Genomic DNA, 72,089 nt, shown 5'->3' with positions numbered 1-72,089 from the left:
CGGGACACAGCTAAAGTCTACACTTGTTTTATTGCTGGATGAATCAGCATTTTTAACGAATATCTTGAATGACTCACTCATAAAGACTTCACTCGTTTCATTACTGGATAAATCAGCATTTTTGAACGAATCTCTTAATGATTAATTGACAAATAAAAACATTTAACTTGTCGCCACCTACTGGTGTAACAATGTAAGTGATACATAAAATCTTTATTTGAAGCGTCGTTACTTTCAAAACGTGATTTGCTCTATTTTGATCACTATGGTAGATATCTGAAATATAAACTTTTATCCCAGTACTTCTGTGATAATTCTAAATATTGTAAGACAGAAATAATGATACTGTGCTGTTCGAAAGACTGTTTGTGAAGCTGTTTCACACCTAAACATGACAACTGCTCTCTCTGGGACAGCGGCAGTGCCAACGCAGATCTGAATGTTAGCTGAGATCGTACTTGTCAAAGGTTTTATAGACGTATAGCTAAATCATTGTCATTTACGAATAAGATCGCATGGGTGTTTGAATCAAGATCGTGATCTTTTCACAATTAATAATGCAACGCTGGTTCAGGTTGTAAAACGTCATGTGGCAACAACCACAGTTCTAGTTCTTATAACCTCTCATCTATTATACTGTGATCTTTCTCAAAACGTGTGCATGTTAGTGCACTCATCTGACCCCGTCCCCTAGTCTTCCACCACCATTGTTCTCCCACCACTACAAACACTACGGTTTGATTTGATCCTGCTCCATAAACACCACACCTGAAACACCACTTCCTCAGGAAGAGGGTTTGTCTTGAAATGAGTTTGATGAAACAAATTAAACGCCATATATTTTTGGTGTAGTAAAACAATTGCCGTTTGCGTTTTACATTATTCGAGATTTCGGATGAGGGTAGGTGTGTATCAAGCAAAATCGCAGCTGGGGGCCGAGGTGGGGCACAGGAAGTGCGTGCTTCCTGAGTGTAAGCGGCCGTCGTTTCAGTTTGTGCGCTCGTGCCGGTAGAACAGAGCCAGGAATAAACAAACCAGCCGCTCTACTAGTGTTGACTTAACCCTTTCTGTGCTTTGACCTCAGTTATCCACATGACTCTGCACATATCAAACTCCATATCAGTCTCGAGTTCATCAGATCAATACACACTAGTCAGACTGTCTGACCCCTCTCAATTGTGAATGTAATGATCTCTCTCTTCCCACAGCTATGCCATCACCGTCTGGTACTTCGATGCAAAAGAGCGGACTGAAGCTAAGGAGAAGTACAGACTGGGTGAGGTTCATACCTCTCAAAAGAAACTTGTGGCTTAGGCTGTTTTCTCATTACATGTTTTCAGTGGGTTTAGAGTTCAGTAGGTTTGGTTGGTGGGAACACATTTTCTCACGGTGATACTAATGTTAAAGAGAGGAAGCGTACCACGTATCACAAGCAATGAGTACAATGTGAAAGTGACCTGTGAGGGCAGGGAGAGAAATGAATACTTTTATTCAGCAAGAGAATTCTTTTCAATGATATATCATTATAAGAGATTTACAAGCAATTTAAAAGGTAAAACCATAGACTGTAAAAAAATATGGACGTAGTGTCCGTGACGTCACCCGTAGGTTTCTGAAGACCGTTTTTGAAGCCTAAAGTGGGCGTGGCCGACGGTCGCCATCTTGGTAGCACGTCACTCCCAAATTTATTTATTTTTACAGTCAGACAATGAGCTGAGGTAACGTGACGGCTAACAGACAGCAGACAAACGGCTAATGATGACTAAGGACCACAGCAGCGGGAATCCACCTGCCACTCAAAAGTGGACACCCTTAATTATGCAGAAATTTAAGGCTTAATATAATGTAAACGGATGAGTTATAAAAAAATTCACCCCCTCACAGTTGTCATGAAGGGCAAAATTAGCTTTATAGACCAAAGCCACTTTTTGCACCAGGCTGTAAACGTGTTTTTTTCTGCTGTAAAGGTGGGCATTTTAACATGGGGGAGATACAGATTTGACTCACTTTTGCAGCCAGCCTCAAGTGGCCAGTCGATGAATTGCCGTTTAATTCACTTCCGTGTTGGTTTCAAGAGAGAGAGACAGGGAGGTTGCCGCTTGGGTAAAACCAAATTAGGTAAAGGATTCTCAGCACAGCACAAGGGTTAGAGTATTGCTTTAGTTCTCTGTTACTTGAATTCACCTTCTGTCCATCATTAAATATCATCTCTCCTTTCTCTTTCTGTCCTTCACAGCTACTGGACAGAAAGGAGTTAAAGTGCCCGTCACACAGAGCAGCAAGACCTGAATTTCAGCCAGTCGAGTGAACACTCAAGTGTGTCCTGTTCATGTGTGCGGCGGCCCGTGCTTCTGCGCGATTGGACGTTTTCAAGAGGAGACGCAAGAAGCCCGGCTCTTTCTGTGGCCTCAAACATCCGAGAAGTTTGATTTGATTGGATGAACACGGGACTGTTTTTAAATGAACACCGCGGTGTCTCAAACTTGATGGTCACGGCACTGAAGGGCTGGCAGGAATGGCCGGTTTTCCCTCATCCCGTGGAAAGTTAACAACAGAAACATCACGAATGGACTTCAGCTACTAGTATTTTGAGTAATTACTGTATTAAATAAGATTTTCAATCTCTAAAACTCAACCCTTGCTTTTCACGACATAACACCCCTGCGTGAAGTGAGATTTTCCAGTGGCCTTTGTCAGTGAATGTGTATCCAGCTTAACACTGATATCTGACTTACTCCAGTGCTCAGCTAGATCATGAAAACTGACATAAAATACCCAACAATCATATTATACATGAATGCTTCGGTGGACAGAATCCCTTAAGATTGAGCCTGAGCCCTAGGAAACATTCAGGGTGAATTCACTCAGAATGAACAGCGCCCTCTGAAGGTGTCAATTTTCACGGCTGGCTTTGCTGCAAGAATTATGCAAATCTGGCAGCAACCAAACATACTGTGCGGAAAGCAAATTTGAATGCTGTAGTTCCTCAGTTTTCAGGAGACTTTAGGGCCGTTCACGTAGTGTGTATTCTTGCGGTTTGTCTGCATGTTTTTTTTTTATTGTCTTTGCTGTTGCATCGCGTCTCTGAGAATTTGTTTTGAATTTCAATCCACGAGAGCCACGTTTTTAAGAAGTTAAATGTAATACAACTTTGATAAACGCATCCAGAACGTGCTCTGTGTGAACAGACCCAACCTTAATTTCGAATGCTTTTCTGGGACTGTATTGTACTTTGGGATGCACCGATATTAAAAATTCTGGCCGATAATGATAAGTGACAATTAATGTCTAAATATGATTTTATGTTATAGGCGATAACTGATAAATTGACAATATTAAAATGTGATATTTTGTAATAATACATTTCAAATAAAATACTACATGAAGTGAATTTAAATGCTACATGTTAATTTAGGCACCACATCATAATGTACAGTATGAAAAATAATTACATTTAACAGTGTTATAATTTTTTTTGTGTTTTTAAAGAAGTTTAAGTGTTGCAACAAATATAATTAAATGTAAAAATACAGAAAATGAGCTGCACAAATTAACGTTTAATGTCGATACATTAAATGCCGATACCCGATATGACACAGATGTAGTGTACATTCAAATAAATTGCATTAAAAATCCCATCTATTTTGGATTACAGTTTTAACGTAAACTAATAAACTTAATGTGATGCATATTTGTGAAAGCGGTAAGAAACAGGTAAGATTTCTGTAATCGTACTAATAAACTGAATGGGCTTTAAATACACAATAACCAGGTTTATATATTTATCATTAATGAATCCAACTGATTTCAATCTCATACATTTTAACTAACTGAATGTTGCTTCTTCCACAGCTAGCCATATTTTAACCATGCTTTTTAACTGAATACATTTTATTTTCACAATGAACACTGATTCTAAGCATTTTGAGAATATTATTCTTTAAATAAAATCCAATAATAATATATAATATTATAAAATAGATATTATTATAATAAACTATGCCATGATTATTATTATTTTTGAGTCTTGAAATCTTACCTGCTTTTTAACATGCATAAATGTAAGTTTATTAGTTTGTTTTAAACGGATTGACATTTGATATGCAATATCATATTTAGGCCTAAATATTTTGTAGCATCGCTTCACTACTGAAATCTATTGATCTGAATCAGCTCTTTAAAAAGCTAAACATGCTTATCTCTGACTGCTATCTCTGGATATATACCGGATTTTGATGCTCCTCATCAACATTTGATGAAATACTGCCTTTCAAATACCTTTTTTTAATTAAAATTCAGTTCACCTGCTTTCCATAGATGGCAATATAGTGCCATGTGCGTGGCCACATGGTACATGTATGAATCTGGCTAATTCTACAGCCTCATTGGCATAGAAAGACTGAATGTTTGCCTAGAAAATAATGACAAGGATGTCGTTTTAATGTGCATGGCACAATGGCATACCAGCACACGTACAACATGAATAAATTGGCCTATATGCGCAGCTAGCCGTGTGCTAAAGTAGCCTACTAGTGCAAGTGACGTTTTCAGCTTATAATACACAACCAATCAGAACCAACTCAATTTGCAAAAATGCAGAATGTATGTTCTGTAGCAAAAGGTCAAACAGGGTGTTGCTTGCTACCTTTTTTAATATATGTGAGCATTAGGCTAATACTGCTGCATGCTATCTTGTCTTTCTCTAGAGATGCACTTAACCTGAGATCTAACAATCTCCTCCCTGCCTCAGAGAGGCGCTGTACAACACAAGAGATCAATATGAGGCTCTCCACAAACGATGGCACCTTATTCTTAACGTAAGAGTGGGCCGTTGTAACTTAAATGCATCCGAGCGGATGCATTCCAGTTATATTACCTGTACAAAAACTGTCTGTTATGCTTGATATTGCAAACGGTTACTTGTTATCATATGATTTTAATGTAGTATGGTAATCATGAACACACTGGTTTGTAGCGCTAATTATTTGACCATTTACAGCATTTTGTCATTCTTCCAGTTTCTAACCTATAGCGGCAAATTAATCAGAAGTCTCCGCATGTTCACAGAAAATAGCTTACATGCGCGTTGACATGTAAGGTGGATATGTGACCTGGAAAACACAACAGCCTCATTCTATCAGGTGTCCACACGTGCACTACTCCTGCCTTGTGCCTACATTTCCCAGAGGGCATTGCAAGTTCATCAGATGCTTAAAAGAGGTTATGTTCAGAATGAAACACTTGTACACTGTAGACTGCTTACTATTTATAAAATAGTATGCAAAGGCAACAGAGGGCTAAATGTTTTCAACAGTAGTATGTTAAACTAATTAGCTCATTATCATGTCAACAAGATAATATATATAAATAAGGAAATATAATTAAAATAAAGCATTTTTAATTCAGTTTGTGAAACAATGTCAAGTAAAATGCATATTAAATATGAATAAATATATATTTTGACATTTGTAAATGTATTAAAATGGACCTGATATTACTTCCTGTTCATTAGGTCAAGTCAAGCACAAAGCATTGTGGGGGCAGTGGTCCATCCAGTGTGCTTTGGTTGTATACTACACTACGCATTTTGGCAAATGTTGCATGTCATCCATTTATTCCATGTAAACATTTGCATAGTATGCACAGTATACATACTATAGAAACTGTACCGTAGTGTGCTATATTCTGAACATAGTCTCGGTCAGCACAGAGCAGCAGTTTTCCCAGCATATACTCTGATAGAGGGAGTGTAGTTTTGTTCTGTGTTTGAGTGCCAGATAAGTAAAACGGTAAAGCACTTTATCATATGTGTGATGTTTGAATGAGAAGCTACTTTGTGCCGTGTAACAGCATGAAACTTGAAACTGAGAACAAAAAGATGTTTGCTTAACCTTTCTGATTTTGGCAGTATTTTAATTAAAACGTCAGATTTTGTACAGATGACCACTGTGTTTTTTTTTCTCTTATACAATAATATATACACAAACTTACAACATTGCCTAGGCAAATAACGGAAATAAAATAAAACTTAAAAAATAAAGCTAGATGGAAATATAGAAAAATAACAAGAATCACAAAAGCACATTACAAAATGACTAAAACCTAAACTAAAATAATACTGACTAAAGTACTATAAACTGACGATAGCTAAAGTAATACTGTATTTAAATGATATTAAAATTACACATTTAATTATGAGTAATAATCTATTAGGGTCTAATAAATTATTATTAAAAGTCTTCTTTTTTACATTTATAGATATACAAATGTATTCTTCTAATGTTTATTTTATTTTCTATTTCTTAATTATAATGGTGATGTACGAGGACATTAAAAGTGGCTGATATTCTGATTTAAAAAAGTTTTTGCATTACACTGAAAAGTTACTTTTTTTTTACAAACTTACGTCACTGGGACACATTAATGGGACTGTTAACCTCTAGACTGTTGTCTCTATGTAAATACGAAAAAAAAAAAAAAAAAAATCAATACATCACAGTCTTTGGATACACGTGTGACCTACTAATATTACTATTACTTGAACTTTTAACTAGTAAACAGGCTTGATAACGCTGAGAAGTTGATAAGTATCTGTGTTTTTGAAGAGGAACTGGCCCCAGATCAGTGTCATCTCAGCTGCAGGACAGATATTAGTCCTGGAATGTGTCGACAAACAGGAAGTGTTTTTCCTTATCCGGCCCGGGCTCTGATTGAGTGGAAACCTCCGGCCCTGCTCATTCAACTCTATCATCTGCCCCGTGTGTGAGTGTGTGTTCATCAATGCGGCCTTTGCTCTTGGATCTATCTGGGTTAACACGTCTGGAGAGATAACAGGAATTCAAAGGGAAAAAAAGATTAAACAAACACAGGAACACAATGAGGACACATGCCTCCAGACGAGAATAACTGAACATCTACAATTTTTCGAATCATTTTATAATTATAATTAGGTTACACTTTATTTTCAGGTGACCTAGTACTTAAATAAGTACTGAGTAATATTAATTATGTACTTACAATTAGGGTTTGGTTTAGGGCTAGTTACTTGTAAGTATGCATAATTTATTGTTATTTGTTATTTATTGTTATTTCTGTAAGTACATCATCTTAAAATAAAGTGTTACCTATAATTATTTTACATACGATTTTTTGTTATTACGTTTTTATTTATTTAAATGTTTGGTTTTTGCTGGCTATTTGCTTATATATTTTCACATGTCTAGTCATCATTATAACCTAATTGAGTTCAATACAATTACATATATACATATTATAAACAATGTAATTTATTATAATAATATAAATACCAAAAAAGGCACTTTTTAATAAATAATGACATAAGTAATACAGCAGATTGAAATATAGCGTCCATTCACGTTCATTTGAACAGTTATGGCACATAGACTAAAAGTTTGGGGTCGATATGATTTTTGAAACAAGTAGCCTATTATACAGTAATATTGTGAATTAAATATTATTACAATTTTAAAATAACTTTTTTTCTTTATGAATATGTTATGAAATGTAAAAAGTAATTTATTCATTCCTCCAGTCTTCAGTGTCACATGATCCTTCAGAAATCAGTCTAATATGCTGATTTGCTGCTTCATATTTTTGTGGATTTTTTTCCCCCCAGGATTCTTTGATGAATAGAAAGATCAAAACGAAAATGACTTTTAAAATAGAACATAATACATGTCTTTTCTGCCACTTTTGATCAATTTAATGTGCTCTTGCTGAAAAAAAGAGTGAAAAAAAGTGTGATGATCCAAATATTTCAAACAATTATGTTACTGATGTTACATTTATTAAGCATTTAAAGGTAGTTCACCCAAAAATCATCATTTACTCACCCTCAAGTTGTTCCAAACTTGTAAAAACAATAAAAATCTGCTGAACACAAAGGAAGATATTTTGAAGAATGTTTGTGTTCAGCAGAACAAGGTTTGGAACATTTTTGGGTGATCTATCCCTTTAATGACTGTACAACAGTAACTGTAAAAGTGAGAAAAGCCCTCAGATGAAGAAAATGCAAAGTATAGGCTACATTATTGAGGAAGATGAAGCATTGAATGCCTTTAGAAGTCAATCAAGTTTTAGCACTCAGATCATCGTTTAGGTAAATGTCGGTCCGTGTGCACATGCACACTTAATGAACATATTAAATTGCCAGCCATAATAAAACATGCCTTGACAAGAAAACGTCTGCAGTCTTCATGAGGAACAGCATCATAGCGTGACAACCCGAGCTTAGTTACTGTTTATATCAAAGGCGGCCCTTTCCTTAAGGCATTCTTCACACACACACACGTACATACAAACACACACACCGTCCCGTCTTTCCTCTGACCCCCTCCTTCCTCTCTGCGCTCCTCACGCTATATGACCATCAGGTTGTTGAGGCGTGGCGAGCGACGCACAATCCCAGAGGATCACATCAAGACAAAAGGCCTCTGCGCTGGGAGAGAGGAGGCCGGATGAGGCCACTCAAACACAAGCATACATATGCTATAAACAACAGCAGCACACGCACTTTAAATGACTTTTCTGATGCTACACTTACTATCATAAGTAAGTGTGTATCACTTACACATATGTTGTCATAACTTTATTGATCATCATTTTTTATATTATACAACCTGGATTCTCCAGTTTTATACATATTTTAAGTGTGACTTATGTAAGCATCCAAATATGATCATATTAACAAAAATCATTACATTGACAAAACATTTTGCTAGATTTTGTTTGCTAGTTATTTGCAAAAACAATCTCTTTAAGTTTCCACCAAAATATAGAGCTGCTGGGTAGTAAGTGATTATATGTAATCTAATCAGATTCCAAAAATTATTTATTTGTACTTAAATTTTATTACATTTTTTAAATACTTATAATCAGACCACATGATTACATGATTACTTAATATTAATAATATGAGTAAATTAGTCAGAATTTCTTGATTCACTAATTCTTCTTTATTATCTTCTAAATGGTCATTTCTAAAACAGCCTATTGCTTTTTTATGTTCAGAGAGTCTTCCAGTTTTGTGTAAGAACACAAGTTAAAGGCTACACAGCATACAAAATAAAACTTGTTTGTGCTTTATTTTGATTGTTTTTATTTTAAGATTTTACATGATTTAATTATTACCTTTTCATCAATTCACGAACCTCCTGCCATTCCTTCACAAACTCCAGTTAGGGAAACTGGTGCAATGTATTGTTTAATGCATGCACTTAATTTTGTTGATGACAAATGTTTTAACATTTTTATTTTCTCTTTGTTTTATCCCATTTCAATCTAGCCTGTGATAAACAAGTTAAGGCTAAAAGTAAGGCCAAAAGTAATCTAAAAGTAATCTAAAAGTAATCAAAAAGTAGTCAGATTATATTACCTAATATGGGTTATGATTACATAATAACTAACTACAGTTTTCATCATGTAATGGATCACAATTTGTAAGAAATCTACCAAGAACTGTATGTATGTATTTAACCTCCTGAGACCCAGAAAAAAAAAGTTTTTTGAATTTAGTTTTTTTTTCCATGTCATCACACTGTTTAGAGCACAGTAAACAAATGGTAAAAAAACATTTTTGAAAAATAATATTTTATTCATACGTTATGCTATGTCCTCTGTAGTGGACGCCAGGACTAAGTTGTTTAAAAAATAAAATGACATGAAATTATATGTATAGGCAAAAACAATGGGATTTTTTTTTCAATCACCAATAAATTTGGGGGTTTCAGGATTTTTTCAACCAAAATTTGTATAAAGATTATTCTCAACTATGTTATGAAAGAAATAACGGAATGAATGCATTTTATTTTATGCAATATGTGGGTAAAATGGCCATAAATTAATATTCCCATTCAATGCAATGTATCTATACACACTGTATCTAATGTGCACATTAATGTGTTCTTGGAGCAACATTTAATGAAAAAAGAAGTTTAATAATTGGAGTAATAACTGGCAACATTTTTATAATAATATCTAATATTTCATAGGAATATTGATGTATAATTTATTTCCATATTCACTTGTTGTGTCTCACTAAATGCCTGATAAACATGATTTAAGTCCTGATGTCCTCTACAGTGGACACGTTTGAAATAAATGCCCTGTTCTGTAACAGAAAGTATTTTTTTATTTGAAACCCCTTAACATTTTCCTGAGATGTTGTTTTATGAAATACAATTTGAAAAGTAGTCCGATTTAAATTATAATTACAATATATTATCATATTTCCATAAGAATGCTACATTTGATCACTAAATTAATGTCAGACATTTTTAAAGACCAAGGAGAAGTTGTTTTCATGGTGAAACCTCCAAACATTTGGTATCTCTGAAAAGTCCTGAATGTGCTCTTTACAGGACACCCAGGTTGTGTCATGTGACATGTATGATGTCAGAGAAATTCACTAAAATATAGTGGACAAAAGTCTATTCTTGGGTCCCAGGAGGATATATATATATATATATATATATATATATATGGCATTTTGGACAACAACTTTACTAGAGTTTGTTACAGGTCCAAATACCATTTCTGCCACATAAGAAAGAAAAAAAAATCATGTTTTGGTAAATCGTAATTATGAGATAAAAAGGCTAAATTATGATTAAAATAAAGCCATAATAACACGATAAGACTAAGTCAAGAACAGCACAAGATTTGTTGTGTTTTGGCGCTATCTTGTGGACACAACGTCGACTGCATCTTCCTACGATTTTACCTTTAAAACCCCTTAAAATTATACATTTTAAAATACAGTACTGCGTAACAAAGAGATGTAACTAAACGCATCAGGGACATTAAATACGAACTCATTATAATACATAAACAACATAATGTGTCGAGGAAGTAATGATAGATGGCGCCACTGAATTCCACGCGCACTCCTGCGAGCACGAGGCTTGAGTCTTTACACACACTCACCGGCAGTGTCAGAGTTCAGAGGTTGGGTAAAGGTCGTGTTTTGGGTTTTCCCAGTCCATTGTAAACGATGGCTTCCATAAGCTGGTTAACGTGCAGGCGGTTGTCCCGTCTTGTGTGCCCGTTCTCGCAGGTCGCGCGGCGGCCGCTGCTTCAGTACGCGTGGACTCCGGCGCGCGCGCTTCACCGGGGGAGCGCGCGCCGTGCGCTGGAGAAACCCCCGCTGAACAGACCCCGAGCAGTGGAGCAACAGCAACAGTACATCCTCACTGAACTAGATAAAGCCGATGCGCTGGTAAACACTAACACTCACTCACTCATTCCTCCTGATGCTCTCACTTTAGACGTTTCATTGATATTACTAATACATTACTAATTACAAAAAGTACTGGTGGCACACTAGTATACAATGATGCTACTATATATTAATGCACCATCTTATTCACATGCTAATCCAAAGAGTATGGTTCTACAATGGTACTCGTACAAAATCGTGTTATTTAACATGGTGTCGTGTCCAAAAACCATGGCATTACCTTGGTTTAATATTACATTATAATATTAATAATAATAATAATAATGGCAGTACCATATTTTATAAAATGTCTTATCTTTAGTGACATACCGAATGATCTGTGTATAAACTCTTATATTATTTTATTTTCTAGATGCTGAGGAAGTCTCATGAAACAGGTGAGATCATCTGTCCTGACATATAGAAAATAATGCCATAATTTACCTCATGTTTTTATTAAATATGACTGTTCTCTTCTGTGGGACTTTTAGGTAGAATATTTTGGCTACTATTAATGTAGTTGAACTATACTATTAGTGTACTCGGGACTGCTAAGCTCCAAAATAACAAAAAAGTGTGAATAAAGTCTGTATTATACTTAATCTACTGAAGTTGCTTGATAACTTGTTGAGAAGGACAAGTTCCTTTCAATGTCATTTTATGTCCTATTTGTGAACAAATCATTATTTAGAGTCAGGTCTTTTCTGATTAATTGCTTGATCCATTTCATAAAACCATGATGTTCAACTCACTGATTCAATGATCAACATTGAACAAAAAGTTCATCAGTGAATAACATGTTAAAATTTGGTCTTTTCCTCACACAAACCTCTAGTTCATTTTATTCCAAGTCTTCTGAAGGCATTTAGACTATTATTACTTGTATGGTATTTTTTGCATCCTTTTTTGAAGCTTGAGATTTTCAATTCATCGTAATTTCATGGAAAAGAGTGACAAGCATTGTTTATATTTTGCATTTTGCGTTGAATGGAAGACACTCTAGGTTTTAGAATGACATGAGGGTGAGTAAATGATGCAAGAACGTTCATTTTTTGGGTAAACTATTCCTTTACCAACCAAAATTTGTGTTGTTGTTATAAAGTGCAACAGTGCCTGACCACTTTTTCAGAGACCTTGGTTCTGGAAGTGTTTTTCCCATAGGGATTTTAAAAAAAAAGTCTTCCTTGCTTTCCCTACAAGGACATAACATTACAAACATTTATGTGAAGCAATGAAGCAATTATATATATATATATATATATATATATATATATATATAGTTTTTACTTCTGGAACCTGACTGTTGCACTCTATTCTCTAATTAAACACGGTTATTTAAAAATAAGTTGAAATAAAGCAGTAGATCTGCACGATTAATCGTTAGATTGCAACGCCCATGCGATCTGACAATGAATGTTCCTGTGTCAAAACCACACCGGATCATTCAGATCTGTGTTGGCGCTGCCACTGAGCCAGAGAGCAGTTATCATGTTTAGGTGTGAAAAAGCTTCAAAAACAGTAGCGTTAGTCACCTTTTGAAAGTAACTTGATGCTTCAAATATTGTATTGAAAAAATAAAAATGTAAAAAATATTGTATTGTATTGATTTTGCAAGTAGTGACAGACTGTTAAAAAAATATATTTTTCAGTGAATCAGTCATTCAAGAGATTCATTCAAAAACTTTTTTTAAAGTAATTCATTCAAATAAATTTAACATTTTTAAATAGACTGCAACAATTAATGTTATGTCAGAACTCCAGTTTAGTTGTCTATTCGAAACAAAAAAAATCGTGATTCTCATTTTGTCCAGAATCGTGCAGCTCTATGATGCGGGCGGATGGTTTCGACAAAAGCATATACCATTGAAATGAACAGCCTCATAGCTCACAGTAGATCTGTCTTTAACATTTAGGGAGTTATTGTTAAAAATCTGTTGTTCTGTTGAAAAAAAAAAATAAATAAATGGGAGATTTTTACTTCTAGAACCTTAATGTTTTCACACATTGAATGAATGTTTTAGACATTTAGGCATCAATTTTATTCATTTATTTTTTGCAGGATTTTTGTCCTGGTTCCGGAATGGTCTCCTGGCAACAGGGATCGGCGTTATTGCGTTTGTACAGAGTGACGTGGGCCGAGAGGCTGGCTATGGTACTACATCTCTTTCTTCTCTGTTTTGTTTTGATGCATGCTCTCAGTCTTTTCCCTCTCTGCTCTGTCATGTTTGTGTATGAGTGTGAGGAACATCTGACTCGGACCTAAATCCTTTTCCTGTTCTGAAAGGTTTGTTCCTTTTGTCCCGCAGCGTTCTTCATCCTGGGCGGAGTGTGTGTGTCGTTCGGTGGAGCGTCGTACGTGGTCAGTCTCCTGACTCTGAGGAGGATCATGCTCCTCTCTCTGCCCGCTGTGCTGCTCCAAACGGCTGTGGTGTCCAGCGCTGCCCTCTTCTGGCTGTGTGCCGTATCGCTCTACATCGGCCGCCTGGAGGTGGAGATCATTCACGACGAGGACGAGGATGAGGAAGAGCACGGGGGAGATGAGGGCGGGGAGTGCTCCGAGTGCAGAGCCCGGAGCAAGAGACGAGGGCCTGAAGAAAAAGGCCAAGACAAGTGAGACGAGAGGAGACTCTGAGTCGAAATGCCTTTTACACTGACCCGGAGCCAGAGTTCTGTATTCGTAAACTGCTTTAAGACAAAAGGCAACACTGGTTTCAGGTCGGTGTGGAGTTGTGGCTTCGACCAACATTATTGTGCAGTACTCTATTGGGTTGAGTGAGTTTTTGTTTCTTATACTTTTGAACATGAGCCACTGCTTACAACGGGACATAAATTCACATTTTTCCTCTGTAATATTTTTGTTGGTTGTGGGATATGAGTGCTGGAACATTAAAATAAAAGTTCATTTCTTAACTAGCACTTACCGGACAACTAGTTCAGCTTCCTGTAATAAATGGGCATGTTCACTATTTTATATAGTGACGTAATTTAGAAATAAAAGTTCTGATATTTGTTTGGTAACACTTTACAACAAGGTTTGACTTTCTAACATTATTTAATGCATTAAGTAACTTATAATAACAATAAAGCATTCGTCATTAAATATACTATTTTTCTTTTAGATGATACATTAGTTCATGTTAATTTATAATGTATAACAATTAGAATTTCTTATTTATATTTTTACATCTATAATTTAAATATATATATACACAGATACAAATAAAAAATTTTAAGTCATAATTATATATATATAGAGAGAGCATATATATGTATATATATATATATAGATACAAATACATTTTTTAAGTCATAATTATACATAAAGAGCATATATATATATATATATATATATATATAATTATGACTTAAAAATGTATTTGTATCTGTATAGATAGATAGATAATTTACATCTATAATTTAAATATCTCTCTCTCTTTCTATATATATATATATATATATATATATATATATATGAAGAGTTCAGATGCAAAAGCCTCTAAGTGCCATCTGAAATTCTCTTCTAAAATGAGTATTTTTATCAAGCTCGTATATTTAATTTCAGTAATTTCACTTTAATGACAATTAATAGGTAATTTTCATTGCCATTTAAGTGAAATAAGTGAACTTAAACGTACAAGCTTGATAAAAATGATCATTCTAGAAGGAAATTTCAGATGGCACTTAGAGGCTTTTGCATCTGAACTCTTCATATATATATATATATATATATATATATATATATATATATATATATATATATATATATATAATTATGACTTAATTTTTATTTGTATCTGTAGAAATTAACATTAATCAAGGTTAATAAATGCTGTGACAATATTGTTCAATTTTTGCATTAAATAATGCTATCAAACTGAACCTTAATGTAAAGTCTTTCAGCTTTTATAATATAAGTGCTGGGTTTTTTTTCATGGTACATATCAGTTTTCATCATGCTGCATTTTTCCATTGTATTGAACTTATTCTTTGAGATTTATGTGAAAATGATTTACGTCTCTCACAATTCCCTTCAGATTTCCTGCTCTAGTCTTAGGCTACTCAATAAAATCACTCCTTGTAGATTTGACAAGAACTTGTAGACTTCATCTTCCAACTCATGGCTTTCTCTCAACAGAGATGAAAGCAAGACTTTTCTTTTATTATGCATGAATCCAAAGTATGGATATTGTTATTAGCAGTTCCTGTCTTTGGTGCGTCGATAATCCGATGAGGTGGAGATGTGTTGTCAGGCGTGTGTGTGTGTGTGTGTGTGTGTGTGTGTGTGGACACTACTGGAGTGTATGTTTACTGTACATTTAATCGGCGCACATTGCACACTTAGAATCAGTCAACTCTAAATGTTTTTACCTTGTTAAAAGCAAATGTACACATCTTACCTTCAAGGAATAATTCAACAATGTCATCCAAAATGTCCTATTACAGATTAAATTGTTTGTCAATTGCTAATTTTTCTTGTCTGTTATTTTGGATAAACTATTAGTGGTGCTAAAGGAGTGATTCAGGTCAAAACTAGTTAAATTAAAAGTAATGTAAATTGCACTTCTACAGTAATGTATTTACAATAGAAATCTATGGGGCAGTGTTATTTTAGTATTATTTATAAAATTATTTATAGTAGGCTATTTATCATATTTTGAATGAGCTTTTTCATACACACACACATACAGTATGTGTATTTCCATTTTAGTGACTTTGCTACTTAAACTTATTTCAGTTAGTTGCCAGAACAGCCTTTCTAATTTTTTATTAGTTTTAGAGGCTATTTACACGACACTGTTTTCGACTAAAAACGGAAAACGTTTTATGTGTTTTGGCCATTCATTTACACGACAAAGGTGTTTTAGGGACCTGAAAACGGAAGCTTTTTAAAACGATAGTCGTCTCTGTGAAAACTACAGAATTTGTGTAAATGATGGTGTCATGCACATGCTCAATCTACTTGGCGCATAGTGTTTTTTTACAAAGCGACATCGCCAACTACTGGCCTGGCAGCAGAATACAGCGTTTTTAATCATTTTCAAAGATCCTTGTGACAACATTGTCGTCTGTATGCAAAAAACGCAAAGTTAGGGGCCGTATACACAACATCGTTTTTGACTAAAAACTGAAAACTTTTTATGTGTTTTGCCTGTTCATTTACACGACAACGACATTTTGGGAAACGATAACGTTATTGTCTCCATGTAAAACTCCAGAATCGCACATTTGTGAAAACGATGACATCATGCGCATGCGTAATACGTGTTCAGTCTAGCGGCTCGCAGTGTTTCTTTACAAGGTGATATCGCCAACTACTGGCCTGGCAGCAGAATACAGCGTTTTTAGTCGTTTTCGCGGGTCCGTGTGAACGGGATCGTTTTGACAACGTCTGTACATGAAAAATGGAAAAAACATTTTCATTTTTAGTACTTTGTTGTCGTGTAAACGTAGCCTACCCTAAATCTCAAAATTTACTAATACATTTTTTTTAAACAAAGATTGTAGCTATCTCTTAACATTAATGTATTGTGAACTAACATGAACAGTAATGTAATATTAACAAAGGTTAATAAATACTGCAAAAATGTATTGCTCATTGTTAGTTCATGTTAGTCAATGCTTAATGTTAACAAATGAGACCTTATTGTAAAGTGTTACCAATATTTCAATTTTATTTTATTTCAGCTTTATTTCAATTACCAACAAAAAAAAAGACTAATAGTTGTAGACAACATTAACAGCTCTAGTGGGGCAAGACACTTCACTGATATATAGGCTAAACACTAAAATACACAATTTTGAAATACAATCACATAAAACGTAAATATAAATTTTCTAAACAGAATCACATATTGAATTTGTTATATGCCATTCTAACTCGTTATGACCAAAAATGTTCACATGGTTTTGACAGGAGATTAAATATTCCATATTGCACAGATAATGTTAGTAAATTATTTGATATACAGTATAATGTTTACGTTTTGTGGTTATTCTTTTCAAACAGTAGGCCAACTCTGTAAAAAAAAAAAAATCATGATCAATAAATCATGACAACATTACATTAACTAAAATAAGTTAAGCAATTTTCTATTTTTTGAGTCAGTTAGATGTAATTTAAGTTTGAAATGACTTATACAGACAATTTGATTGTAGCCTACTTAAAAATGTAAGGCATGGACCTTTTTTTGTAGGCTACTGTGTGTTTAGCCTAATTATTGTACTGAACGGCCCCATAGACTTCCATCACGTTAGGGGTTAATTATTACAACTGTGAAATTGTAATGACAAAAAGTTGTTAAACGGTAAAAAGTTAAAAACAAAACGTGAGTGGAGGTTGTGTGAGATATCAAGGGCAGGTGGCGTCTCTGGAGGAAGGGATTCACGGTAAACAGACAGACGTGTTGATCTGTACGCGTGTGCGGTTTGTTAATGGCGCCGGGGACTCGGAAACATGTGCGCTGCTTCTTTCATTAGTCGTTCCACTTCTGTTTGTACATCTTCAAATGGATGCACAGTTATTTGATTATATATTTTAATTATTGTCATCCAAAAAGTTTTTTTTCATTGGTGTTGATTTCTTGTCACAGACACAGTGGCTGTTGTTGTTGTTATCAAAGACCTTGTATGAGTCCTCGGAGAGATTATGGCACTTATCTGTCGGCATATAAATGTATAAGTATTGTTGCTGCATGCTCGTGTTTTGTAATTTTCGGAACACATTTAGGTTTTCGTTTTGTTGAGTTTTTAGTATCAGGCAGATGATTGTCTTTGCTATGTGGCTTTTGAACCTGAAGCCTGATTGGCTGATGTTCATAATTCCACCTCTGTCGAGTATTTCTGCTGTTTTTCACTTGTGTTTTTTTTTTTTAATGTATATTTATGTTAATGTGAAATGCAGAACATTCTATAAATGTACACCTTAAAAACCAATGACATTCATTGTATGTTGATTGGGAGTGTTTATCACTGGTTACAGACTATTTGTTTATGCATGACCTTCAGTGCTATTTACAGTACATAATTAGTCTATGAATATGTACATAAACGGGGACTATGCAAGCACATTTGTCTCCTGCAATTTCCGAGAAGGACAGGTTTGATGCTTAAGGTGGCGTGAATTCAGCGCTGCACAAGGTGGAAATGTCATGTTAGTGGCCTTTAGAGGTTAACAAGCTGACAGTGTTGCAGAAGCTTTAGCTTTCCAATCGACACAAGTATAGGCTAGTTTACAGTCCAGGCTACTATTTTAAAGAAATTGTTACTGTACGTAAATGACAATTACCAACAAAACGAAAACATAAATTTCAGTAAATGTAATTAGTTACAGTACTTAAACATCTTTTTGGCTACTTTGTAGTTTTACTGAGTATCCATGAATAAGTGTATGTACTCTTTGCGCCAATACATGGGTCAAAAATTCCCATAAACACATTCCTAAACCTTGTGGAAAGCCTTCCCAGAAGAGTTGAAGCTGCTATAGCTGCAAAGGGTGGGCCAACTCCATATTAAACCCTACCGATCAGGAATGGGATGTCATTAAAGTTCATATGCATGTAAAGGCATGTCCCAAAACTTTTAGATAGATAGATAGATAGATAGATAGATAGATAGATAGATAGATAGATAGATAGATAGATAGATAGATAGATAGATAGATAGATAGATAGATAGATAGATAGATAGATAGATAGATAGATAGATAGATAGAAAAATAGATAGATCGATAGATAAATAGATATATTTCTATAAAACGTATTTCAATTATTCCCCTCCCTCTTGCAGTGACATCTCTGATGATGTGTTTACTGGCGAGAGGGCGGGATAACCTGTCACTCACATGAGATTGACCAATAGCAAACCACAACCATCTAATCAGTTCCCCATGGACAAAATCAAGTCCCGCCCTACATTTATCTAATTTAAGAAGCCATTTCAATTGCATATACGTCACAATAGAGAAGAAAACACTATAACAACTTCAGTTTCACGCTTACTTTAATCATAAAGCCGTTTAGAAAACTGCTGAGCTACTATAAGACTACTAATAAATGCAGTGACACTTGTTGTGTCACTGCATTTAGTGATTTACTCCCCAACATTGAGGACTCAAGAACAAATGAAATATGTCTGATGTTGTCCTTGCTTTCCTTGCCCATTCTCCAACTCGTCCTCGTTCTCTGGTGTTTTGGTGCAGTTCGTTAGTTACTGATTCCGTGCGTGTTTCAGTGCAGTTGGCCCGCGGTCTGTCTGTCTCTCCCTCAGCGTACGCAGCTCTGCTTCACATTCAGGGCATCTACAGGGGCCGCCACACGGCTAAAGGGCACAGCGCCCAAACACATCCCCACAAGCCAGACTTCACACACCTGCGTTACACGAACTGAGTTCATAATCGCACAGAGCTGCATCTCCATCATGTGGAACCGGTGCGTTAAACCCAACTTCATTTGTTATTGTCTTAATATGTCCATTTGCAACACAAGATCACTGAAAACCGCAACGTTCCCCCTATTTATAGCCAAAATGACCCATAAAAGAGAACTAATTCCTGTTTATATGTCAGTTTGCTCTTAAGAGATGGCCGTGGAGGATATTTTAGAGGAGAAACTTCGAGTCACAGTCGAGTTATCGTATGCGCACGCACACGGCCCGGCCATTCGCCTTTTCTTCCCAACAACTCAGCTTCTTTAGTATGCAATTCCTTTAGTCGTCAAGAGGGAATGATCCTCACACTAATGAACTGAGGCCTGCCACTTGAATGTAAAACAGGTTTTAACCCGTCTTCAATGTCAGAGCCCCTCCCTGGGGTTTCTTGAAACAACACAACACCATCGCTAACACCAGCACGCTCCACGTTTCAATCACAGCGTCTGCCTTTGTCTCGACCCTCCGGCCTATTACTCTGACAGCGGGCCGCTCACCGACTCCGCTTCAAAGACACGGAGCCAGAGTTATGAATCTGTACACGGATTATGATGAACGCCAATCAAAAGGCTTTATTGTGAGCGGAGCGGAAGAGTTGACAGAGTTGGGTAGCTTACATGTGCTCCCAGAGGGAGCTGTTGTTAAAGCAGCTTATCACATCAATCCGATCCATGTTCTTTCATCTTTCCTTTCTTTTCCTCTTCTTTTGAACTTGTTAACACAGACCGGTGTGGATTACAAAATTTACACAAGATAATAGCCAATTGTTAATCCCTTTTGAATGTTCACTTTTCAAATCCAAAAGCAACCCCCTTCACGTCATTCAAGACAGAGACTTCAAATATTTGAATGTTTCCAAGCATGCAACTGGTGTACTTTTTTGCCATTGTATTTTTCATGCTATTCTTAGGGTGTGTTCACACTGCGTCTAACGCATACAGGCTGCGGTCTTTAGTGTCCTTGATAGTGCGCCCGCCTCCCATGCCGGAGACACCGGTTCCAGTCCTGCTCGGAGTGGTGCGAGTAGAACCGGAGGGGTTATATTGGTGCCGTGACCCGGATGGGAGTGAGATTTAGGGGTAAAGTGTAACGTTGGCCACCGTAAGAGCTGTGGAGGTAAACCTCACTCCCCTGATCTCAACAGGTGCGTTAGCAACTGATGCTAGAGGCTGCGGTCTTTAGCGTCCTTTTTTAGTGGGCCCGCCTCCCATACCGTAAACGTCGGTTTGAATCCCGCTCGGAGCGGTGCGAGAAGAACCGGAGGGGTTATATTGATAGTGATGGGAGAAACGATTAAGCTTTTCAAAGCTTTGAGTCAATTAAACCAATAACGCCTGCTGGTCAAAGCTAAATTGGCCAGTAAGAGACTATCAACTACTATTATTACTTTTAATTATCCAAATGTCTCATTAAAATGAGCAGATGTATAAAACTGATCAGAGATCATGTAAAAACCATAGTGTTTCAATGGTTCACCACTGGGGGGCGATCTCAGTGAATCCACATGATTCATTCGAAATTTCGAAACGTTTCGAATCAGTTATAACAACAAACCCTTGTTTACTGAAATCTCATGACTTTGGCAGTTTGATACGTTTCGAAGCTTCATGGAGAAGTGTTTCAAAAGCGCCCATCACTATACATTGGTGCCGTGACCCGGATGGGAGTGAGGTTTAGGGGGGTGACTGTACTGGAGGCAAGTTAGTGAGAGCTGTGCGGGTAAACCTCACATCGCTGGCCTCGAGAGGCGCACTAGTGACTGACACTGCAGTCTTTAGCGTCCTTGTTAGTCCTCTTCCCATGCCGGTAACTCCGGTTCAAATCCCTCTCTGGTGTGTGTTTCCCAAAAGCAGCTATGGTCGCAAGTTCCGTCGTTACCAATGGAGATCAATGGAACTTGCGGCCATAGCTGGCTAAGAATGCTTTTGGGAAACGCACCAAGTAGAACTGGAGAGGTTACATTTAGTCTGTTGTATTCATATTTCAGTTCAACCGCAGTAGAATTCGTTTGGAATTGGACCAAGGCTCAGATTTCAGCGTTCACACTTATTCAAATGAACTGCACAAACAGAGTAGTCACACCAGAGTTTGTTTTAATTGAACCAAACATGCAAAGTGGGAACACGCCCTTAAAAAGGGATATCTCTCTTAGAAAAGAATTCTGAATCGTTCGAAAAGAATTCGTTCTAAACCTGTACATACTTTCTTTTTTTGAAACACAAAAGCTTACATTTTGTTCAGTAAGCTAGTGGAACTTTTTCATTTATTTACAGTGAAAAAGGACTTTCAAAGCTTCAAAAAGAATGTAAAAGTACCATGAAAGTGGTCCATGACTAAAGTACTATACTCCCAGTCTTCTGAAGTTATATGATTGCTTTTTGTGAGAATCAGAGTGAAATTTAAGTTGTGGTTGTTCTCTAAAACTCTTAAAATCCTCCTCCTCTGTGCAAAAATAGTGATGTATGAGTTGTGAACAAATGATTCTTTTGAGTCATATCTTTTTTTAATTAATTGTTTGATCTGGTTCACAAAACTGGTCTACTGTATGGAACACTTTATGACCTTTGTGGTGCTTTTTTGAAGCTTGGATGTCTTAGTCCCCATTCATTGTAAAAAGAGTGACCAGAATATTGGAATTCATCCATATTTTCCAAACTATGAGCAACCAGTACAAATTTGTCAAAAATTATCCTTTTGTGTAATGAAAACTGAGGTTTGGAACATCAGTAAATAATAACATAATTTTTCTTTTTGTTTCAACTGTCATCATTTATTCACCCTCATGTCGTCCCAAAACCCTTTTAATTTCTTTATTCATGAACCACTGGCATTTGGTGACATTGACATCAAACTTGATGCATCTTGACGGGTCGAGTTCGAATATGCAGAGAACAAAATGACATGGCACAAAGAAATGCTCCATTATTGGAATAGAGTTTATTATTGTGGTTTGGATTATCATAATAATCATTTTTTACAGTGTATCATTTTCATTCAAAGCTCATGGCGCTGTATTTTCACAAACATCTGATCATAAAGAAGTTAAGAGTCACAGTGATGGCAAAGGTTAAAGAAACACCAACTCATGTGCTGATGTTTCACGACTGATTCTCGCTCTCAACTATTTACACATTCATACACAATCACAAATACAAATAAAAACCATCTCATATCATTTAATGCTACTGAAAACCATCATATCTGGAAATACTGCATGGGCAGAGAAACCCGCATCCACAAGAAATTGAAAAACCAAGAAAAATGTTCACATGGTGAAGCTTGTATCTGCCCTCTTGTAATTAGTTACGGCTTAAACCACGTCCTGTTATCTTCGGTGTGGTTTCATGAGTTACCAGAACTTAATATTGTTTTTGTGGTCCACTTACAACATCCATATTTTTCTTCATAAAACTATTTTAGTGACTGCACTCTGAAAGGAACTGAAATTTATGTAATCTGTCCATCCTTGTGAAAGGTACCTATATCTAAGAAAGCTAGCTCTGGATCTTTAGTCACATTTTTGTAGAATTAAACACAGGCATAATATGGGTTTATAAAGTACTACATTTGTTTAATTCCATTTTGTTTTTTTATTAGGATATTATAATAATTATGCCTGTAAAGTACATAGACCTTGTTGTTTGGCACCCTGACTCTGTTCCATAATCTAGTGAACTGCCTTGCCATTGATTCCAGTAATTTGATGTTTGCATGTTGCTAACAGTACTTTAATGGGTAAAGAATACATACAGAATATACTGTATGAACAAATATTGCTGCAATGTATTCTATGATCCACAATGAAATGAGATGCTATCTTAGAATCTGGTCAAAATAAGGTATCTCAGTTTTACTGTCTATGGAACAGCCTCACATCAGGAGCTCGTAAGATGCATTGCAATGCTAGGCACCTCACTAGATTTGGGAACAGAGCTCCTGTGCCTCAGCTTTACATAGAGGGGAAATTCCTACAATGTCCAGGTCACATTTAATCCCAAACTCAAAAGACAAAAAATGAAATTATATTTTGCATGTAGAAAATTAGCATATTACATTAGGTTTTATTACAAAGCCTATTTTAAGGAAATTGCAGTTCCTTGCAGTTTTGTCCTCTCCGTGCATTCTGTAACAAATACTTCCCTCGCAGGTCAAAACGACTTTTTTGTTTTTGTCCAGAAAGCTTTTTTTTTTTTTTTTTTTTTAGGTTTCATCAATAAATAATATATTTAAGCACATTCTTCGCATTCTTTCAACTTCAACCTAAAAAAAAAAACATGCATAAACTCAGATCAGCTCAAAATATCTCACATTGGGTCAATTTTGGTGTCTTTGCTGACCTCTTGTGGAAAAAAAAAATATATAACATGATATTTCATGACTCTTGCCACTAGATGGGCTTATAGCACTATATGGAGCAAATGAGCTATTCCGCTGGGTCCTAAAGTCAGTTTTTGAGTTTATCTCTTCAGAATGTTTTCAAATACACATGTAGACATTATTACATCATTTTTTGGAAAAGTTTTAGCATTTGTAGTATTTTGAGCATTTTTTAGGTTTTTCTATGTATAGTGGAGCATTCCTCGCATTCCATTCATTCCTAAGGGCTTCGAATTGACCTGCCAGGATTTGTTACTCTTTTTTTATTACAACCACAAACTCCTAGAATCAAGTAAAAAAAAAAGGTGTGCATTCGTGGTTCAAGTGTGACAAAGGTCCTAAGGTCTTGGATCCCTCCAATGAACACTCAATTTAAAAAAAAAAAAGATTAAATAAGTTTGGAGTCAAAATGACCCGAGGGAATGAAAACTGGGTCAAATTTTCAATGTGTAATGCAAATGGGTGTTTTAATAGAATTTTTTTGTAATTCCCATTATTCTCATTGGTGATTTTCATTAAATTATCATTACTGTAATACTAATTTGAACTGTATTACAGTAAAAAAAAAGTAGACTTTTTTGAACTACAGTAATGAGAATTTGGAGAGAATATGCTTAAATTCACATTAAAATAATGTCACAAAATCATAAATCAAGCAAAATATAATTTCTTACTTTGGATTTTTGAGTGAAATGTGACTTGGGATTAATAGAGTTCATGATATTCTTCCAATGAGCATTTTATTTTTTCATTACACCTTTATATAACAGGCAATGTTCTACACACTTCGGTTCCCAGAATCTTCCCCACATTTCTGCCACAAAAGCTGTAAACGTAATTCCTGTGGTTTTAGAACTAGAATGTCTGGCCATGGATGAAGTGCTACGTGTATGCAACAATATACTATAAGTGCTTGGACATGATACATGACAAATAGACACACTTATCCACACCCATCCCGCCCACAACCCCTCAAAAGCCCCCAAATTTATTATAGGAAGATTAGGCCATGATATTTTCTCATGACTTGTGGGAAAAGAAAAAAAAATCTTTTAGGGCCTTTGTACGTATGAAGTCTTTCAACTCGGTGTTGTCTATATATGGCTATGACCTTGAATTTATCATTTTTTAAGTGATTCTTTTTTTCAGATGTTTAAAGACAATTCTTTTTTTTTTACAAAAATGAAAATTCTACACTGTTGAAAAGTTCTAATCTTTATTTTCACTGCGATCCCTCTGTCAGTCAAGGACCTGTGGACTGTGCTTTCTTATGTATTGTTTCCTTAGGAATGTCTTATTTGGGAATTGCTGCCATGCTACTTTTGTCCATACTTGCATATTCCTGTGTGGTTTCTTAAATTCATTGGGACTTGGAAAAAAATATATAGGTGGGCCCATGTCCTGGGGGCCAAGAAGGTTAGTAGTACGCGCAACACGCTCCTCATCAAAGAGCCTCCTACCCAATGACGGTCCTGTATATTCCCAATGGTTCGGGCCTCAACGATGGCCCCTCTGTGTAAGTTGCATGATGTCCTTCATATGTTCAGTATGGCTTTGACTGCTTGTCCAGAGAGAGGAAGACACACTAACAAAGTAACAGGAAAGTTCGGAGAGGATTCTGGGAAGACTGTTTGGCAAACCTCAAGTTCTTCTGTAGTTCCTCTCTCAATGTTGTGCCATCCTTTACAATCACTTCCGCCTCTCCTTTAGATATTTGTTTCTGTCTTACTCCCTCAATCCTCATCTGTCCCTGCCGCCCCCCTCAGTCCGTTCATACAGAAGGGCAGGGTTGGAGGAAAGGTGGGTTCGGCTGGAGAAAAGCCGCTAAAAGGAGGCAGAGACGCGATCCTTTGCAGGTGGGGAAAGAAAGCGGGAGTTTTGACCACATGGTCCGAGTGGTGCCCGTCAGCGTGAGCTGTAGGCATCTCAGGTGGGGCGTAGCGGATGGTGCTGGGAGCGTAGAGACTCTGAGGCCCCTGTGGGCCAAGCGCCAGGGGGTGAAAGAGCACACGTCCCGCAGCCCCACTCGCAGTCAGTCTCTGCAGGAGCTCGAAGTCTGGAGCACGCCCTCCGTGGATGGACCGTTCATCTCTTGGCAGGGACGAGGCTAAGATGGGTGGAGACAGAGTTGGGGACGGGGGGTTGAACAGACCCTTGGATGGAGCTTCTGTTGGGGTGGGGTTTGGAGGTTGGGAAGGTGGACTGCTGCCATTGGTTCCTACACTGCTGTGCTGAGGTTGGCTCCAGCGCCTCCCAGAGCCTGCACCTAGAGTTGTGCCTATCACTTCTTGTTCAGTCTTAATATTCGACCCAGAACTGGTCACCACGCTCTTAAGGTGCTGGATCACAGCGCGGCCGTTGTGGATCTTACCTGCTCCGTTGGCCCCATTGCCTTGTTTCAGTGCCCCCTCTTCGCTCTTCACCCGTTTGCTGGTGGGGTTGTGGTCCCACTCGCTCACTCTCTCATCGTCCTCTTCCACCTCGCTGTCGCTGGCTTGGTCCGAGGAGGTACATGGGCTGTCTTCTCTCTGACGAAACACTTCAATCCGCCTCCTCGCCTCGGGAGGACCACTTTCAGGGTCAGACTGGTGCGATCTCTTCCTGGTGCTCTCTGATTGGCTGGCAGCAGTGTGCGAAAATGGTTCCTTCCCTTTGTGGTCTGTCTCGGACCTGCCTTTCAATGGCTGTGTCGCTGTGGAGCCTGGAGAGAAGATAAGTCTGCTGATTCGGGCTGTTGAGTAGCTTATTACTAGTGTATGGATAGATAATTGTGTGTGGGGCTAAGAGCATACCTTGTGCCTTTGGAGAGGTGTCACGTGGGGAAGAGCTTGCTTGAAGCCGCTCTGCCCTCAGGCTTTCTGGGAGTTGTGATAAGTCCAGAGGCATGTCTGCCAGCTCTGTTCGACTGAAAATACAGATAAAAGAGTGCAAGCAGTTTACCTTAGGGAGCTTTACACATTTGACAGTCTAAATACTAAACCCTGTGCCACAGGTTAACAGTGATTCTCCAATTATTTAGTATGGCTGAATCACACAACAGGAGGTTGCACTATATGAAGTACTGATACCATATATAGTGCCTGTTCCAAAATTTAGGTTAGCTGCCTACCTAGGCAGCGCTTTAAGGCATCATATAGACACTCCCAACACAAAGGCTTTTCCAACAGATAGGCAACAGCATTAAAGTAGGCATGACATGATCTTATTGGCAATGATTCACCCATGCATGCATACATTTCATTTTTTTTCTCCAACTTTAAAATGACTTGTTTGTCAAAAAGACAGAATCTCATTTATCAACCTGTTACACAGTGTGTTTATATGTTGTTGTTTTTCCTCATCTTGGTGTAGTTTATGTAAGGTCCAGCATTTGTCTTCCTTTTTTGAAATCATCATACAACACAATTGGTCAACTGTTGTTTTTAATTGTGCTCTATAAATATGGCAGTGATATTGAGAAGAATCCGAAAATGTTTTGCAACCAAATCAGTGAAAAAAATATCCAAGATGGCAGACAGATATATATAAAATAGTTGCATTTGACCAAAAATTTGTGTGTTATGTATTTTATACTAAAATCATTGTTGGCTTAGCAACATATGCTTATGGAAAAATCTATTGGGATAAATTGTAAACATAACCGAGTCTCGTGCTGTGCATGAGAACTTGGTTTTGTGCTAATAAATGACCTTTGCTCACTATGTAGAAAGATCCAAATCAGTCAAAGGTTTCATGACGGTTAGGAAGATTTTTGAACATAGCTATAATAGAGTTTCCTCCTCACAGAGAATAACAGCGTGGAATGAGAGGTACTCACTTGTGATAACGCTTTCAACACACACACACACACACACCAGAAAAACCCTTCTGAACATGAACATGACTCCAGCAGGGTGCTATAGAAGTTAATTAGCTATCGTAATTACAAAGCTAATTAACTAAAACACCATTCAGCCAGAAAATTTTGACATCCATTTGGTGTAATTATATATCACCAGTCCAATTATCACTGAAATTCAGCCAATTTTTTTCTTGTTTTTGTCTGACTTCTTTGAACGTGTGTGCACTTGTGTGATGAAGATTACTGCAGACAGATGGAGAGGAAGAGCGTTTACAAGTGCCACTGTGGAAACTCTCATCACATTAACATATTTTTTATACTGTAGCGCAACACTCAAAAACACAAACACATAAGGTCACTAGGAAGCTGACCTGAGCACATAGTTGACCCAGATGACGTTACGCTCATGGGGCGCTTTGTGGTTAATGGACACGGTGGCACAGGACTGAATCCACAGATACCCTCCTCGCTTCTGCAGCCACCGATAATACCTAGTCACAACCTGCCCTTTCCGCAGCACTAAGAGAAAAGGAAAATAATTAGTGAAGGAGTCAGATTAAATATTAGGTTTGAATATCTGAAAACCACAATACATTTCTTAAACCTGGAAGTAGAGAAGAGTTACACAATTTGTTTATTTGGCTAGGGGGCGATGTTGTCAAAATGTAATTATTGTAAATAGCAGCTTCTGGCTCTTAAACTGCCCAAACATATACAACTGTTCTTTAAATGTTGACCTGTTCAAACTAACATTATTTTCTTTTTCCATTCATTTTATGCTGTCACCATTACAAAAGATCTTCATATTTCCTTATCTGTCCTACAGTACATTATAGGTAAAGGATAACAGTTTTCTTGGTCATTATGACAAGATAAAACCCAAAAGCGTGATCAAGTTCATGACATGAAATGCATACTTACAAATTATAATAAAATAAATATAAAAGAAAATGATGAAAATAAAAGAAATTTGAGAGAGCTGTGTAATAAGCTATTTTAGTTTATCAAGATCAAACCCAGGATTGAAAATATAAATATTTGCTTGATTGGGAGGTGAAAAAAAGCTAGCACAAATCCTGACAGGCTTACAGTCTTCATGGCTCTGCCTGATGGTGTCCAGGTCTTCCGCATGGATAAAGTTGTAGCAGGTTTGGCCAACCACCTCAGCTGGGCTCAGGTCCATATACTCTGAAATCCTACAAAACCCACACAAGGACACATATAAAGGCCAATTCACATTGCACCGACAGACACCGACAATACCTCAATACAGTACGTCACTTCTCAGACAATCCACGACACGACAAGTGACGATTCAACATGTCCAATCAGCGAAAACAAGCTCGGACAGACACCAACAGTGGCTGTCAATGTGAACTAGGCCAGTGACTCTCTACAACACTTACTTCCATTTATTATGGCAGATTTATTAAATGTTTACTTGGTTGTACCTTATTTTACAGCATGTGTACTTACTCCAAAGTACTGGGTAATATAAGGGTAACTACATGGGTTCAGGTTAGGTTCAGGGTTAGTACCTAGTTATTACCCAGTTATTGCAATTACTATAATAAGTACATAGCATGTACATGCGGAACAGGACTGTAAAATATAGTGCTATCGTTTACTTTATTAAATGTCAGTTTGCTTCACAGACACTGAAAAAGTTGAATTTTGAGTGCACATAAATTTTCATTTCCAAACATACTTTCGGCCGTGTAGTGCAATTCTATTCCACAGGCTTGGGACACAGTGTTAATGCAATCAAATATGGTACACATTATTATTTACAATAATTAAGGGCAAACACTCTGGCAAAGGTAACTACTAGCTAGAGATGATGTAATTGAGACTGAAAGGCATGCTGGGAGGTTACCTGTTCTCGCAGTAGCTGATCTGCAGGTCCATGTTGACGCGGAAGACAAACATGTTACTTTCCATGCGCACCTCATTGAGCGTGGAGGGCGGAAGCGTGTGCGCCAGAGCAACCAATCCCATTGGCCGATGCAAGGGGCGGGGGGAGCCTGGCACCAGGGCTGGCCGACACCGAATCCGACCTGTCACATGAATCACCTGAATTCACCGGAATTAAATGAGCAGTTCAGTTTATAAAATCATTCAAACACAATCAAATAAATATTATTAAATGCTAATATTCTAGTCAAAACAGTGTTGAAGCCCCTATGGGCTTCAGTTTTAATCTCTCCTCACATTCAGTTTCGCTTTAAATTCGTTTAGGCTTGGTGTTTATAATATTTGTCGTTTATAATGAATGTTTTTATACTTAATATTTTATATTTAACGATATACAGAACAAGAATAAAAAAATATATATTCATGGGGTAAGGGGAACTTAAATTTTATAATGTTTTTATTTTATTTACCAGTAATTTACATGGATGTAATAATAAAATGTGACTTAAACACCATTGTGACTTATCTGTACTTTTTTTCTTTTAACAATGCAATTTTGACCCGGTGCAACTTTATTTATGGAAAATATGGTACAAAAGTAAAGAGACTAAGTCATAGGCTGTGTCCGAAATTACCCCCTATAAACTTAAATAGGGCACTATTTGAAGGGACAGCCATTTCTTGTGGTGTTCGGAACCATAGTGGACGTTATCGAGTGCACTCATTTAATCCAACAATGCACCGCAATAACGAGTGTACAACCGATGTACACTCAACGGCTAGAAAATACCCATAATGCACTGTGAGAGTCGTGCAGCGAATGAATTCCCGCATCTGACCAAAAGATGGCGCCGCAGCTGAATCATCCATGCATCCAATTCCTTTTTTATTGATTATTAAATTGTTTAATTAAGTTTTATACATAGTTAATTACCATGACAGAGTTCAAGATACTGGAGCTGCCAGTTTGCTAAGTTTCAAATGATTAGTAAACAGCAAGCTCAAACTATGCAAAAGCGGTAGCCCTTCCGGCATTCAGTGTCCGAATTCACTCACTCGTTTTCATTCACTCCATCAAGTAGTCTACATTAGTGGAGAAATGTAGGGAATAATGAATGAGGTGAATTAGGGGTGATTTCAGACAGCCATAGTTTTATGCAACAGCAGCTCTGGGCATGTGACCAAAAGCGCAAATCTTATTGGGTGTCCAGTTTTTCCAGTTTCAAAGTGCGATGGAAAAGATATTAGAACGCCACTTTGTAAAAAAATCCTCTCGCTTTGATGGGATGCGAATGTTCACACCGTTCTGAACAGATGCATTAACAGTCATTTATTCAAATTAAGATTACACAAAACATTAGTCTTGGTGTGAACAGAAAATCCTTACTTTTGTTGTACATTTTACAATCCTCACACATGTAACAAGTTCCACATGAAGGACTCACTTTATAGCCTGAGGATTTAACATGGAGGCCACGCTTGGTGAGGGTGGATTTCATCCGGATGAAGAAGCCCCGTTCTGAAAACTCTCTGACTGGAGAACAGGGGCTGGATGGAGCTACAGAGGAAGACACACAACACAAAGATGAACCTTTGAACAATATTTCACAGTCCACAGATCTGATATGACAACAAGAATGAACAGCTGGACCGCCTGCACACTCCCATGGCAAATCCAAACTAGTTTATGTTTTGGTGATTTTTTTTTCTTCATTTTTACGATCTTATTTGTACGTTTTTGTACGATCTGCTTATGTTCCAGTGAGGATTAAAGTGTTAGTTCACCCAAAAATGAAAATTGTCATCATGTGCTCACCCTCATGTCATTCCAAACCTGTAAGACTTTCATTCACAACTAGACTACACAAGATACATTTTGACGCTTCAAAAAGTTCATAGATCGTAAAACTAATCCATATGAACTGAGTGGTTTAGTCCAAATTTTCTGAAGAGATTCAATCACTTTATAAGATGAACAGGTTTAATTTAGTCTTTTTTTCACATATAAACATTGATCAGCAAACATAAAGAGAAGCTCAACCGAGCATGCTTGACGCACGAGAACAAACCTCATTGGTTCTTGCTGAAGCTCAAACATGCTGCGTAACACGAGAATGAACCTCATTGGTTCTCGTACGTCAAGCAAACATGCTTCCGTTTACTACAACTGATGTGTGAGTTGGTGAATATTTATGTGAATAAAAGCCTAAATTAAATCTGTTCATCATATAAAGCAATCGATCCTCTTCAGAAAGAGACTAAACCACTCGATTCATTACAATCTCTTTATGAACTTTTTGAAGTGTCAAAGTGGATGTTGCGTAGCTGTCAATGGAGGGACAGAAATCTCTCAATTTCATTAAAAAGATCTTCATTTGTGTTCTGAAGATGAACGAAAGTCTAACAGGTTTGGAACGACATGAGGATGAGTAATTAATTACATAATTTTTGGGTGAACTAGGCTAACCCTTTAATGTTAGGGATGGACCTTCATGATTAGTTTTTTTCTTCTTCGTCTACTTAAAAAAATATATATATTTAGTTTTCAAATTACTCAATTCGTACAAATTTATATGAATTTGCCAAAACATAAATAGTTATGTTTTTTTAATGAGTTCGGGTTGGTGAAGCTCAGAACAACCAATGTTGAGAAATATGCAGGAAAGAACTATAATTAATTTTTTTCCTGAGGTCCACTTATAATGTTTGTCAAGGTTTTTAGCACCCAAAGCAGTGATATTTTTGTTTTTCACAGTCCTTTTCCACCCTCTCGCTGACCCTTAGAATTAAACAAGTGTTTTTTGCTGCACTGCTTTAAGCCTTCTATGCAAATACCCTCTTGACAATGAGAAACAGCACTTTGCTGCAGAACAGCTGGTCTTCTACCCAGGATCAGCACAAGATCTGATGGGTTTTGGTGTGCCAACACTGAATAGTGTATGTGGGTGATCATGTGTTAAAATGTATGTATGTTATTAACGACAAAAAGTTACTGCTGCACCTTTTCATTATATGTTTTGAGTTCTAAAAGTTACAATATACTTTTAGAGTCTCCATAAGTACCAAACTATTGAGGAAAAATGTAAGTTAAATAAAGCTAGACCTCTAAAGGAGCGTTACCTGGTTCTGGAGTGCCAGCCAGTGAGGATGCGGAGGCGGAGCTTGAAGCACTCTCATGGGACGTTTGACAGCCTGCCTCGGCTCGGAGGTGTGGCCTAATGCCAAGACGCTCTGCCATCTCGACATGATCCGCAGGGTGGATGTAATCGAACACGCTACTGCCAGTCAACTCCACCTGAGCAGGCAGATACACACATACATACACATGCACACACGCAGATCAATACAGAGTAACATTAATTTAAGAAACATGACATAGATCACAACATATTGGCTAACAACCAATGAGAGACCTTGAAAAAGTAAATAAACAAGATCGTCTATAGCTATTCCTACATATGTAATGCGCAAGTATACACAAGCACACACATATTTCTAAACCCTTACACTGGGGAAGAAAACATCAGAGAGAGATAAAAGCAATGCTACACATAAAACATTAATTATAGTGTACCATGACCTCGAATTAATAGTTTACCTGCTGCATTTTACAAAACGTATAAGAAACTCAAAACAGGCTGGCTTCATAAAACTTAAATCACCAACCATGAATAGACTTAAAAATGTTATAAAAATGAACAAAAGAAAAACCTACAAGTCATTCTTAAAGGAATAGCTGAGACAAAAATAAAACGTTCTGTCATCATTTATTCACCCTCATGTCATTCAAATCAGTTTTCCTCCACCCGTGGAACACAAAAGCATGTCCAAGCTGCTCTTTACCATACAAACAAAAGTGGAAAGGGGACCAAGATGGTCAATATCTTTTTGACTCCAAGGCCCCCCATTGTTCACTACAATATTCAGGGGCCCAACATTCCTAGTTTCTGTCAGTTTAATTTACAGAAGAATCTTTCATTTGAAGCTTCCCACTTCCCTCTTTTTAACCAACGAATTTGCATGACTCTTCCAGTTGTTCATGATTTAATGGATAAGATCTAAGGGTGAGGATTTAAAAAATATATTTATAGTCAATTTCTACATGCTAAAATACTTAAGAGTTTGGCTTAACTCGAAAAATGTGTATTCATAATAAATTGCCTATGGATTTTTAAGATTGTATTAATTCACATGACTTCTTCAGGTCTAGAAATCACACTTTTAAAATTAGGCTACGTCATATATGCAGGTTTTCCAAGAAAGTAGGAATCCTGGTTCTTCAAAGAAAAACTAAGAAATATCTTGATTTGTATTTGCTTTAACTTATTTCAATGCCTCTTTTGTCCCTTTGGACTTTTTGGAGCATCTTGGTTCCCATTTCCACTTTTGTTTGCATGGTAAAGAGCAGCTTGTACTTGCTTTTGTGTTCCACGGAAAGGGGAAAATGGATGTGAATCACTATATAATTTAATTTCTATAACATTGTTAAATCTATACATTGTTGGTGTGTTAAGTTTTATGACGCTCAACTGTTTTGAGTTTCTTATACAATTTGTAAAAAGCAGCCTGTAGAATAAATTACATTTAAAATATATTATAAGTTATCTTGAGGCACGCTTTGTAAGTTTGCTGAGGCCCCCTAGTTATGAACCACTGTCCAATACAACCTAATGTGATTTTTTTTTTAATTGCAAGCATGAAGGAGATTTGACAGCAGTGACAGAAAAAAAAAAATCTTTAAAATGCATTTTGCATTTTCATATTATTTTGCACATTTATTTTATATGTATGGCTTTAGAAGACTACAGGAATGATCATATGGACTTCTATGTTACCTTTTAAGGGGGGGAATGAGCTTTCTTTGTTTGAAAAAAGAGCAGCCTGGACATTCTGCAAAACAGATCCTTTTGTGTTGCACAAAAGAAAAAGGCATACAAGACTGGATCCAGAAGATGAGTACATGATAACAGTTTTTTTTTTTTTTTTTTACAATATTCCCATAACACCTTACTTAACTAGTAAGGGTTAAAAATGGTGTAATTTGCATTTCTGCGACTCCTGGATCTATAAAAAAAAAGTAATCTGTGTGGGTCAGATTTCATTCTACAGTATCCTGATAAAAGGCCGGTTTCTCCCTCACACCCTTGTCTGTGGGACACAGCCATTTATTATGGGATTAGATCCATTTACGGAGGGATTTTAAAGGATTTTCCGCTGGCCGTCAAGGACACTAATGTGTGTGTGCAAGGCAGGTTGCATGCAAACAGAGGGAAGAGCAGAAAGGAGACGGTGGATGAAAAGCGGGGCTGTGTAATTGGGGATCAGTTGAGGGATGAATTGAGAAGAGTCTGGGGTTTTAAGCCTGTGTCGGCTAATTGAGAGGTAAAGGTGGAGGTAAATCCAGCAGACAGGTGGTCTGGCTTGGAGAACTTAATCTGATCCACAGTGCCTTGGAGAGGGATGTTTAGCTTGTTGGAGTGGCGCTGATGGGATCTCAGATTTTTGGAAGCAAGTAGACACCAAAGGTGCATGAAGGAGCTTTTGGGAAATCTCAATTAAAAGGATCCACTGGAGGACACTGGGTCTGTAAGAATGAATGTAACTGTGGAAAAAGCATGCACTATAGATTATAGGGGGACAAGAATAGCATTGGCAAGTCTTATTTACTGCAATGAATCTATTCATTTGGACAATTAGTTTCAAGGAGCCAGTTTCAAAAACACTGATTCATTTGAGTCAACACTGTAATAATTTGTCCTGAAATTCTCTTTAATTTAACCTGCAATTTTCCTTTATATATATTTCATTTTATATATAAAAAACATTGTCCATCTAACTGAAATTTGCTTATTTCAAAATGTATCTTTTAATTTTAATTTATTTAAAAAGGCCCATGGTATCCATTTCATTGCATTTTAAGAGGTTATGTCATGTCAAAACAGTGAAACTTTAAAAAGTAAATCTCAAGACACCTGCATTATATTCCATTTTGTTGCTCTCCATCTTGCTGTTTTTGAAAACAAAAACACGTCCTGTGTGAACGGCTCCTTGCTTATTCTGTGCTGTTGCCTGTGTGGTGGCCTGTAGTAGCGTGTCAGGGGCCGTTCACTGGACACGCTCTTGCATTCAAAATCAGCTAGATGCAGTGAAATGGACAAGAATGCATGTGACTTTTAAGCTTAACTGTGTTTATCTTGACACAGTCGTGCTCATGGTTCAACACAGAAATATATAGATATATACATATATATGAAGAGTTCAGATGTAAAAGCCTCTAAGTGCCATCTGAAAATTTCTTCTAGAATTGTCATTTTTATCAAGCTTGTATATTTAAGTTCAGTAATTTCACTTAAATGACAATTAATAGGCAATTTTCATTGCCATTTAAGTGAAATTGCTGAACTTAAATTTACGAGCTTGATAAAAATGATCATTCTAGAAGACAATTTCAGATGGCACTTAGAGGCTTTTACATCTGAACTCTTCATATACATATATATACACATATATATACACACACACACATATATATACATACATTCATATATATACATACATACACATATATATATATACACACACATACATATACATACATATATATAATATATATATATATATATATATACATACATATATATAATATATATATAGATATATAGATATATAAAACGTCATAGATCTGAAGGGATTGAAGACTGATGCAGAGGCGTCTTTTTCTGGTGAACAGGTAAGACATTTCAGTGGCTCAATAGGTAGCTAGATAACTTGTGATGTGTGATTGATCTGACAGAGCAATTGTTAGCTCTAAACATCAGTAAAGTGCTTTATTTTAAAAACGTTTACGTTTTTATTTTTGGCTAGAACAAATGCATGAATTCTTTTTTCCGGATATATGCCAAGTAGGACACTCTTCTTATGTCATGTCGATGTACTGTACAATGACCAGAGTTGCCACGTCTGCGCAACAAAACGGCCAATCAAAAATAGCCCAAATATCAACCAGCGGCAAGAGTTTAAAAGGAAGCCCAAGAGAAAACTGCAGACTTGGCAACACTGACATATATTGATGCATATAATTCTAATTATTAACTTTTCCCCCACCATTGACCGAAATTTCCATCATTTATGAGACAACGCTTCCCCGCCATTGACAGAATTTTTTGGGTGTTATTAAAAAGAAGAGGCTCTGTATTATATATTGCATATTTTGATATTCATACAACAAAATATTCTGGCGGCCATGAAACTAGTGAAAATGATAAAAAAAATGCTGGCGCTGACTATAGCAACTTTTTTCAAAAATGCTGGCGGGGGAAAGAGTTAACATAAATATATATATATATAATAATATATATATGTGTGTGTGTGTGTGTGTGTATTTTTTTTTTTTATATAGATCCTTTTATTTTATCATTTCATAATTACCTATACAGTATAAAATTAACATCCTAACAACCATAACAAGAACCCAAAAGAACAATTTGTTTGAAAATCAGACATCAGTAGAAAGGCTCTTCAAAGAACCAGAGAGATGTTGAAAGAGGAATGAGAAATAGAAAAGGTGAGAAAAGGTTGTTGGTAAGTGTTAAGAAGAGGGTTAAGAAGAGAGAGAGAGAGAGAGAGAGAGAGAGAGAGAGAGAGAGAGAGAGAGAGAGAGAGAGAGAGAGAGAGAGAGAGAGAGAGCAGGAGAGAGCAAGAGAAAGACATGATATAAATAATAGCTGGGATTTAATATGTATGAGGCGTCCGGGCAGTTGTCCACAACACTCTCTCAGTCTGCTTCTGACTGATGGGAGAGGAGCAAGAGAAGAGGACGAGGAGGAGGAAGAGATGGGGAGGAGGCAAGGTGATGGGTCTGCATACTAATCAGCCTAGGATCAATTTCCCACCCCATACACCCCTCCATATTTCCCAGATGCTGTGGCTCTGGCCGTGGAGAGGAGACGAGGGGCTAAGCTCCTAGACCTCCATCTAGGCCTGAAGCTTTGGCTTCTGTAGGGCAAGCAGTCTGGAAGCAGGCGTATCATCCCGCTTTCAGGGTTCCTGACCCTGCGTAATCCGCCTAAGGAACCCTACTGTCTTTTCGAGAGGTCACAAGGATTAACCAGAAGGGATGGCTCTATCTACGATGGCGTGTCATGACCTCTGACACAAGGTAACAAGTGGGGTCTTGTGCTTACAGTTAATGTATTTCCTCCTGTGTTGACCTTTAGAGACCCAGACAGAGGCCGGACTGAAGGGCCGTGGCCGTGTAAACTCGACCAGACAACAATAGAGAGCTGCAGTGATGGCATATTTTTGTAGACCAACCTGGAAGTTAGCATCACACTGGTTCCCTCGACAGAAACCCAATAGGATTTTTCTATTGGCTTTTGGATTGTCGCAAAAAATAAGCTGTGTGATCAACAAAAGTTTATGATACGTTCTGTCAATTAAGATAATTTTCGCAAATTAATTCAAAATAATATGCGCACATCCAAAAACTTTAGGCAGGTGCATGATCAGATAAGCACATTGCCACTGCTGCTCCCAAAAATCAATTTGATAAAATATATCCAAATTAAGCCTAAATACAATTGGCAGAAATAAGCCTTAGACTATAAACAAACTACACCACGGTTGCTCGACTTCAACATCACCACCACTAAGCTTCTGACAACTCTTTCAGTCTTTATAAAAAAATTAAAATAACAAAAACTTTTTCACTAAAAGTTTGAGATGTAATAGTTTACAAGAGTGCAGACTAGTGAGTAGATGAGTTTACCTGTTCGGCTGATGATGTTTAATGTCTCAAACAACCCCTATAGTCCCATTAAGCCACTTGTTAGCAACCGCCTTTTTCAAGACACGTAAAAGCACACTTGACTGAATTGATGTTTCTCGTGATTCTAAACACCTTTTGACCTTATGCTTAATTTGTTTAAAAATTCTGAACAAGTTTGAAAACAAAGAGTTGAGTCAAAGAGTTGCATGTCTTGTGCGCTTCATGTAAGTAGCACATTGTAGTATTGGTATTTTGTGTGGCATGTTTTTCTTTCTTTCTGTGAACTGTTCCAAAGTAAGTCATGTATGAATTCATTTTTTCAATTTGGACGCTGGCTAAAGGTGTGAGGCTGAAGGATTTCCCCACACATATTTCGCAGAAGTTGGTTAGATGAATACACTGTGTTGACCAACAGAAAACTGCTTAGGTTCATACATCGCTACACTATTGACATTAGACAATGGACCTATTTTTGTTTGTGAAATTTCACCAAAAATATGCTAATGTGATGCACCTTTAGAGGGTAGTTCCCTGTAAGCAGTGAGCATTGAAAACTTCTTCTGAATATGCCTCCTGCTTGTGCAGGTATTCAGGAATCAGAATTTGTCAATAATGAAACCGCAAGACGCCCATAAAAGGGTTTACCACTCACAATTCCACTGGTTTTCCTCAACCAACCAAACTCATTCACATCTATTTTCCCTCCTAAACTCACTATCTGTCTTCCCATCCCCCCTCAGACCCATCCGAGAGTGTTTGTGTGTGTGTGTGTATTCTTTTTTGCCACACAATCAATGTGGCTTTTAAGATGTCTATCGATTTGTTCCCGAGACAGACCCCGGCTCGCTGGAGCGATGCTTTGATTGCTGTGCGAGTAATTACTGTTATTATTTATGCATCTGGGTGAAATGGCAGGACTTAACATTCCCTGTACAAGAGGCCACAGGCAATCAACAGAGAGAAAGCACCTGGAGAGGCGAGAGACTCAAGATGGGAAGAGAGCTGGAGAAATGAGCACAGGGACGCAGGGAAATTCACAATATGCAAAAAACACAACCATAGATGAACACAGATGAAAGTATATTGCTGGTGTTTTATAGCATAAACCAGGACTGTCAATCGATTTCCGATTTCAGTCGAATTAGTTACACAATAGTTATAACAATAACTGCATATTTCAATATTTGTCCAAGTTAGATGCATATTGATCTTTCACACAAAAAGCGCTTCATCTATTTTTACAGAAAAACAATACTAAAATGTATTATGTACATGAATTTTTTTAAGTCCTCCTGCAGTCAATAATTCTATAACTAATCTTCGATAATCAAAATGACATATCTAAACATTCTTCCCTGTGATAATAATACTTCATGCCTTAAAATAGCTTGAATGTAACTCTAGTACCCTTGCTTCATAGTACATGGATCCATGAATATGGTTCGATTCAGCCGTTCATGTTTGAACCAGAAGCTGATTCAGAAGAACAAAATTGAAGAGCGAATTATACAGACTCGTCTATAAGTCAATGTATCAGAATGTTAATGTGTTTTATGTAATGCTCCATACGTCAGACACATAATGGTAATTGGTATGATTAGCCTTTGGCTTGACTACATTATCAAACAGCTAATAGTGTGTTAGTAATGTTACACAAACCATGTTCCTGTTCGCCATCTCAGAGTCAGACAGTTTCCTTCTAAAACTCAGTAAACTTAGAAACGCTTTGAACAACTGAACATCAGTGGAGAAAAGCATGAAGTTCATCATAACATTGTAATATGCATCATATACATAATTCACCGACTATATTGCTAACTGTACATGATTTTTCCTGTCCCTTCTTAAAGATGTTCTTGTGCTCACTGTGGAAAAGCCTCACTCCGCACATTGACGAGATTAGTTACATGTTTGTGACGGTAGGAAACAATGTTTTTGAGACTGTATTTGGTTCACTTCAGTTTTAAGGAGAAAATACTCAGCAATGGTGTTGACTTATGAATTTGCACATGGTTTGTCTTAAAAGCATTTTTGTTAAAAACATATAAACGACATTGAAGAGTTACCAAAATAGTTAGTTGCACTAAATTAACACATTAAATTAACAGCCCACGCATAAAGTATGCTACAATGTGTAAGCATTTCCGTCTCACCTGTGAGAGGCCAAGGTAGATGGACACAGTCTCTGAGATATACAGAAATCTGCCTTCTTGACTGACCACGAACACGAATCCATCCAGAGACTGCAAAGAGAAAAACACATCTGTAGCTGAAACTTTACATGTACTTTAGTATGTTACTCATCAAAACAAGTGTACTTCTTTAAAGCATGACAACAGATTATTCAAACATTTAAAATGCACTATAAAACTTAATTTGACATTATTACACAGTGCACTTTTGTGCACTCAAGTGTGTTAAGTCATGAAAATGTACTCTAAGTACACTTAAGTGAACTTATTTCATTAATATTGTATTATCTGCATGTATAGATTTAAAAAAAAAAATGCTTTTAAGATTTTAAGTCGATATAAGTCCACATGCAATACAATTAAAGGAGAACTCCAGTCAATTTTAACATTGAGCTCATTTTTTTGTAAATTTGGAGTGCTGTCAGTACAGAGAACAACGACAAAAATCGGTGTTGCCTACACCGTGTTATCCTCTTTTTAAAATTTGCACCCTGTTGACTTCAATGGGGCAAGTTTTAAACCTGCTTTTAGCCTCTTAACATCCTTGATGTGTCATTACAAGTGCCCAGCCAATGTGAGTGATTCCTTCAGAGTTAACACGGGTGAATCTGACTGCAGTAGATGTGAAAGATATGAATAAAAATGAAGTTAATTCGGCCAGCGCTCATACCTGTATTTACATCCTGTTTTCGGTCGAAGTCCACAGTAGTCGATTGTCAAGTTCTCCACTGTTGCTTAGTTACCTATGATCACGCGCGTGAACTCGACAATCGACTACTATGGACTTCGACCGAAAACAGGAAATAAATACAGGTATGAACGCTGGCCGAATTAACTTCATTTTTATTCCTATCTTTCACATCTACTGCAGTCAGATTCACCGTGTTCACTCTGAAGGAATCACTCACAATGGCTGTGCACTTGTAATGACACATAAAGGATGTTAAGAGGCTAAAAGCAGGTTTAAAACTTGCCCCATTGAAGTCAACAGGGTGCAAATTTTAAAAAGAGGATAACATGGTGTAGGCAACACTGATTTTTGTCGTTGTTCTCTGTACTGACAGCACTCTAAATTTACCAAAAAATGAGCTCAATGTTAAAATTGACCGGAGTTCTCCTTTAAGCATACAACTTTTTCACAAGGATTGACTGTCCTACCTAAAAGTAGCCTAAGTTTTGCACAACACTACACAATCACAGCCAGTCAGAATATATCTGATGTTTAATGTCAATATGAAATCAATCGATTGAAATGACTTTCTTCTTCAGCTGATGTCATCAGACCCACTTATTTTCAATTTTTTATTTTATTTTTTGCATATAGACACCGCTTTTCATGATGTGATGCCTAAGGAATAACATCAAGTTTTTTCCCCTCATTAATTATCATCTTTCACTTAGAAATGTCACCTTACGGATGTAAAATTGGTTGTGAATGCTGTTTTATACAGCGTCGCAGAAATATGAGAGATGGCGTTTAAAATTTTAGTGGTGTAACACTTCAAACTTAAACTAAAACTAACCAACAAATAAAGCCTGAACCAGCCAAATCAATACTGCTGAACAAATCTCAAGATTTTTATGGAATCAAGTCTATGGCTGTAGACATAAGCATCGACTTCAAAGGGAAAACAACATGAGGGAAGAATCAAATTGATTTAGACAGAAACCACAACATCTTCCCCTGACTTCAAAATACACTGGTACACCAGAACAGCGCTTGGCAGATAAAAAGTGTACAGTCATCCAATTACAGGACTCATTTAAAGAATAATATTAATTGTAATAACACACAGGCACGAGTGAAGCAGAGTGGGCACTTTAGTTGAGAACGACTGATGTTGTTGCGGCGGTAATTTATGCAAGTGACGAGTTCACTATGCAAATGAGAGTGGACCGGAATGACGGGAATCTTGGAAATAAAGCGCAATTATGTAGTTATTACTGACAGAAGACGAGACAAAGAATCATAAGGATTTTCAGAAGTTTTAATTTGATTTCTATCAGCGCCGTCCCTCTTTGAACATTTTACTTTTTTTTCTCAAGGTAACCCTTCTAGTAATAAAAAAAAATTATCTTACAAATTACTTTTTTTCCCCTTTTTTTTAAGTCAGACAGCCAAATTCCTGTACTTATGGCATATTGCTCATCATTTTAAACAACAAGACATATTTACAAAAGCGACCTCAAAACAGTTCTGACACAACAAGACATTTATGCATTGCAGAGTTGCATTAGGAAATGCAGCATTAGACTGCATCTATTTGATACTGTAAAAACTGTAATATTGTGAAATATTATTACCATTTAAAATGACTGTTTTCTTTTTTAATGTTTTAAAAAGTAATTTATTCCTGTGATCAAAGCTGAATTTTCAGCATCATTACTCCAGTCTTTAGTGTCACATGATCCTTCAGAAATCATTCTAATATGCTGATTTGCTGCTCAAGAAACATTTCTTCTTATTATTATCAAATGTTACTTTTCTTAAATCAAAATTTCAGCATTTATTTGAATAGTGTTGAAAACAGTTTCCACAAAAATATTAAGCAGCAAATAATAATTTAATTGTCACAGTCACATACTGTAAAAAGATGCACATCACATCTCATATTTACATATTTATTTTATTTAAATGAGTCATATTTACCTGCAGTAGATGAGCTCCCATGTGCTGTTCAAATATGTCAGTGACCAACGAATGACTTGTTCTTCGTACTGCATAAAAAAAAGAAATAAAAAAAATGCAATCACGTTTCAGAAGCTGTTTAAAGCCAAACATGTGTCATTTTACTATTTAAATTAAAAGTTGTATTACTGTGATGATACTCTCAAACATATTCATAATAATAATAAAAGTTCCAAGCTCTTTAACAAAACAAAGCAGAACAGCTGTAATATTCTCAAACATTGACACATCTTGACAGTCACACTCTTTGGTTACTACAGGAGGAAACAGCTGATAATAGCATTAAGCAGCTGTTAATACACCCTCCCAGTTCTTTACTGGTATTTCAGAGAGACTATCAAAGACAGCGAACGTCAGCGCCGCTGAGGTTTATTGGGCTGATAACACAGACAGAGACATGCTAATTCATCCTCAGTACACAACTGCATCCTGGGCGGCCTGTCATCACAAACAAACAAATTTACAAATCACACAAATGACATTCGAGGTGCATTTCAAACATGCCTCGCTCTGATCTTCCGCTGTGGAAGCCCAGCTGAAATTCCCTGCACTCACAGCAGGACGTGCGCGAGTGTGTGTGTGTGTGTGTGTGTGTGTGTGTGTGTGCGGCTGGGATGCTTGTGGCAATCAATAAGTGTTTTGAGAGGATGACAGCGTTTGTCTGAGTTGCTACTAAACAGAAGACGGACCGTGAGCTCACTTCTATAAACCTTTTTCCCGTGGTACTCCTGCCACAAATCAAGTGTTCGCCTGACAAAATACACACCTTCAGAAAAGCGACGTGAACAGATACACAAATGAAAGGTCTAGTTCTAGCACACCTACAAATGCCATTTATTCACATTCTTGTCAACCCTTGTGGAAAAACAAGTGCACTTTAACACACTCAAAGAATTAGCCTCTTAGAAAGAGTTTTACTACTGAAATGAAATACTATGAAATAATATGAATTATACCGTGGTCTGTCTGAATACTCGATTCTGATTGGCTGGAAGGTGTGCAATAAAACAGTTTAGTTCCAAGTCAGTTTAACTTTCAGTAATAAAAATAGCTTCGCTACATTATATTTCTTAGCAATGAGGGGGTTACATCACTTTGTTTTCTAGCCTAATAGAGAGAGAGATGCTGAACAGATGGATGTATGAATCTCTCTCTCTCTCCTTCTCAATAATTAATTCAAATAAATGTAATCTTACACACTACTTTATCTCTGTGTCTGATTTAAAGCAGACAGAATGTTAGATCTAACTGTAGCCGTAACTGATGAAAATAACCGTCAATTTTACCCTTCCGGGCAAATATTGTGCTGAAAACATCAATAACAGCTTGAAGTTGTCAATGCTGGTAAATGACCATGGTATAAGTGGGATAATCCACGGCTAGCCGTGCATTAAATTATTTTAATGTACTTTGCGCCAGTTGGTTCTATGCCTCCACGTCGTGCATTAAAATCGTTTAGCTAGCCGTGGATTGTCCCTTACATAATACATATATAAGGATATACTAAAGTGCGATTAATTTCAGACAATTAACTGCATGTTAAGTGCAATTAAATGACAATGTATTATAGTTTAAATTTATATTAAATGCAGTTAGCTTAACTTTAAAGTGCTTTTTTACTCGCTTAAGTAGGACTTAAGTACATCTTTATATATAATTTAATAATTACTTCTATAATCGTTGAAATGTGTCTACTGTCAAATGTACTGATAAGCATTTATGGTCAACTAAAATAAACTTTAATGTTCTATGTAAACTTGTAAGTTAATTATTTAAAAATATTTGTAATTACACATTTATAGATCTTATGTGCCAGAGAAACAAACACGCAAAATCTTTAGAATGTTGTGTTTTGATCTTCTGTTTTTTGCAGAAGCTTTGTATGGCATCGCTGTCGAAGAGTAATTAGCTGGTGGATTTACTTATTGTCGAGTTAACAAAGTATTGTTTGATATGTTTGAAGCAGACGTCAAAATAAAATTTAGTAGACCGGGAAGTTTTTAAAATGAGTGGTTCATTCATAAATCCGTAAGATCTTACCTTTATGCTGTGGAAATGCAAACTGTGCAGTGCTGAAAAAGGGCGGAGCTAATGTTGCAATTCAGTACATTTACAATAAATTAATTTTGAATTAAATAACACACTATAGATCAAATTAAAATCAAGTACTTGTGCTTTAGTATGTTAGTCAACATCAAAATAAGTGGACTTCTGTAAAGCACGACAAAATATTAAAACAATTATTTAAAACGTACTTTAAAGTAAAACTTTGCATTTGACGTAAAGTGCACTTTTTAAAACGTAAGTGTGAAGAAACAGTCATGAAAGTGGCCTTTAATTTTACAGGTTTTTTTTAAATGTACTATTTGAAGTACACTACAAGTGCACATTCAATAAAATTAAGCACACTTCTCTTTCAAAAGGGAATCCAAATCTGACTGTCATTATTACTCATTTGATAATCTTCCTCTCTTTTGTAAGTCCTTAATACGCAAAAAACGCAATCACAATTTAATATAATTTAATATAGTTGTATGGACCACTTTTATGATACTTATTATGGTGCTTTTTAGTCATTTTTGGAACAGCCCTTGTCCCCTTTTATTTTCATGTGGAAAGGAGCAGCCAGAACATTTCACAAAATAGCTCCTTTTGACTTCCACTGAAGAAAAATAAAATAAAATAAAAAATTTTTTTTACAAACATTAGCACATTTAAACATTAGAACACACTGAAAATAACACACATAGATGAGTCCCTGCACCCAAACTACACACCCCAAAACTCAGTGGCACTTTAAGAATGGGGTCCCCTCACAGGAATATCAATGAGTCTGTCCCATTCAGAGGCCTGAAAAGGGGGTCTGGCGCAGAAAGCGGGATCACCACTCAGTACTTGTGGGTACACAGAGCACTGCTTGTTCGTCTTTGGGGGTCACATGCTTGTTGACGACTGAATAGTCAAGCAACCCCCCTCATCCAAACACCGTGGGTCTTCCCACAGGGCTGTGAGTGATGCAGTCGAGCTATAGGGCAGGGCTGACAGGAGCCATACTGCCTGATGGATGGACAATAGTCGGCCCTCATTTCCCAAAGTCAGTCGCAACAGCAGAGGCTAATGCGAAGTCGAACCGGGCCCAATAGGGCAGAGGATGAGAATGATGGTGATGTTCCTCAGACTGAGGGTCCAAAGGATCTATTTGATAAAGCAAATCTGTTAGTATTGGATACTTTAATGATTACAATTCGGTCATGACAACTCTCTTGAGAGATTGGTATGGTAATAGAGATTGGCATGGTAATGGATATGGCAATGTTAATGTATTTGGTCTTGGCGGAATAGATCTGCTACGCTGCTGCTGCTGCAGAGCAAGTACAGAGACTTGCTACTGCCAATACATTCACGGACACTGCTGTAAGCATGTAAGACATGCTGCTGCTACTGCACATGTAACATACTGTACATGAATCAACCCCCGTAGCAGATCTATACAGGTGGAGCTGGGGAAGAAGGAGGGTTTCTGGAAGCGCGCTGCAGACTGTTAACAGCAACACTACCGATGCAACAGCAACCAATCAGCTGTGCCATGTAGATAATGATGTGATCGCTACCAAATAAGTAGCCTGCGCCATTTAGTTTCACTGATGATGCGTCCCAGCGCATCCATAGGATGCATCTTTCAACTAATATAAAATGTATTTATATTTATTTAAAATATGATATATTTAACTTATATATATATAAAAAACTCTTTCAAATGTAATATTGTAATATTTCATATTTTGTAATATTAATATTGTAATATTTAAATCTTGTCATGTATTAATTGCAAGATTTAATTTGTGTGTGTATATATATATATATATATACACACACACATTAAATCTTGCAATTAATATATGACAAGATTTAAATATTACAATTATAAACAATTACAATTTACATATTTAGGAAATACTTGTTTTCAAGGCATTTATTGATTTAAGTTTTGTTCTGAAAATTGTTTTTAATTGTTTTAAGCATAGACCTCACAAAATTGTGTTACATTAAATATTAAAGATTCTCAATATTTAATTTGAACAAATGTTTTATCATCTTACACAACAATTTCAATATTTTTTACTAGAAAACATGGCAAATAATTGTTCTTCTATGTATTCTATTGTGTCAGCTTTCATCTCATTTTGTTTATTTTTAGAATTTTTAGAGAAACATTTTAGAGAAACATTTTAGAGCAAGTTTTAAACATGAATCCTAACTGAGAATGAGAAACCTCTGCGTAATAACAGGTTCATGTTGATTCCAGCTTGACTCGTGGGTCAGCTTTGAGGGTCTTTGGGACGTTGAAGCACAATAATGAATGAAATAACTAAAGTCGACTTTCTTCTCCTCCACACTCAGCTCATTTTGACTCTTTCATTTCTTTCCTATTTTCCTTCTCCCCCTCCTTCAAGCTGACAACCTTTTAACAAAGTTCGAAGGTTACTATGGAAACTGCAAGGTTGGCCTTTCATTCCATGTTCGCTTGCTCAGTCCAGTTGGCTGATGGGAATCGTAGGCCGATCGCCTAGCAACTTGTTTATAGGGCTGTGGATGTAAAGCGGTCTGTGCTCCCCCACCTCTAACCTCACGTATGAGACAGGAGGAATGACTCTCAGACAGACGAAAAGAGGCAGAGAACGCGTCTCCAGTCGCAATGTCCCTCTCCGCTGCAATTATCCTTTCACTCTGCCATCCCTCCCTCTCTTTCTAAGCTGTTACCTCTCTCCTAGCACGGTCGAACATAATTTGAGTGCAATTAACGTCCCTTAAAAGCCCTCAGTGCTTTAAATGCTTGAAAATAGGAGAGACAGACATAGAGAGCTGGCAGGAGGGAGAGTAAGAGAAACAAGTGAAAAGGAGAAAGAGAGAGACAGTGTGAAAGTCAAAAACAAGACTGTCACAGAGAGTGCGAGACCTGGACAAAAGGAAATGTGTGCGAGTCAGAACTTAATCAAAATTCAAAAACTGTATGAACATTGCAGCACTGATCTAAGCTGATAACATTTCATCTTCACAGTTACAATAATAGCTGCATTTTTACAATATCTGAAGACAATGTGACAATGTTGGTGCTGGCCAACGCAAAACTCAGCACCACATTATTGAATCATAAAAAGCTTTTTCTTTTGTCTTGTTTCACATTAAAAACATCCAAACATCTTTAAAATATAATACATGTACACGAGAAGCAAAATTGTGAAAGATAATACAACAAAGAATATATCAAAAGAACATGCAAATACAATATCAAAAGATGCTGTCTTCTTTTAATAATAAACCTCCCTAAATGTATTTAAAACTATATTTTTTTATTTTTTTATTTCATTTCATTTCATTTAAAACAAGAACATTTTAAGTAAATGAATCTTGTTTTAATGATGTTTAGACATTTTTACTGGAAAGCAACTGTGACTGACATGATCATTTTAATTGAAAAACAAATATGTGTAATATAATAATGTTATATGAATTAAGTTTATTTTACTGATCTTGTTTAAAGAATAAACCTAATTAAATTGTATTTAAAATATTGTGGTTATGTCCCATCAGCTCGGATTCGAGTCTTGGTGACTTAATAATCTAAATAATTAAAAAAGATTCGGTTTTGTGCTAGTCTGACGAAATCCTCCAGCGTCCGTCCTGTAGTTGCCGGGTTCCACCTTGTATTTAGATGCATTTTGGTCGATCGGATCACAAGTGGAAGACGCTAAATACAGGTGTAAACGGGGTCTAAAAAGTTTTGAGCTTGTCCACTTTCAATCACTTCCAGAGGTAGTCAAAAACGCATTCGACCGGATTGCTTTCGTAGTGTAAACGCTCATGTAGTCGAATGCGTTTGAACGGCCACAAAGGACCGCCTGCTCTCCATCTACTGACCTAATGCTTTAGACATTATGGGACACGCGCTAGCCAGACGAGATTTAAACTCTGTCAACTAAAGACACAAGATTGGTTTGAAGACTAAAAATGTATCAAGCACAATGTTCTCTCACCATTCCTGATTTTTAACACACACTCACTCGTGTTCGGCTGTCAGAGCAAAAACCAAAGCATGTGTTTTCCGTCATCTCTGGTCGTGTCGAGGTTATTCCGTCAATTAGATAGAAAGATCTGAAAAACTCCATACATTTACCCACCCATAGGCCCTCCCCTTGAAAAAAATCAGGACAGAAGTGGTTGAAAGTGGACAAAAGAGACTTAAACACCAGGTGTAAACGAGAATGTTTCCCTCGTCCACTTGTGATCCAATCGCCCAAAACGCATCTCAATACCAAGTGTAAACAGGGCCTTTTGCAGTTTTCCTCTGCACCTTGGATACTCGCTCTATCCAATCATGATATCCTTTTTCTAGTGATCTTTCCCTTTGAAATGTGTGACCGACCAAAGTACGACAGACACGGTTTCATCGTTTGTACTTTGAGTGGCATTTCTGGTCGAAACTATCTGGATTTCTTCTCCGTCAAGCTCAAATTTATCAAATTTAAGATCTTGGTCTTAATGTTTAGTTCTAGTCCCATCTCTGACTTTCCTCAGCAGATGGTCCATATCTTCCTTTGTTTCAGGCAGTAGTGTCGTGTCTTTGGCATTGTATATCAGTCTTCCACCTATTCCAATGTTATCCCCCTCTTATGCCCGGTACACACTGTAAGATTTTGGGCTGTCCCAGACGAAAGATGACCAATCGTGACGATTTCTGTGGTCGTGGCTCCTAAACAGTGGTCCTACGCCGTACAGTGAGAGATGTTCAAAGACGGCTGTTGTCACGACCCAAAGATGACTAGCCCCTAGCCATGACCGCATCCATATTCTCCTCTTTCGTTTTCCTCCTCTATTTTTCAGCGCACATAAAAAAAACACACAATTGCCACAGTGCGATTCATCTTGCTCTATTTGTTTACCACTCCAGTAGCTCATGCTGATGATGTTTTATTCCTCTATACTAATGATTCAATAGGTGCCAAGTTTATTAGATCCATGACAAACAGTGTGATTTGTAATGGTCTTATAGGATTGCCGAAATCGCACAGTCTGTAGTAGGCATTAGGGATGCACCAAAATGGTCTGTCTTCAAGAAGCTGCATGATGCGAGATATCATTCAGGTGATAGAACAGAACAAATGGTTATGGATGAGTTATGCACCAGAGTTTGACCCTAAATATGAGCAACAGTAATCATGCTTGACTAAGCAAATGCCACTAACTAATAACAAACTGTCCAAAAATAGTTTGGAACTGGAGCCGCTTGTTTTGTACTTGATCTGCTGATCCGCATGCATTGCGGGATAATATATGTGCATGTATCCTTTTAAGGGCCATAGGTCTGACGGTCAGACATAAAAGGTTTAATCACCCCATTATCCATAAAGACTGTCATTCCCCTGCAGAGCCTGTACAACTACACACTCACACGCAAATACACACACACAACACATGCATACGCACAAGCTCATAAAGAGATAAAATATCACTTTTTTTGTGTCACAGCCATTTTACTTTTCCTCTTGTCCCTCCATTACTCCTCGTCTCACCCTCCCCGTCTCTTTCGCTCTCTCTTCCTCCCTCTTTCACTCTCGCCCTGTGTGAAGGTCATGCAATTGATTTTCCTCTGTCTATTCATTTTTCAGTCCTGGTTTTGAAACGTGGGAAGCAGACAAAAGCCATACCACCCCCCCCCCCATCAGCGCGCACAGCCTCCCCTCCCCCGCTTCACGCCACTCGCACCCGCCGTCAGCGTCCGCCCTGAGAGGAGCCCGACCCGGACTCACATTCCTGCACTGCAGTTTGAGATATGCATCATGGCCGTACCGGCTCAGCTCATTCCAGCAAACCGCGTCACCAGGACACACTCACTGAACAGCTGCCACTATTTCAGTGTGAAAACCTGCGTCGTACCCTCTAATCACTCGCAATTCATTTTAATCAGGAGCTGAATGTGCTAAAATAGCATTTTGCTATTTTTAATTTACGACATTGTCTTTCTTTTTAGTGCAAATGGCTACATAAATTAAGTTTATTATTATTGCGGCTTATTTAAAAAACTCTAAGCTGTAAGCATGGAATTAAATGATTAAAGGATTTAAAGTGATTTAAGGGAGTAAAGAGAAAGAAAGTGAACAGTAAAAACTAGAATTTATTAAGTAATTCATTTGAACTATTGGCAAATAATATATATTTTTCAAAGGGGTCATGACATGTATTTTTTATTTTATTTGATTATGTACCTTGAGGTTCACTTATAATGCTAATAAAAGAATTAAAAATAAAACAGATACCCTCTTGTCTGAAATGATCAGTTTAAGGCGTGTCAGTAAACGGCCACTGTTATGATTGGCTAACATCATTGCATAGGAAACAGTATCAATGCCCACTCGCTATTGCAAGTGTTTTGAAAACATTATCCACATAAAACAACCATTTACAGACTAAGCATTATGAAATCATTTACTATGGTTTTTGATGCTAAGATCCAATAGAGCTGATCTGTCAACAAACGTTTCTTTGTGAAGCCTCCGTTACACTGTGCCTCGTTTACTAAGTAAAATGCTCCGAAACAAACATATAATCCTTCAACGCATCTTTCACCGTTAAAACCGTTGCACTTGAATTTGCGCTGTTTATGTGACAGTAAAGCCTGCCTTCTTTGGCTTGACTGGCCATATCAATGGGGGTTATGTGCAACAAACTTCCAAATTCTGTAAAATGGGTTGCATCGCTTACGGTTCAGGTCTTTTGTATGTGCTTTGCTAAATATAGAGCCGTTTTACTCAAGATACTGTCAAAAAGTGTCCATAACGTGTCCATTGTATAGTAAGATTGATTTCTAAAACATTAAGATATTTAATTATTTTAGTTTAAGTTAATGTGCTTTTGTCATTTTTATTCATTTTTTTTCTATATAGCTTTAATTTATTTTTATAGTAGTTTTAGTAATTTTAGTACTTTAACTTATTTTATTTCAGTTAGTTGACAAAGTAACATTTCTATTTTTTTCTAATATATATATATATATATTTTTTTTTCAGTTTTATTTCAATTAATTTTAATAGTTTTAGTTAACTATAGTAACCCTGCCCTGTACAGTAAATCATCCTGTACAGTTTTTTATTAATACTATATATGTGTGGTGGGTATTCACAAATAACCTTCATACTACAGCTGAATGTACGGCATGTAGTTTCTAAAGACATTTATTTCTTTTAAAACAGAACTTTAGTTCCTGATTGTGGGTTAGTGTATGATAAAAGGACGGTTTGCCTTACTTCAGCAATCTGTTGCAGTAGATATTCTCAAGCGTGACGATCATGATGTGAGACTCTCGTCTGTATCATATCCTTTGGTTTCTCTTAGCTGTCTACATTCATCAACTCTCAGGTGGCATTTGAGTCTACACAGTTCCACACACACCTATATCATAGTCTGGCCCTGTTCACTTCCTCATAGGTATGTTTATCTACTACACAAACACAAATACACACACATCCACACACCTAATTGTGGCCTAGTTGTTTCCCCTCAGTAATAATAGCAATTAGACAACCCTTGTAATTACGCTCTCCTCGTTATATAGTTAATTTCTGTAATTACAAATCACACAGATAATTTCGTCTACCCTTTGTGTGTTTTTTCTTTCTATCCTGTTATCCTATGCATTTGATTGAGTGGGTGTGTGAGGGACATTAGCTCTGTTCCAAAATCTACTGAGCTGCCTATCTAGACAGCACTTTAAGGCATCACACGCATTTCTCGTAAGGATTGAGCTCTATTTGTGTGTCACATGAGTTGCTGTCTAGATTGAACACAGTGCTGGTGTGAAATGATGCTACATTTTTAGAAAAATCCAGCATAAGGTATGTTTTGCATGCTGGGACCAGCAAAGGATGCTGGTTGCTGGTCTTGCTGGTCACCAGCATGGGAAGTGGGAGTGCTGGTGGACCAGCTGACTAGTTTAGCTGCTCCACCAGCTAAACCAGCACTTTACCAGCTCTAACCAGTATAAACCAGCCTGGACCAACATGGAATTGATGCTGGTTTAGAACACAATAAACAATTCAGTTCCTTCAGCATCTTTTTTTTTTTTTTTTTTTTTTTTTTTGGTGTAGCAAAATATATATATTTATTTTATTTTTTTTGTGTAGCAAAATATTTATAAAAAAAAAATTATGCTGTTCATTACTATATTTATACAAATTTGGGGTATGTAAGATTTTTTTTATGTTTTTGAAAGAAGTCTCTTCTGCATTTATTTGATCAAAAATTCTGTAAAAACGGTAATATTGTGAAATATTATTACCATTTAAAATAACTGTTTTCTATTCAAATATATTTTAAAATGTAATTTATTAATGAGATGGCAAAGCTGCATTTTTTAAATACACTTTAAAAATGTAATTTACTCCTATGATCAAGGCTGAATTTTCAGCATCATTACTCCAGTCTTCAGTGTCACACATCCTTCAGAAATCATTATAATATGCTGATTTGCTGCTCAAGAAACATTTCTGTTCATCATCAGTGTTGAAAACAGTTTTACTGCTTCTTATTTTTCAAGATTCTTTGATGAACAAAGTTCAAAGAACAGCATTTATTTGAAATATACATATTATGTAACACTACAGATGTCTTTTCTAGCACTTTTGATCTATTTAATACGTCCTTGCTGAATAAAAGTGCTAATTTCTTCCAAATAAATAAATCAAATCTTACTGACCTTTGAACAGCAGTGTACTCATTAATATTAATAAGTCCGTTTGCTAGTTTTGATATTTTAATTATAAATTCATCTGTTATCAGATAACCCTGCTATTAATATATAATCAAATTTTATAGTTTATGTCAGTTATTGGTAATATACATTTAAAAATTCTCCCTTAAATAGTGTAATTAACCACATTTTGGTGGTAGTTTACTACATTTCTAAAGGATTGACTGTTGAACACACCTAGTAAGTCACAGTAGACAGCAGACAGCAAAGCTTCTCACTAGGCTTTGAAACAGACAAAAACAGCAAGCAGAAAGAGAGACATTTGTCCTGGTATTTTAACAGGTCCGAATCGCTTTGATGCGGCAGGTATAATGAGGCTCGCAGGCGGGCTACAAAAGAAGCATCTCTCAGAAACAGACTTCTTTGGTCTGGCCACTTGTTAACAAGCTTCAGCTCTGGCTCTGGCTCTTTTGTTCATCCCCGCCGGCTTCCACACAGGCAGCGGCTAATTGGCTGTTAGATCTATTGTTCACTTCACAATTGAGATGAACCTATCAGAGGATGTAATGAATGACTGAGCGTATTTGAGAAGCCAAATGACCCTGCTCTCAAATAAAACTCAAATGACAGAGCGAGCCTCCCTCAAAAAAGAGACAATATGTATCCCGATGACAGTGGATTTTGCTCCTACAATCCGTGTACAGTCTGTATGCTGCAATAAGTTGGCAGTGAACTAGCAAACGCATTATTTCAGATGAGGCGTGTTTAACTCCGCATGACTGCGAGTGATTACTCTTGTGGCGCAATCTCAATTACTTTTCTGTGTGTGTGTGTGTGTGTGTGTCGTTCTGTGTGTGCATGTGTAAGCGCTCTCTCTGCTTCTCCGGCAATTTTCGACGTGAGAGTGTCCCAAGTGACGTACACAGGCGACCTATAAGACAATAATAGCCTATTCCATTTAAATTCATAATTTAAATTAATAACGCATTTGTATTCATCGACAGGCCGCCACTGTCATGTTCGAATTGAGTTTTGTTGTGGTTCACTCGAAGTCATCTCCTCTGTTAATGGCACCTCAAATACAAATCGCCGTCAGGCTTGATGCTGTCGATGAAAGCCTCATATAAATCTGCCTCAAAATATGTGATGTAGTGAGGACCGCGCATCTTTTTTGTGTTCCTGGGGTATCTTGAGACAATCAAAGCCTGCTGTATCAAATGGAACAAAGGTTTCAAGGAAAAAACCCGTTTACGAAGCAATACTGAAAAAAATGACTTTTTGAAATGAAAAACTGAAAAAAGTATTTTCCTTCAATTTATGTGAAATGTAGGCCCAATTTAAAAAAAAAAATTGTCATTCAAGTTTAACAAATACAAACCAACAACTGGTCCCAAACTAGTTGCCATTTCATACACATATACATACATACATACACACACACATACACACACACACACACACACATGTATATATATATATATATATATATATATATATATATATATATATGTCCCAAATTTGAGCAACAGGCAAATAAATCCATCATTATATAAAATTAGAAATAATATTATTAGAAATAATAAATAATTAGAAAATAAAAATTAAAAATTATGAATTAATGAGATTGTTTAACAAATTAAAGAACAATATATGTATGATAAAAAGTATAAAGTTAACTTTTATTTCACATAAATTATCAAAATTTTCAATATTGCTTAATAAACGGGTGTTTTAATAATACATTTTTGAAATAACACCCGTTTATGAAATATACGTTGTTAAATATATTTCAACCTATATAAATCCCAAAGGATTGAAAAACCTGAACCTGTTCGTCCATTCTAATTTCTTTGGCATATTAAGTAGCCAGTCTAAACATTCACATTCTCTAGGTGTAATGATCATGCTTACCCTTGTTGCAGTTGTTCTCTCCCTCCATTAGAGGGCTCCAGGGTGGGTCTCCCTGGCTGGCAAAGTGTCTCATGTGCAGGTAACTGATGGTGAGGCGGATGATTGAGGCCTTGTCCAGCTGGCTGGTAATCGCCCCGGGGAGGGGAAGCATCTTCGCCAGCTCGAAGAACTCAAAGTTCTCCTTACCCCGCCGAGAACGAGCTGCATTGCGAGACTTCTCCTTCCTCAAATTCTGCAAGCTGGTGAAAGAATAAGACAGGACAGAGAGGAAGAGAAGAAGAAAGAAGACAGTGAATAATACACAAAGATAATGTACAGGGTGGTGAAGGCGAGTTAGTGTTGTTCAACTACAGTATTCATTAATGTTTTACTGCACATAACATCAAGGGTGCGATATGGTTGCAGGCATTAACCAGAAATAAGAAACTCCGATTTTATAAATGCAATATATAGTGATATATATTTATTACAATGTTAGATTGGTTTTTAGGTAGAGTATCTAAAGCCTCAAAAGCTATCAGTCATCAGTTGAAGGCGCCTCAACCCCTGTGATGTGTGGCAAGAGGAGAATTATCAAGTAGACACAGAGCAAGTGTAATACCATAACATTCTCAAGTTCATTAAGGAAGAGAGGTCATATTTATAGACAAGATAAAGCAAAATCATCCACGAGGTCCAGTCCATCCAATCATAGTACTCAAAGTACTCATATATGGCATATTAGAAATATAATAAGTAAGAGAGTTTTGATATTCAAATGTTTGTGTGAGTGTATAAGTGTGTCCAAGGCCTAGTCCTTGTTTTGTCTAGATGTGTCCATGGTGTGTACATAACAGTCTTACACAAGAATAGTCAAAAGTGGAGCCTAAGAAAGAAGAAAATATTCCCATATAATAATAACAATAATACATATGAATGTAATATATAATTTCAAAAAAGATTTAGTATCTACAATCCTCTCCAAAAGACGTCGGTTGAAGGCAGATCTCAATGTGAGCTTGTGTTCGAGTGTAAGAAAGGGGTGGAGTTTAAACTCTTTCCCAATGATTGAAGAAGTCCATAAAGATGCCTGTTGTTTTACCGGAAGATCGAAGTCGCATCTTTTTGATTACTAACATTCATTTAGAAAATAGATAGGGTGAATTTTCATTTCATGCCAACTTTATGAAGGCCGTGTGATGTCATTTCCAGCAGAAATCTCACTGGAGATCGACAATAAGCGACAAGGTGTCACTCTGGATCTTTTCTGATTCCATCAGCCGCACTCCACACTTTTTCCAGGCGCCTCAGAGTGTGATGACTGACCTACGATCAGGTTCACTGCGGCCGGTAGGAGGCCTGATCTTACATCAGAAGTCATGCACCGGCGTCCAGCCCAAATCCAATCGCTGCGTCTCTTTCCCAGGCTCCCTCCTGGGTGGTGAGCCCCAGTCTTGATTGAGGGATCAATGGAGGGAGGGGCTGTCGCGGAGGCAGGCCCAGGTAGCTGTCGCTCTGATTGGATATCGACTCGCTCTCAATGGGGCCTGAGTGGAGGAATTATGTTGTCACGGCGACTCTACAATTTGTGACTGCACTGAAAGACTGAGCCGAACGCGCCTCGCTCGCTCTCTTTCTGTGTCTGTGACATTGATTCTCATTCATCCTGCAGATGCAGGGCAGCATCAGCACGGGAGCGAGGGATGGCGTGGAAAAATGTGTGTGTGTGTGTGTGAAGAGGGGGACCCACAGAATAAAAGGGAACTGCCAAAAAGCACACATAAAAGAGTCAGTTCCTCAAATTGAAAAGGCACTAATTTATTTGTTTAGACGGGACTGAGTTGTGTTTTAAGGGAAGGAGTGTGTAAATCAGCAATTATTACCTATTTGATTCAGCTTTTTAACAATAGTTTATGACCTATATGTGTGTGCGAGGGAACGGCAGAGGGTTTAAGAGTTGATAAAAACTAATAAAAATTATATTCAATGTAACATTAAAATAATGGGGCTGCAAGATAATCTCGATAGAACTTTATGTGATTATCAAATCAAAGGCTGCGATTTAATTAAATAACTGTATAGTCTGATGCGATACGTGTTTCAAAGCGAAGGGAATGCAAATAAACGTGATCTGGTTTATTCATCGTCTGAGAGCTTCCCGGCACAGTAAATGCAGCGAAGTCCATCTCTGCGTGTGCATTTAGGAAAGCAAACGTGCTCTAGGTTCACTTTATTTACATATTTGCATAATTCCCAACATATTTGTGGGCAGAAGTTTACAGCTATTCAGCAGTTTTCTGTCGAAAATAAAAGCTCAAGGATTGGAAAAGTTTAAAGCTTGAGTTTGAACTCCCGGTCTACAGAATATCACTACAGTATGTGTCATGTTAAGTCAGTCGATCAGTGTTTTGGCCCTGTGAGATTTCTCGGTGTATAAACAGTATTGTTCCAAGTAAAAATTCTCCAAGCTAGAACATCTCATCGTTGTAGTAAGACAACCCTGGAGGGTTCAATCAATACGGAGCCATTGATTCTGTTTAGTTTTATGTCCTCCACAGCTGAGCGGACATTAATAATTCTACAAAAATTTAGTTAATCTCATGCTAATGGATCCAAACCAAGGGCTTACATTGAGCCGTGGCAAAAGCAAAAGCTTGAAAGAGAAATTGAATTGTTAGATGTGTGTTCAGGAATATTCTTCGTCAAGGTGTGTGAGTGTGTGTTTGTTTATCCTCACCAGGGTAAGGTGGGTGGTTTGGCGAGTAGTCCCTGTAAGAAATCCCACTCCACACTCACACACTTCCCCTCGCTGACGAACGGCATGGCCGCCATCACGCCCCCTATGGGCCGCCACCTCTAACTCAGGCTGTGATTGGCCGAGGTTATGTCAGTCCGAGACCCCCAACAGAAGAGCTGAAAGACAAAAGAACAGTCAAATAAGTATTGAAATAAACTATAATGATGCTAACTAGATAACATGATTTGTTTCAGTGTGAAGATATGATAATATTAATGTGTTCTGAGTGTTTTTTAGCATAGTAATCTGGGTGGTTGATAAGTGGTTACATACTGGTTAAAAAAAAAACCCCAAAAAAACACTTATAACCACTAATAAATCAGTGATTTTATTTCCATAAACATTATAAATTACTTTTGAGTTTTGAAAAAACAGTTTACTATTATTATAATAAATACATTCGAGTATAGGCTGCACTGGTATTTAGTACATTACATAATTACGCAATATCTCATGCAAGAGTGTCATTTCGAATAAGCTTCAGACGATTTTAATATTAAATTAACTTACATTTTAAACACAATATTGTCAGTTACTCAAGACTGAAGGCCTCTTCACACAAGCATGTATGTTCTTAATGAAAATTTGCTCTGATTTTTGCATGTAATTTGTCTGTTCATACCAATGCATAAAACAATGTGAAAACGTGCTGATTCAAAATGCAAATTCACTCTCTGGCAGTAGGTGGTGCTTAATCGCTATTCCCCAGTTCTTCAGTAAATAAAGCTCTGCGGTCATTTCCGTTTCTGACCCCCAACTTGTCATGGTGAATAAAGGAAGTGTTTTCAAACAGCCACTGAGATTTGTGTATTTGCGATGGTTTATCAAATAACACCAAATATAATAACAGAGAGCCATTTCTTTTATATATGCCTTTTATAGACTTGCATTTTAGCAGATTCGAGCTGGGAGATTATATAATTTACATTTTACAACAATACAAGCAATCAGGTAGCTGAGATATGCTATATAGTACATACCGCTTAACGTCAGTGACCTGTACTGTATATATCCGGGTTAGGTTGGACCTACAATGTTATTAATGTTCCAAAATACAACAACTTTCTCTCTTTACATCCAACAGGGCTTGTGGCCGTACAGCAAAACCCAAAACCCAAACACACACACACACACACACACACATAATTCCATGAGTTTCCAGGGCTGTTTGGCCGCAGTGCTCGTCCTGGCCCAATCTCTATGACATTTAAAGGGCCAGCTTGCCCTCCAGCAGCGTGATGCCATACCCACAGGCGTGAGATGCCTGCTGGCCCGCTCTGAGTAAATCACAACACAGTCATACTGGCTACATGCCACAGCCCTACACTTCCCCTCTGACCTGACCTGGCACGGTACACACACTCACACAACTAGCACAACATCAGCGGATTCATCATATGGGTCGATGCCACCTCTGACATGACACGAACTTGTATAAAGCCTCGTTAATTTCAGGTGATCCCATGACAGGCACTAGCAACATCATCATGGCTCACAAAAGCTTAGTCATGAGCTGGCAAGACTGTATGAGATGTGCTTTAATGTGCTAATGGCCATCATACATCACTTTGACCATGTTCTGTTGCCCAGAGGAAAGAAAAATCACATTTACTAGTGAAAAATGTTTCAGAATAAATCCTACAGTGAAAAACAATTGGTGTAGAAACAATTATCACTCAAAAATTGCTAGCAAATGTAATAAACAATTACAAAGAAAGGGAGAGTAACATCAAATTAAACGTGAAATGTTTAAGTAAAAAGACTAAAATAGTATTTTCTTGTAAAACATTTTCCAACAATGTTTTATTCAACGAGTTTTATTTGATGTCAATGTTTTATTTCAGATAAGATCACAAGGTCTGAAAATGTGTTCAGATTTGCAAGATACCAAACTCAAACTCAAGCATTTCTCACCAATCTGACCCGAGCATGTTCCACATTTACTTATAGTTCTCAAGAAACATTTTTGAGATAAAGTTGATACCTAAATGAAGCATGTGAACTCAAAATGGCTGATAAATTGTATGTGATGCATCATTTGCTCAAAAATTGGCACATATAAGAGATCAGAAGCACACATGGACAAACAAAACACGTTTACAAGTGAAAGAGTGCAATTAGCATTAGCAACTGTACCACACACACATAGTGATTGCTGGTCTTTAGCCTATCATGCTTCATCTAATCGCGTGCGGGATCTCGCTCAGCATCCTCACTATCTCCACACACATAATGGAGGTCCTGTCCACCATAATTGTTCAATTAACTCTGTAACCTTGATGTGAGGTGTGCTGGCATTCATGCCCTTCGCAAACGTACAATGGCATCAGAGAAGGTCACGTTCTGCTCTGAAAGTCAACTATAAAGTAAAGAGCATCACATCTACTAGACTGAGAACGAGTGCCTTGAAAGCTGGTCTAAAACAGGATCCTATTGCTCAAACAGTACAGCAGTTTTAAGAATGCTAGCAACACCAAGGTCATCGCTTTACTTCTTTGGGAATGCATGAACTGTATAGTATATGCGTATACGAAGAATGCAATGTATGATGTTACAAACCTATGGAAGCTTGTTTCCGCCACAGAATAAATAAAAAAGCTAATTGCAATATTTGATTTCGTAATTCTGCCTTTTTTTTCTCAAAATTGCGACTTTATATCTCACAATTCTAACTTTATAACTCGCAATTGTGAGTTTATATCTCGCAACTCTGACTTTATAACTCGCAATTGTGATTTTATATATCGCAATTGAGAGAGAAAAAAAGTCAATATTGCGAGGTAAAAAGTCGCAATTCAATTTTTAATTATTTTATTCCGTGGCGGAAACAAGCTTCCATACAAACCTGTATGACTTACAAACTAAGATATTTAAAAAATTTGGATTGCGATTGTGATTTTGGATGGATGGATTTATGGATGGATTTAACTAATTTCTATTTAGCTTTAATTTATTTTTGTTTCAGTTTTAGTAATTTTAATACTAAGTTTAAGAAATTCTTTATTGCGAATAGAAAAACAGAAATAGGAATTATTATTCAGACAACAAAGTTTTTCATTTAACCAATATTTTATTTTATTTCAACTTTATATCAATTACCGATTTGTTAAGTAAATAGTTTTTAATTAACGATAACGATGTTTTGGAATGACATGAGGATGAGTAAAATGCACTTTTGAATACTAATGTTGTTCCAATAGCAACAATGACGTGGATCCTAACTGCATGTATGCGGTGGGATTTGGCTCAGGCCGGGGTGCGGGAGCAAACCAAGCCTGGGTGTGTGTTTGGCGGAGCCTGTGGCTGTTTGTTTTCAGATGGGATCATTAATTAGGGCCTCCAGCTGTCAGAGGTTCGTTAGTGCACTCCGCCCCTCCCTATGGAGCTGCCAAATGGGGAAAATGAGCACATTTAAGCCAATCTGCACGGAGACAATACACCATGTCTATTACCAACTCTCTTTCATGCACACACAAACTCCCTCTCTTTTCTCTCCCACAACATTTATTGGTCCCACATTTCCAGGCCAGATATAACACTGCCATTCCGTTTTAAATGTCACATGCAGTGGTATGAGGATGCGTGAAGGACCTCTGGAACATTCTGGATTATTCATTTTTTGTAATGCAGGGTGACTCTGGTGAGTGACCTTTGAATGCCTTTGACAGAAGAAGAAAACAATTCCTGTATGTGGCCATCGGGCACTTTCTCTCTCACTTTCCTGGCACCCGTTTCCTTCCCCCCTTTTTCTCTTAATAAATCTAAACAGCAAACAGCTGTGGTGGGCCGGTCACGTCACACAGATTTCCAGACTTTAATCGGACACTAAGGGATTGACAATTGACGTTAAAATTTCAAAGTACTAGCACTACCAAAAACTGACAGTTCGGTCATTACTTACCTCACGTCATTCCAAATGAATTACTTTCTACCGCAGAACACAAAAGGAGAAATTATGAACAATGGACTGGTTGTTCTTTTCCATGCAATTACGATGAACGGTGACTGAAGCTTTCATGCTTCAAAAAAGCACAATAAATTGATAAAAATAAATAATAATAATCCAGACAACTTGTGCCTTAAGTCAAAAAAGTATTCTCAAGCTTTCATGCGAGAATCATTTGTCGAATGGCCTCAGAAGGCTTTTGCGTCTTTATTCAAAGTTGGAAAACTTTCATCCATTTCAAACATCTCATTTTATTGTAAATGCATGGAAAACAATTCACAAAATCTTCAAAATTTCTGCTTTTATGTTTCTCAGTAGAAAGAAAGAGATACGGCTTGTAACGATCTGAAGGTGATGAGAAAATGTTCATTATTTAAAGTACATTTCAGTCATTTTTACTTTAGTTATGCAGTCGTTTAAAGTTGCAATTATTGATTTGAAATTACGTTTACAATATGTTCATTTCCATTTTGTGCAACAATAGCTTTACTTGCGTTCATTTTTACGTTCATATGTTCATTTCCATTTTGTGCAACAATAGCCTGGTCAAAAATGTCTGATAAACGCAGTAGCTGGTGAACAGCCGTTTCATAGCATAACAGTTACTACATATTTTTTTCATCCAGAGACTAAAGTAACCATTTTATAGTGTTGTTTTTAAACTTAGAATATTCATTTTCAATTGTTTTCTAAGATTGTTTTTGCTCATATGCTGTCTTCCTGTCCTTTGAGTGCATCTAGGATGCATTTTATTCTACAAAAGCTATATGAAAAGAGAATTGATACCTGTGACCCAAACATCCAATTTCACTTCTTTAAATAGTTCAATGTGTTGGCTTTCAATGCAATTCTAAAGGTCCAGTTTGTTCTCTAGTAAAAACGGTTTATTTTCCGGTGAACTTGGGCTTAATTAGTGGCAAATTTGCAACAATCTTCACCAGACGTTTGCCAGAACACTTTATTTCTGGAAGGGTTGCAAAAGTTGCAAAGACAACGTCAGCCATGGGTCACTAAAATACATCTGAGAACAAAAGTCGACTTTAAAAGATTAACCTGGAGTCAAGCATAAAAGAAAATGTCCATAATTTACCTCCTCCCTGTCTTTGATGCACCTATAAAGAGCATTTCAAATTACCGTTTAATAGGGATAACTGCAGAAATGATGTTGTACCATGTAACATGCAATTATATTTGCTTTCAGAATTATTTATCCAACATCTTTGAAGTGCTGTCTATACCGCAACATCTATACTGCATGTAGTTTTCCATCAATATATGGAGCTGTTTCAGCAGAATACTAATTTCTCTTCACATCTCTCTGCATTTGAAGTCCAGCATTAGGAAGTCAGATGTTGTCTCATTTTCTTTGAACGCTGATAAATCAGCTCTGGTCAACTGCATTTCTCTCTCCCTATCTCATTTAACTGGACCTCTCTTGCTCTGCACTCTAGCGGTTTGCCGCTGACCTTGGTGGCTTCCCATCACTCCCAGTCCAAGGTTCTTCTCAAATCCTCAGAGCTGGAGGCTGCATCTTCATCTTCACCTAGCCCATTAATTATCAAATGGAATCAATACTCCATTTGATTAGATCAAACTGACCCTACCCGCCCCTGACCCGCAACGGTAAAACGGAAAGCGTAAAGGATACTGGACTGGCCCCTGAGATCCTGCATCTCGCATGAAGAGAAATGTTGCGTTTTGCTTTTAAATGCCATTTTAAAATGGACAAATAGTGACTATAAGGGATTAAAAGATTGAGAGCAAAACATCAATGAATGTTTTGCTTTTCTCAAGGACCAACTAAGCAATCATTCAACAGTGAAAAAAGACTCCAGTAATCATCACGTGTCTCTCCAGAGTTTCTACACAATAACTGTGTCTCAAATTCAGATATGTCAGCATATGCCGAGAGATTTCAATAAGAACCTGACTAAATAATCTAGATTTGGTTGACTCGGGTTGGATGTGCACAGTTCTATAACTTTTCAAATGCATGGGAAAAAAATGCATTTCAGAATATTAAACACTTGTACTGTAGTTAACTGAATACTGCTAAAGAAAAATACACAATGTATATCTGAAACGCACAGTATTCGGCTCTCAGGCAGGGAACAGGTCCTGAAAACACACAGGGTCAAATAGCCAAAGAGAGACTGACAGAGAGAAGTCTAAAGTCTACATGCAGCCACATCAGAGCATTTAAACGTCCCATTTCATTGGCCAAGTACAACACCATTTGCACACTAGTAAGAATTAGAGGATTTTTCATTATGAAGGATATATTTAATGATATCTATATATAAAATTTATATAGTCTATGCATGTTTCTTGCTTTTTTTCGACACGGACAACTGCAGGATATAAGTGTGAATCGCATAAAACCTTTCATAAACATGTCTGGGTCATATTTCATCCTAGAAATTATATTCTCTTTATTATAAGATACAATTATTGAATTGATGTAATATTTTAACTGCAATTAAATCATATTTCCCCAAGGTTACTGTAATGCAAATATAAAATAAATATATATAATTGTGTATACATGATTTGTTGTACTTTAATTACTGTAAAAACACTTTTTTACACCATTTTAAATGTGTGGGGAAAATAATCTTAAATCACATTTCCCCAAATCTATTGGTACTTTGAAGTAGAAGTTTATATTTTTAAACCATTTAATTTTAATTTATTTTGAGGTGAAAAATGGCCTAAAAGTGTTTTCCTGAGATTCGCCCATCTAGTTTCAAATATATATCGACAATACATCACTGTCGTAAGACAATCTCTGACACTTGAGTGATGCTTATGTACAGATCATGGATGATAAGAGAAAAATTTAAGGATGCAGAAGGTCAAAATCAGTGAATAAGATCATATCTCTCTGACTGCAGGAGGGGTCTGTATATCGACTGGGGCTCTTGTTTGTTTGTTTGTTTGTTTGTGTGTGTGTGTGTTTATAAGGGCATATTGATGTGTGTGTGTCTGTATGTTGAGTATATAAATATCCAAGCGCGTCCCTGCAGAGCTGGGTGTGAGTGGCAGGAAGTGGTTATGTAAGGAGTCACAACGGGCTGCAGTGGACAGCCTGACCACAGATCAGGTCAACCAAGTGTGACACCAACAGCTTCTCACTGACACCTTCCTGACACTGTCTGTCACCAGGCCTGTCTGTCCCGCTCTGAGAGTGTGTGTGTGTGTGTGACGGCTTTTATGGTCCTATTGCTCTCTTGTACATACCTGCATAACTTCTATCAATTCTCAATTCACGCTCATTTCCAAGATGTCCCTGATGTCTTTCGCATATGCGGATATAGCCTTTGGATGTGCATGCTTTACTAACAGGGCGGCTCGCTTTCAATAAAATTGGCATTTTTGTGTCTTTGATTAATACTATTACACGGACTGTTAAATTATACTAAAAGTGTAACGTAACGTTTTCTTCAGAAAACACTATTTATCATCGTCAGGATAAGCAATAATGAAAAATAAAAATGTCTCAGGTTACCAAATTGTAGTAACATCTAAATAAACTACTTTTATTTACGTGAAAAATATAATATGGCTGAATCACTCTGACTATTAAATTGCACCAATGAAAGTATTTTTAAACAGGCAGGTCAGGTAGACCTAAAGCCGCTTAAAGCTTCAACAACTGCTCATTTTCACTTGTGTTCAAACAAATATATTTAATGAGCAACAAGTAGATTTCCAGACTAATATGAAGCTATCGCTTCGAAACACTCAACCAAAGCAAAACGATGAGAAGAAAACGGCAAACAAACTTCCACCACCTCTTAAAACTAAAGTGCCAGGAAAGTTTTTCACTCACTTTTTGTTTTTCTTCCTGGTAAGGCTGCCATAGTAAGTGTGAAAGTGTCAAAATATTCCAAAACATCCTTACATTTAAGTATGCAAGTACACGGTAACTACCGAGTAATAATAATAAACATATTTAAAGTGAAATTATTTTGTGGACCTACTTGAAAACACACTTTGTCATTATTATTACTGTAGCACATGCAATATGTGTAACATTAATGTAATGTTGCCAATATCAACAGAATCCAACTACATTTTCTAGGATGTGCGACAAATTAGGAATCATTTTGTGACAAATCGTTATTAAAATGATCATTATATAATAACATTTGTCGTTACAATGTTAATTATACACAGTTTTTTTCTCAGCAAACATTTAATTTAAAAAACAAGCAGAACTGAATTAAAACGCATTACAATAGCAATTTCGTTTCTTTAATAATCCCCATGCTAAGCCCAAACTGACTGATGAAGGAAAAGGTTAATATTTACCCACCCCTTTCATTTCTAATACAAATCCAGTCATTTAGAAGAAGCTGTTAAATCCAAAGACATCAGATAACAGAAGACAAGCGCCTCGCCGCTACCATTCACTACCTTCCACAGAACACGCCGTCAATGCAAAGCGCACTAATCTTGTAAAATCCACTAATTAAGTGAGAGATGATGTTTGAGAAGGAGCCAAGGTGGTCCGCACAATTAACCCCAGCGTTCCCTCCCTCCGCTCCCAGTACCTCCGTCATTAAGGGGGAGAGACGAGTGTGCTTATGAGCAAAGTGTCTTTCCCAAAAAGTTTCTCAGGAAGCCAAGCCTTCCGGCATGAAGCCATCAACAAGTTTGAGGAGAAAGGGGAAACCCTCCGCTCGGATCTTAAAACTGTCAGACATGTGACAGTCTGACATGTGTGTGTCAAGAGCAGTTGCGTGACTCACCTGATGTGCATGTCCACCTCTGAGCAGCTGTTTCGAGGGCAGACGTATCCCTCCTCCTCTTCTTCTTCTTCTTCAGTTGTCTCGGACCCGTCCGAACCGTGACCCTCCCCTCCGCTCAGTCCACGTTCCAGGACCCCTCGCACTCCCACACACACATACAAACACTCACACGGGGGGGTGACAAGGGGGTCAGACGGGGCCAAGAACAATCCCAGCTGCTGGCACAAAAGAGTAGGCGAACACACAGCGGTCTGCTGCCGCAAGAGCGTGTTTGTGTGTGTGTGTGTGTTTGTGGGAGCACGGCGGCAGCGACCGTGCTCTCGCTCTCTCTCCTCCCTCACTTTTCGACCGGGATCGTCTCAGATATGACTGGAGTTAGAGGATGCGAGTCTGTTTCCTTCTCTGGCGTGCTCCCCGCTTTGGCTCTCTCTCTTTCCTCGTTGAGCTTCTTTTCTTTTCATTTCCTCTTGGGAAAGCTGCACGCACCGGTCGTCTCTTCACTCGCTCCCCCTCTCTCGCTCTCTCTCTCTCTCTCCTCAATCGCTGGTAAATATAAAAGAAATGCTTGTACGGCCCCTACCTCTCTCTCTCTCTTTCACACACTCTCTCTCTCTCTCGTTTCTTTCTCGTTTACACTCCCTCCTCCCCGCTGCCCTCACTTTTCTTTCTCACTGTCAAAGCTGCCTTTCAAATGCTGATTAGCACACAGAGTAAAAAAGAGAGAGGGAGAGTGGAGTTATGGCTAGCGTTCGGCTAAGATTCCGTCACATTCGACTTGAACACCACTTCTCTCAGACAAACACACACTTGAGTTTCCGTCCTCAAGGTAACTGCTCTACGATATCATCTCGCCCCAATGGGCTCTCGCACTAACAAACACTGAGCGGATAAACCTGCTCGGACTGTTTCGCGCACCCGCGCCCCTCTCCCACCCCTTCCCGGTTCGTTCTTCTTGCCCTCAAACACCACTCAGAATATTGATACATCACCCCCTCCTCCTTTCTTTCCTCCGTTTCTCTCTCTCCATCACTCACTTTCTCTGCTGAATACTGATAGGCTGTCTAGTCCGTGGTCTGGGTTTCAAATTCTCATTCTCTCTCGCTTTCCTCCGTGCGCTCGCACAAAAGCTCTCCGTAACATAAAGGCAAAAACGGCAGAAGTTAATGCACTGAGCACAACATAAATTCACTTAAGCACCATTTCAGATTATGTCAAGCCAGAAATTGGCGTAAGTGCTCCGGAAGGAGGAGAAAAGAATGTGTGCGGCTGTAAACGCAGAAACTGATGCGGAGGCGACAGGATAATAAGAAAACAAAGAAGTGCGTGATAAATGCGAAGGAGAACTCTTACTTTTGCTATTGTCAGTGAGAGGGACAGAGAAAGACAGTGAGCCAGGGAGAGAAATAAAGGACAGCAGGACAGTCCAGATCATTGAAGATCTCCTCCAAAGTTTAAACAGCTGACTGAAAAGTTGGCGAACACGCATCCAGTCACACAAACACACACATTTAGCCAGCTATCTGAATGAGGACAGACCATAGACTAGTAATGCTCAAATTGTGAGCAGTCAGAAGTCTGTTCTGTTGTGAAATCTTAAAAAGAAAAAGAAAAGTTGCAAAAGTTTTTTTTTTTTTTTTTTTTTACAGGGATGCATTAGAAGAACCTTGTTTTTTTTGGTCCCCCAAAGAACTTTCCAGTGAATAGTTCATAAAATAACCTCTTTTTTTTTTTTTCTTACTGTGAAGAACATTTTAAAAGATTTTTTTCCCCGAGAACCATGTGAAACAGAAAGGTTCCATGGATTTTAAAGGTTCTTCATGGAACCAAAGGTTCTTCACTAAAACCTTTTTTTTAAGGATTGTGTGTCCTATAAACAGTACTAAATGCAAATAATAAAATGCTACTAACCTAACAAGCACGGTAAAAAGAAAATACGACCTTTGTCATAAAAGATTGGCTCGAAACTATAAAAAATGTTATTTGATAATTTTTTTTGGTATTGCATCACTCATCACCAGTTGGGAATCCGTTAGATCATAAGGGTAAATTGTATTAAAACGTTCATATTTCACCACAAAATCTAAATAAATAAGAAATCATTTTTATACCCCAATCTCATGACTTCTGGAACATTTACTTTTGAGTTTTTTGTAATTCTCATTGTTATCAGTAGATTGTCACTATTCTTGTACCCCAAAAGTATTGTTCTTAAGAAATATGTTTAATTGTCATGAAAATAATATCAAATGTCAAAAAATAATCTTAATTTTTTTAAGCTAAATATAATTTTATAAAAAAAATAAAAAAATAAATTAAAGTCCCCCTGTCATCAATAATTGTATCCCTTAAAACTCATCTTTGATCACCAAAATTCAATCACACCACCTGATCCACTCAGTCAACTTTACTGTAGTAAATATTGGTTTAATTCAGCCGTATATGTTTGAACCAGAAACTGATTCAGAAGAAGAGAAGGAAGAGTGAATTATACAGACTCGTCTACAAGTCGATGTAATAGAATGGTGATGTGTTTTGTACAATGTTGGACACATAACAGTAATTGATACGATTAGCCTTTGGCTTGACTACATAATCAAACAGCTAATAATGTGTTGCTAATGTTACACAAACCATGTTCCCGTTCGCCATCTCAGAGTCATACGCTTTGAACAACTTAGAACGTCGTTGGAGAAAGGCATATAGTTCATCATAACATCGTAATATACATCATACATAATTCACCCGCTATACTGCTAAATATACCTGATTTTTCATATCAACATTTACCGGGATAACCTGGCTTCTCTTGAGACTCCCTTGCATAGTAATGACAATATGCTAAGCCAAATTTTTTTGTGCAGTTTTAGAAAAAAAAAAAAAAATATATATATATATATATATATATATATAAAAAAAATAATAATAATACTGACCAACTTTAATTTTACTTAATTTTTCTCTTTGAGGACATCCCTAAAGAGAAATGTTGTGAAGTGTAGCTAAGGACATATACACAAGACAACAAAACTCCATTGACTCCAGTGATTATTATAAGAAAAACAAAAGGAGAGAATGAAAAAACGATATGATCAGAAAACTGTAGCCAATAGTGTAAAAGAGAAAGTCTACAGCAGTGTTAAGGAGTTAGTTGCTGAAACCACTGTCCAGTGTCCTTGAAGCAAAGATTCGGACAGTGTTATAACGCAGAGAGCGTTATTGTCTGTGTGATTTCACACACACTTACACACAGTGCAGTGTCCTCTCCTGATGTCCTCACCTGGACCATTTCAGTCCTGGCACAGGCCCAGTATTCACTCACTGTATTAGCATCGGCTTCTGCCATAGAACAACTGTGCGTCACCATTACTGATCCATGATAAATGATCTGGACAGAAAAAATGATATATATAAAAATTATTATATTTAAAAATTATATATACACACACACACAGTATTATGTTAATTAATATGTTAATTGTATATATATAGCATTCTGTATATGCATCAGGATCTGTGTCCATATATTTTATTAACAGTTCATATTAGTATTGTGTATTTACCATGGTATCTGTAGTTTCTGTAACCTTACCCCAAAATACCCCAAATTCTATATGTTTGATAACTGTGGTGGATTGTGCCAACTTACTAACTAGTTTGGGACTGCTATTTAATAGCCTTATAGTGTTAGTGAAATTCTTACACTTTATGTGAATGTTAAGTAAAGTGGGACAGATGTGTGTTAATCATTTTAGAGAAATACATTTGCTTGGTTCAAAAATGCCTAAAAATTTGGGTTGTGACCATGGGAAATAGTGGGTCCGATGGCCAAACCAGTTGAGAATCACAGTCCTATTAGAGGACCAACAGGTGTAGTTAATGCACGTTTTACCCCAGTTCACCTCCTGAAAGACTGAGATGAAGAGATTAAGTTCTGAGTTTTTTTCTGATGTGAAGCTGCTTTATATCTTGAACATTAAATTCTTCTATTTTTTTTTTTTCAAATGTGGAGCATCAGATGAACAAGCCTTTGAATTCTCTGACTCAAAGCCATCCATTTATAGCTGCTGTGGGTACTAGCGATGAACTGATACGGCATTAAATGCTTCAGGAGGGTAAGACGTCTAGGCATCAGCATGACAGAAATCACTTTTATTCCCCCCACATGAATACTGTATATCTGATGTAGTTCAAGATGATTTTCAAACTCCTGATCAACATCAATCAGCTACCAGCAGCACTATATCCAGCACAAAAATGCCTCATGATGCAAGTGTTTAAATGCCATTAAATTATGAAATACTAAATTCCCCTGTGCTCAAAAATGCTGCATCCATTAAAATGTCTGAATGGTGTAAAGGTGTCAAAACAGTGGCAAGAATTCCTCCATTACGCACACGTTACGCTCCGTTTTTGTAGCTTAACCTCAGTTAAGCTACAAAAAGATGCAGTTCTGACACCTGTACTGAACTGTAATGGGCAAAGTAGCTCCAATGATGAGAGGAACTGCATTTTTAGGGT

General features: G+C 37.2%; 3 protein-coding genes across 3 annotated transcripts in view; 2 read left to right on the top strand and 1 right to left on the bottom strand.

Moving 5' to 3' along the window:
• The window catches only part of egln2 (egl-9 family hypoxia-inducible factor 2), a 20,286-nt gene extending 16,895 nt beyond the window's left edge, over window positions 1–3,391 (top strand). The window contains exons 5-6 of the mRNA XM_084125808.1: window positions 1,209–1,276; window positions 2,237–3,391. Coding sequence (XP_083981934.1) covers window positions 1,209–1,276; window positions 2,237–2,289 — 121 coding nt within the window. The 3' untranslated portion in view covers window positions 2,290–3,391. The remainder of the gene's footprint in view (window positions 1–1,208; window positions 1,277–2,236) is intronic.
• A 7,554-nt stretch (window positions 3,392–10,945) lies between these two features.
• tmem160 (transmembrane protein 160) lies at window positions 10,946–14,251 on the top strand. The gene is made up of 4 exons (XM_084125809.1): window positions 10,946–11,236; window positions 11,610–11,634; window positions 13,296–13,388; window positions 13,543–14,251. The coding sequence occupies exons 1-4, from the start codon at window positions 11,012–11,014 to the stop codon at window positions 13,848–13,850; spliced, it is 651 nt and encodes a 216-aa protein (XP_083981935.1). The 5' UTR covers window positions 10,946–11,011; the 3' UTR covers window positions 13,851–14,251.
• An 8,327-nt stretch (window positions 14,252–22,578) lies between these two features.
• npas1 (neuronal PAS domain protein 1) lies at window positions 22,579–68,497 on the bottom strand. Its single transcript, XM_084126176.1, has 12 exons — window positions 67,572–68,497; window positions 58,812–58,987; window positions 56,096–56,334; window positions 43,402–43,469; window positions 40,713–40,802; window positions 32,913–33,087; window positions 31,238–31,350; window positions 29,755–29,951; window positions 28,968–29,074; window positions 28,250–28,397; window positions 26,830–26,942; window positions 22,579–26,738 (listed from the first exon to the last, which is right to left on the bottom strand). The coding sequence occupies exons 2-12, from the start codon at window positions 58,904–58,906 to the stop codon at window positions 25,771–25,773; spliced, it is 2,313 nt and encodes a 770-aa protein (XP_083982302.1). The 5' UTR covers window positions 58,907–58,987; window positions 67,572–68,497; the 3' UTR covers window positions 22,579–25,770.
• Between the last annotated feature and the right edge of the window lie 3,592 nt (window positions 68,498–72,089).

The sequence above is a fragment of the Abramis brama genome, assembly GCF_963993115.1.
Source record: "Abramis brama genome assembly, chromosome: 10".
NCBI classification, from domain to species: domain Eukaryota; kingdom Metazoa; phylum Chordata; class Actinopteri; order Cypriniformes; family Leuciscidae; genus Abramis; species Abramis brama.
This window is presented reverse-complemented; position numbering and strand designations above follow the sequence as displayed.

Excerpts from the sequence above, each read along its gene's own strand:
- npas1 (XM_084126176.1), bottom strand. The coding sequence starts at position 58,906 with ATGGCGGCCATGCCGTTCGTCAGCGAGGGGAAGTGTGTGAGTGTGGAG. Across the intron at positions 31,351-32,912 it reads GGCTGGCACTCCAGAACCAG|CTCCATCCAGCCCCTGTTCT; the intron begins GTAACGCTCCTT and ends CTTCCTCTGTAG. Across the intron at positions 29,952-31,237 it reads TTAAATCCTCAGGCTATAAA|GTGATTCATGTGACAGGTCG; the intron begins GTGAGTCCTTCA and ends CGGTGAATTCAG.
- tmem160 (XM_084125809.1), top strand. The coding sequence starts at position 11,012 with ATGGCTTCCATAAGCTGGTTAACGTGCAGGCGGTTGTCCCGTCTTGTG. Across the intron at positions 11,237-11,609 it reads TAGATAAAGCCGATGCGCTG|ATGCTGAGGAAGTCTCATGA; the intron begins GTAAACACTAAC and ends TTTATTTTCTAG. Across the intron at positions 13,389-13,542 it reads GGGCCGAGAGGCTGGCTATG|CGTTCTTCATCCTGGGCGGA; the intron begins GTACTACATCTC and ends TTTGTCCCGCAG.